The 58,132-nt window shown below is 42.7% G+C and overlaps 2 protein-coding genes across 3 annotated transcripts in view; both read left to right on the top strand.

The window, feature by feature from the left end:
- Positions 1–10,561: 10,561 nt before the first annotated feature.
- On the top strand, positions 10,562–43,132 carry cica (capicua transcriptional repressor a). The gene is given in 23 exon segments (XM_051391480.1): positions 10,562–13,953; positions 14,324–18,026; positions 18,820–19,093; positions 24,546–24,677; positions 25,868–26,021; positions 29,289–29,388; positions 29,532–29,714; positions 30,015–30,141; positions 30,453–30,492; positions 30,494–30,626; positions 31,422–31,554; positions 31,824–31,906; positions 32,096–32,972; positions 33,481–33,623; positions 34,285–34,445; positions 35,288–35,531; positions 36,394–36,700; positions 37,095–37,276; positions 37,741–37,883; positions 38,617–38,768; positions 39,058–39,192; positions 39,280–39,405; positions 39,858–43,132. Coding segments are annotated over 22 exon segments (7,581 nt in total). The 5' UTR covers positions 10,562–13,953; positions 14,324–14,537; the 3' UTR covers positions 40,121–43,132.
- Positions 43,133–44,073: 941 nt separating this feature from the next.
- Positions 44,074–58,132, top strand: part of LOC127358430 (glycogen synthase kinase-3 alpha) — a 17,597-nt gene continuing 3,538 nt past the window's right edge. The window contains exons 1-11 of one of the 2 annotated variants that reach the window (XM_051391527.1): positions 44,075–44,414; positions 49,739–49,824; positions 51,418–51,519; positions 51,690–51,773; positions 52,277–52,387; positions 52,683–52,813; positions 53,769–53,973; positions 54,240–54,335; positions 55,261–55,447; positions 55,779–55,856; positions 56,599–58,132. The exon at positions 56,599–58,132 is cut by the window's right edge and continues 3,538 nt beyond it. In XM_051391527.1, the coding sequence (XP_051247487.1) occupies positions 44,240–44,414; positions 49,739–49,824; positions 51,418–51,519; positions 51,690–51,773; positions 52,277–52,387; positions 52,683–52,813; positions 53,769–53,973; positions 54,240–54,335; positions 55,261–55,447; positions 55,779–55,856; positions 56,599–56,660 (1,317 nt within the window). In that variant the 5' untranslated portion in view covers positions 44,075–44,239 and the 3' untranslated portion in view covers positions 56,661–58,132. Of the gene's footprint in view, positions 44,415–49,738; positions 49,825–51,417; positions 51,520–51,689; positions 51,774–52,276; positions 52,388–52,682; positions 52,814–53,768; positions 53,974–54,239; positions 54,336–55,260; positions 55,448–55,778; positions 55,857–56,598 lie in introns of both variants that reach the window. The other variant, XM_051391528.1, reaches the window with a different exon arrangement.

The raw sequence follows: 58,132 nt of genomic DNA, 5'->3' as shown, positions 1-58,132 counted from the left end.
GCTACAGAAGCTGCAGGGTGTCTTCCATAGAGTCCACCATGTTGAATTACATTACATGTTGAGTCTACAGTAACCAAAAACAGGTTTCATGAGCACCGTAGTTTCTCCTCCATCCTTTGAAGGAGACAGTGAAGCGAGGAAGTCGCTGGCTGCCACTGCACTGCTAGATGCCACTACATCCTACACACTGAAGCTTTAAGGAGACATTAAATGATACCGTGTAACAAATTATTAGAAGTAGAGGAGAAACCTTAGGTACATTAATTGAATTGTAAACTACTTTGAGAATGGATGAAAGTTGTTTTTTAAAGCAAAAATGACTGTTGTTAACTCTTGTTCAAGCCTCTCAATTGTGTTTCTTGTTTTTTATACCAGTAAATGGAATATTTTGATCTGTTGGTCGGACTAACAAGCAGTTACCTTTTTCTTGCATTTTATAGACTAAATTGGAAAAGGTAAAGCAACAGATTGATTGTTAATGCAAATAATCATTCATTGAATCCCTAATTAGTCACTTTAATTTGGGTGTAGTCGTAAAAATGGACTTTACACACACACAGACACACACGCATTGGCCGACATGTATAACAGAGTCACATCCCTGTTCTTTCATGCTGGTAGTTTTGTATTCAACAACCTGCAGCCTTGCTCTGCCAGCCCGCCTCTCTCTCTCTCTCTCTCTCTCTCTGAATGCTTCATGACTCAAGTCATGTCAACAGCACGTCGAGTACATTTTATGAAAGAAAAGCAATCCAGGGATAAGCATTCTCACTTCTGCACACAATAGACCTGTGATGGGTATGTGCCCCCTCTGGGAGACAGCTGCTACAAAAAGACCTTGATGGAAGGGATTTGGTTATGACAATGGAAATATTTCAGGAGGAAGGAGAGATGTTTGTGTCAACCTCCGAGTGAGAGGCCGACCTTGTGACTTTTACTCAGGTTCTGAGAAGTGTTTGGGAGAGAGTGTTGGTCTTTGTTAAAACACACAGTCGTCATTGTGTAGATATTTCTGTGTATACATTTAGGTGAGATGAAAGTTCAGTTAAAGATATTTGTGTGTTTTTTATTAGATTTTATTCCACATTTTAAGCGTTTAGCTGACGTCCGTAGAGGCAGCAGCAGAATAAATATGTCACATCAGTTCTTAGGTGATCAGCATTAGTCACGATTGCCCCGACAACATCCCTGAGAACTTCAATAATTGTGATGCTAATTGAGTCCCAGATGACACCTCAGTAAACCACCCACCTCGTGTTTTCACTTCTGCCCGACATGGAAGTTTTAATTACTCACCAGACTGGCAAATCTCTTCCATACACGATGTGGGTTTATCTTCTGCTTCATCACATGAGTTCAATCACACTCATTTTTGTGCCCCCTCAAAAAGATTTTGGGTGCTTGTTGGCTCTGCGATCCTGGTTTTTGGGTTTGATCAGAAGGTCAGAATTTGTGCTCTGGGGTTTGTTTTTTAAAGGCTGGTATTTAGATTTTTTTAGGGACCAAAAATGCCCCAAAAAGATGATGTTTTTGTTTTTTTTATGTGGCCAAATAAGAGCTGCAATTAAAGATGATTTAATTCATTATCCATAAAACTGCTGAATATTTGTTTGATTTATCCAGCATTTGGTTTGTCAGAAAGTAGTGAAAAAAATTCCCTTCACGGCTTCCCAGGAGGCACGATGATATCTTTAAATAGCTTGTTTTGTCCAACCGACAGTAAGACCCCCAAAGACATTCAGTTTTACAATCTCACAACAACAAAAAACAGCAAATCTTCACATTAGAGAAGCCTGGAACCAGTAAATTCTTGCTTAAAAATGACTTAAATGATTATTCTATTATGAATAAAAGCTGCCAGCTCTAGTCCAAACATCACAAGTTCACAGTTTGTTGCAGGAGAAAACCTCTGAAACAGTGTTTACACACTAAATGTCTCCACCAAGAAAAATACACACACATATATATTAATAAGAAGAATATGCGGGATTAAATCTAAGTGTAAAATAAAGAATTCAGTACAATAAGGATGTGTATAAAGTTGACTGTGTTTTCCTATCTTTCTATTAAAATTTATGTTTAAATGTGAAACTCATTAAAACAATCCTGTTTCTGTGTTATAATCTATGTTCGACCTTTAAAGACTCACTGAAGATCAAAGCTTCCAGTTCAGCTCCCTCCTGGTTTCTCTCTGAAACTCTGGCGCCCCCTGCTGTCGCTCTACAGTAATACACTTTAAGCTCCGGAAACTTCTGCAAACTCTCGCGAGAATTCAGTCCGAGAATCGCGGGATGGCATGTGAAACCATAATGGCTTCATAATTGAGTGTTTGCCTGCAGTTTGTAAACACACATTTATGTCTAGACTGATCAGTGGCCCATCTGGAAGCTTGTACAGAGGGGAAAGTCTCCATTATAGAAGGTAATGGGATGGAAATATCTTAATATTGTTTTAAGCACCTCGCTGTGCACTTTAGTTGTGTAATTACCATAAATACCAGAGTTTGGTGGGTTAACTGCGCACCAAGATGTATTGGAAATAAATACTATTTGATCTATTTGTACAAACACTCTCATGTCTGTGTGCAGAGTATGAAGCTACAGCCAGCAGACAGTTGGTTGGTTAACCTGGCTCTATCACACTACCAGCTCCTCTAAAGCTCTCTTATTAACATGTTATATCTCTTTTTTTAATCAACACAGAAACCAAAGTGTGTGGAGGACAGCTGTAGTAATGTCCCTCTTGATGGGGCCGTTTTAAATCACTTTTACTGTGTTACCTTTCTGTGGTGAATTGTGCAAAATGACTGACAGTAACACCACCTCTTTCTCTACCTGCACATCTCACTCACTTTTACAGTGTCTTTGTGTTCTCATTGTTAAAAATCCTGTTAATCATTTCAGTATTTGTTTGATCTCTCTCTAACCACCAGCACTCAGTCCTCCCATCCATCTCTCCCCATCTCTCCCCTCTCTCTCCCCTGCGGTCTGTTTTTGAAGCATTCATCAGCTGCTGATCTTAACAGGGGCCGGGGACGTATTTAAAAGGAGGCTGATTGACGGGCTGTTTGGCCTCCAGTGGAGAGAGATTGTTGTCTGGCTGTGGGACGAGGTCAGAGGTCACAGTCCAGAGAGCCCGAGACAGAAACCAGATCACAACACAAGGCTAATTATCATGCATTGTTGCTGGGCTCCTGCTGGGACTCTGCCTTCGCTTTCGCCAGCAGGTCACAGTGAAAGCTCTGGACCTCCAACATTCAAAACCTGGTGAGACACATGATTAATGTAACTTTTTTGCTTGTTTAAGATTTATTTTTTTTTGGTGGGAGGGGGGGGTTATGCCTTTTTGTGATAGTAGGAGCTGTAGAGAGAAAGGACAGTGATTAGAGAGAGAGAGATGACAGGCAGCAAAGGGCCGTATGTTGGAATCGAACCTGAGCCACTGCGGTAAGGAGCTTTAAACAAGGGGCACGAGCTCTACCAGAGCGCTCCAATCTAATATTTCTTAATATCTGAGTTATATACTTACCTTCTGAGTTAAAAAGTGCATATGTGTTGTGTGTATGAGTGTGAACAGGTGGCAGAATAAACTATTATATAGATCATCCTACATCTAATTTGCAATCTCTACAACTATTATAGTTACTAGGAAATTATTTTTAAAAAATAAGTGTTTAGATAACAATGAAAAGGAAAAAATGTTTATTCATTTAGTCAATTATTCATTTTTATTCTATGGTTTTTATATATATTCTATATATGTCAAAGTTATTTCAAAATATGAATAAATGTGGATTATTTAATTAAATTAAAACAATCAGCAATTTTTTATCAAATTTGGGGGGAAATCAGATAAAAATTGTTAAAATATATTTAATAGTTTATATATTAGTTAGTTTTGGTCTCAAGAAAACCACTACTTTTGAGTTTTTTTGGGTGGGAGGGGGCAAAAATATTGTTATGTAAAATGTAGGGGATAAGTATGCTAAAATAATTTTTCTTTCTCAATGTATTATGGGTGTGATTTTATTCCTTTCCTTTTTCTTTATTCTACTCAATTCCTTTCTCTTTGATTTCTCTGATGATTAGAGTAGACACTACTACACCTACAGGTGTTACAACATGGTGAACTGGAGGTTATGAACCCAATAAAGTAAGTAACCAGTAATAACAATTATTGACAGTAAAGCGCAGAAAAAAATCTGTTTAATTTTAAACAGACAGCAGAAAAGTTTCAATAACAGAACTCAGTGAAGACTGGTTGACCTAGTGTTTGAGCAGTCAGTCAGTCAGCCAGTATGTGTGGAGGATTACACGCTGACAGTTGAGTACCTGCAGCAGCAGCAGGCGTGTGAGTGTATTTCTGGAGGCAGATTGTCCTCGCGGCTCAGTGAGCCGGCAGTGCTGCCTCCTCAGTAATAAGGATTCATTATCTGTGGGAGTCACGAGAAGAGAGCGTCCGCTGGCTGCCGCTCATTTATTTCAATAACCACTGATCACAAGCAATAAGCCCACATACAATAGCTCATACATATGTATCTGTGCAGGTGACAAATATGTATGAATCAAATACATCAGTACAATTTATGATGGTTCTAAGCATGATGACTATATCACACGAGCAACAAAGAAAGAGGAACATCCGAGATGACTTGCTTTAAGGTCAGTGGTTTTTAGTCAAAGAGGAAACAGCGCCATCTACTGAGGAATACAGGTAACAGCTGCAGATATAGTAGAAGTAACCAAAACTGAACCATCATCCAGAATGAATGAAAAGGGGTCTTCACTGGAGTCATTTTTCCACACAAACCTGGCAGAAAAACACCAAACTAATATCTAGAAACTCTGTGCTGCTTGTTTTTAGGGAGCGGCTGTGGCTCAGGAGGTAGAGTGGGTCGTCCACTAATCAGAAGGTTAGCAGTTCGTCATCGGTGTGTTTTTCTGAATGGCTAGTTACTTTCTGATGAGCAGCTTGAACCTGCCACATTTATAGTGAAGTAGTTTGTTACAGGATTTGATTCCAGGATTCCAGGGTTGTTCTTTTAATCAGACTTTACAGGTCAGACTTTATTCATATAGCACCTTTCATACAGCTCAGGTTAGAGCAGTTTTCAGTCGAAATTCTGGGCTGATACCAGTATTTAAAGTAACAATTTTGCCGGTAGCCGATACCAGTTGTTTGTTGTGAGAGGCAGAGCTGAACAGCCGCTCACTGTCTGTGCTGGTGCATGGAGCACATCGGTGTTTGCGTGCAGTCTGTGCCAGTGCCGGAATACACCAACATTTACCCAACACAAACCTGATCACAACAGCTCTTATTAACAGACAGTCAGTCTGACGGTGTCAGTCAACAAGGCAAATATCGGTCGATACCAATGTAATAAACGATATGGTGGTGCTTCCCTAATTATGCTGATTTTAAAAAACAGTACGAATATAAAACAGTTTAAGACTAATGCACACAAAATATACAAATGATAAAAGTGACGTAATAAAGCCAATAAAACAGATGAATGAATTAAAGCTTAACCTAAATAATATCCTTAAAACGTTCTGATCAGAAGCAGAGCTAAAGAGCTAATGTCAGCTGGGGTCTAGAACAGGGTTGTAAACATGGCGCCGTCTCCCTGCAGCTGTTTGATGATGTGCAGCAGAATATTCGGCTCCATATTTCAGTCGCGTTGGGAGAGGACAACCGTTAATGTGTACAAAACAACATTGCCGATGTGCTCGTATTAGAGATTATACAAACTGAAGAGAAGACATTGGGGACTTATTACTTCATTTGCAGGCAAGTCACAGCAGTAAAGCATTATCCAGCGGTTCTGATGTTTCAGCTGCTTTATCACTGCACAGGAAGAGGGGGGGGTTACCAATAGTTACAGGTATCTATGATGGAGGAGAGGCGAGAATACAAATATCGCACGGAAGGCCTCTGTTTCAAACCAAATATAGTATTATCTAAAAATGTTTTTTATGTGTTGTACTGAATCTATATACTGGACATTTACTAAATTAAGGAAACTTTAAAATCTCAGCATCCCTACTAAAATTGCCATATTTCTCAGTTTGTTGGTGGACTTTGTCTGTTGACCCTCAATACAACATGTAATCAAAGGTCAAAAAAGGACCTCGTATCACTGTCAGAAACCAAAAACAAACCATTTACACATACATTTAAATTTAAAGTTCATTCTTGTCTTTTGTATCAGTAGTTTTACATCAAGGTCCATTTAGTACATTTAGTTTAGTGCTGTACTGTACAATGTTGAGGTAGTTCTATTTCCTTTTTATGCTATTTTGTCTGTTTTATTATAATTACTAGTTAATTTGCACGATGGTGAAATTTCCACCCAGTGAAAGCATTTTTTTTTTTACTAGAGGCTGTGATAATGAACTGTAATATTAGCTGTGGTTTGACTTGAGAGTGGTGTTGTGAGTGTTGTAATGTGTGTGCATGTGCATGGTAGTATATTGTTCTTTATTTTAAAATTGTAATCCTGTTAATTATCCCCAATTTTTACTGTAACTGTAATCTCATTACATCTTTTTTTTTCCAGATAACTGTAATTACAGTTACCTTTTCTTGTATTCTGATTACGTAACTCTGTTACTCCCCAAACATTTGCATTCAGCCACATCAGGTAGCTGAACACAAAAGCAAACTACACTACCTGCTCAGCAGCAAACAGCAGTCAGACAGACAAATCAGCGAGTATTTAACAGCTGAAGAGACAGATAATTCCCTCAGGAGTTGTAAGAGATGAAAGACAGAGCTTAAAAGAGGGCGAATAATGGACTTACATTCATCAGGTGGACACAAACACAACTCGAGTTCACCAAATCAACTTAAACGGTGTTGATATGTCAATGTCAGCTTGTTATAGCTAATTTATTGCAGGTTTAAGTAGACTTTGCTGATAATACTTACGTACTTCTACTGAATGAAGTATTGAAGGAGTGTTATTACTGCTTTTACTTAAAGGTCCAGTGTGTACGTTTTAGGAGGATCTTCTGGCAGAAATGGAAAATAATATGCATAACTATGTTCTCATTAGTCTATAATCCCGACATCCTAATCCTCCTTCTGAGTCGTCTATATCCACAGACACCATGGCTCGCCTTCTGTGGGCTCTGCCATGTTTCTACGGAAGCCCAGAACGTACAAACCAAACACTGGCTGTAGATAGAGTCGTTTGCGTTTCTATATCCTACACACTGGTCCTTTAATTCAAGACTCTAAGTCTTCCACCGCTGCTCAATGGTTCAGGAGCTCTCTGCCGTACTGCTTGGTCCTCATCAGTAGATTGAGTTTGCTCTGTTGCCACGAAACTACTTGTAGTAAAGTAAAGAAATAGTGAGATTTGAAAGTAATGTCAGTTCCAAGGACCGATGTGACACCACTCAGTGCATCCCTAGCATCCCATACTAACACTAATAATATAATATTTGTATAAAGATAGAATTGGGATGCAGGCTGTTCATCTAACACTCGAAAGATATTTAAATCTTTACAAAATTACTCAGATAATTACACAAGCAGTGGCTATGAGTGACTGCACACTCATCTCAGATTGCATTATTCACAGCAGGTGCAGGCTGTTAAATCTACTGTACATCTACTCAACCTCGTAACGCTGGCCGGGGTGGAGAAGAGTAAAGTTGGACTCATCTGGTCCATCTCTCACTCTCCATTTTTTTTTTTTTTAAAACACACACACTCTTGAATTAGAGAGCGTTAGAGTGTTGGGTCAGGTACGGTGCAGAGTCCCTGGAGCTGTTTAGCAGTTAAGTGGCCGTAATGCATTTAGTGTAAAGTGACTGGGATTGGGGGGGCTTAGCCGCAGCTCTCCGCCTCATTCTTAGAAAGTGCTCAGAGGTGCTAATACCAGTCGGATTTATGGCACTCATTCACAAACAGCTCGACTTCTGCAGCAAAGAGTCGCTCTCTGTCTTCCTCTCTGGCCATTTCTGTCCGTCTGTCCCTGTCGCTCTTCACCGTTGGTCTCACTTCAACCAAACTGTCGCACTTTCATTTCCAGTCTCGTTCTAAAGCTTTTCCCGAGACTTAAATCTCAGGGTCTCTTCCTCTCTCTAGCGTCTCTCTCGGTGGCGCCTTACGAAACCAGCCACCCCAAGTTGCGTGCTCGCTGTGCTCGCCCTACATTTCTGAATACACACTCCTCTATGGTGAATGAGCAGTCAGTTAGAGAGAGACAGAGACTGCAGTGCTTCACTATGAGGGGTGTGGGAGATGTCTGGAGATCCCACTCACTCTGCACTTAGATGTGTGTGTGTGTGTGTCTGCGTCTGCGTGTGTGTTTGTGGTGCATTTTCACACATTTATGAGTCACAAGTTGTACATGTTATAATCCTGACATACATACATACATGTAAATGCTGGGCTTGTGTGTCTGCGTGTGTGTCTGCGTGTGTGTCTGTGTGTGTGTGTGTGTGTCTGCGTGTGTGTCTGTGTGCGTGTGTGGGGAGGGGTTGCCTGCACAAACTAAATACTAATAATAAACCTGTACTGTACTTTGTTGCGTGCAACAGTACATGTTTGTGTGTTAGCATGCTCAGAGAGGCTATATAGTCTGCACAATGTACACAAAAGTGTGTATCTGCGTGTTTGCTTGCACAGGGCTAGGCGCTGTGTGTATGTGTGTGTGTGTGTGTGTGTATGCTCCAGTACACGTACAGCTTATGTAACGCCCAGGCATGTTCTAACTCTACTGCGCCTGCTATGTGTGTGTAGGTGCTTGCTTGTATGCGTGCGCCCAGTTGTGTGTAACTGTGGTAAGTGTACCCGCTCGCCTGTGTGCGGGTGTGTGTGTGTGTGTGTTTGTGTGTGTGCCAGGCAGACTGCAATGCCGCAACCAGCCTTCTCTGTATCATCATTGACCAAACTCGCCATCTGTGCCTGTAAGCTATAGAAACAGCACGTCGCACTGCTACACAGCAATCCACACACCATTAGTGTCTTATGAAATCGCAGCGGGATGCCACTGTGTTGCTTGTGTGTGTTTGTGTATGTGTGTGTGTGTGTGTGTGTGTTGCACATGCACCGTATCTGTGTGCACGTGTGTTTGTGTGTATGCACTCATGCGTGTTTAACTGTGTTTTTTTCCAGCCTGTTTGCATGCTGTCTTGTATTCTTCAGTGTAGTACAGCCTGTACCTGCTCGCACACACACACGCACGCCTCCCTGCGTACACACAGTGCCGTGTGTTTGTGTGTGTGCAGGGAGGCCCACAGTGTATATGGGTCACTCTCTTAGGAACCATAATCCCACGTTTGGACCAACTTACTCACTGGGGTTTCACTCTTCCTGTTTGGCCAAGCTGATGGCAACAAGCATAATGACCTCACCACAGCACTCGGTCATTGGCCTGCAGACCCCGGGCCTCTCGGCCAATCACGCGCAGCTCTGGTGACGTACAGCCTCCAGCGGCGGTCCTGATTGGCTGGAGGGGCGGGACTAAGGGATGCTGTGCTGTTTAGAGCACTTCTGATTAGTTGGGAGAGAGAGAGAGTTTATGAGAGGGATGGAGAGCCTAAAGATTTGGGAGTTGGTGTTCTTTGTGGTTCCCCCTGAAACTACACTTAACCTGTGGCTCACATGGATCATAGTGGACACACAGGGAATACACACAGACACAGAACAGCACACAGGAGGTTACCTGTGCTCGTTGAAAGCTGCTTAATAAGTGTGAGATACAGTTATTATATATGAGACAGCTTTGGGGACGTGACATAGTGATCTGTATTAAATGTAATAATGTCATGTCAGGGTTTTTTTTTTTAAGTCGTCCAACCCGCTTCGAGAGGACAGACAGACCCCCCCCCCCCCCCCCCTCCCTCCCTCCTCGTCTACACACGTTTTCATGGTTTGTAGACAAATGAAGAGGGGATGAAAAAAGCAGAAAGAAAAGACAGAGAAAGAGAGAACGATCTCATTCCTGTCCTGCCTGCCTGTCTTAAGACCCAGACATGCCCACAGAGGACTCCCATTGGCCGCCGAGGCTTCGCTCTCCCAACAGCTGTTCTGTGTTTTCCCACACTGTGATTGGCTGCGGCGCGCCGTCCATCAAATTTACTTTGACGTGTGGCTCCGCCCCCGCTCCTCTTCCGCGGCATCCTATTGGCTACTGTACCCGTTCGTGCTCCGCTATTGGCCGCACGGCCTGGTTGTCAAGGCTTTGGGGCTTCATTCACCATTTTGCGTCTGTAGTGTAGAATGTACAGGGCAGTAGTTTTTCCTCCTTTTAAGTTGCTTTGCCGGAGAAACATGAACGGCCGCTAATTGGCAGCTGCGGACGACCGGCCACCCTGCCCTATTTTACCCGGCGGACTCAACAGAGAATCACACTGGGGTACTATATTAGCTCTGGTGAGTATAAGCTGCCCACAAATCTTTCTCTCCTGCAGCACTGCAGTGGGGCTTGTTGTGCTTTTTTTTTTTTGCCGAGCTGCTAACGTTGTTCATGTTTACTGTGGCCATAAACAGTATTAGCAGTTGAGCTGAGGAGCATATTTCCCGATGTCTGGGTGGCCTACGGAGAGGAGTAGAGGGCGGATTGGGTGTCTTGTGTGGGGGAAAAAAAAGGGAGCGGTGCGGTTAGACATAGTGAGCTCGAAACTTTTCCACTAGAAATAAATTCAACGCCATGACTGCCGTTGGACTTCCTACAACAACTGTTATTTTATTCGTGCGTTGTATCCAAAAAAAAACCTCGAGAAACTCCTCGCTTGTCATTCCTCCTCCTCACTCTTACATTGACATATTTTCTTCCTCTTTTTCATGAATCAACGTGGCTGTTTGAATTAATGTGTGTGTGTGTGTGTGTTTTTTTATTTTTTTTGTAGGGGGGCTTGAGGGCCTTCTCCTTGGACTAGTTTGTGGCCACATATTGACACTTTGTCCCCTTGTATGTATCACGGTTGCAATAGTGCAAACGACGACGAGGGTCAATACAAAGTTACCCGAGCAGCTTTCGCCGTATTTTCCGACGACTGTCACTTTCGGATGGGCCAAAACAACCCGACTTCTGAGTCCGCTGTTTGTGTCGTTTTGTGTGTTGTGTGTAACTGTGTGAGTGGATTGACAAAGTTAACGCGTTCATCTGCTCGGGACATTTCACACTGTCATGCAGCACGGGGACTACGGGCCGTATTACAGGGTATTAAGGGTCAATACGCTCGTTGAATCAGTCGTTTTTACCGGTGACAGTGAGTAGAGGATTTCCAAGCGGCCTTGTGTGTGTAGTTGAGGCCTGGTCGCTGCACGCCACGGCCTGCTGTGTTGTGGAGTAAAACTGGTAGTAATCGCTGTACTACGAGGGCTTGACACATACACGGTACTATCCAGCTAAACCAGAGGTGACGACATCATCTCCTGTAGTTTGCATTTTGTGCTTTGGGCCTGGTTCTAGATAAAGTTAACAGCTGTTATCTACTCTGGATTATAATAATGTCAATATATTTATGCACCCTGGGCTGTCGTTTATAAAGCACTGTAGTAATCCTGTTATACACTTTCTTTTTTTTTTTGCTCTGCTAATGACTAAACTTTGAAATATTATGCAGTTTGGTGTTGGGGTCAGAAATATAACGTTACAGATGATTTAAAACACCACCATAAGGGAAGGATCTGGCCACGCTCACCACTGTGTAGCACTGTATGCCCGAGTGTTAGTGGCTTATAATGAATGTATGGCAAGGTTGGCAAACATTTGTGGAGGGCAGATGCAGTTTTAAAGGTATATGCATTAGGCCTGTATGTTTATATTATGTATATATAATCAAATGAACACACTTTATTGCTTTATTTAATAATCAGTTGCATTTTGCTTAAGCTGCTATTAGTTAGTTTTAGTCCGGTTGTGTTTGTAAAAGTCATTAACCTGTGACCTTAACCCGGACAATCGCTTGGCTAAAGTGAAATTTAGCATCCAGAAAAGCAACAGTTCATGTTTAAGTCACCTCGGGCAGCACGGTGGCTCCGTGGTTAGCTACATCGCCTCACAGCAAGAGGGTATTACAGCAAATGCCCGGCTGGGGCCTTCCTGTGTGGAGTTTGCATGTTCTCCCTGTGTCTGGGTGGGTTTTCTCCGGGTGGTCCGGTTTCCCCCACCATCATGTTAATTCTCCAGTCAGTGCCCATGACCAGAGGCAGTGGCTCAGATCTGGATTTGGTTCCCAGGCGCTGTACAGTGGCTGCCCACTGCTCCTAATACTTACGATGGGTTAAATGCAGGGAAATAGTTTCACTATACGAGGTTCCCATGACTTGCATCAGCTCACTGCTGCCTACAGCCATGCCTGCTATGTATTCATGTCAACCTATAAAACAGGGTCAAGATTGCAAATAAAATATTATTGAACTTGTTACCCTCTGCTTATGTATACCTGAGACACAGTCCTACTATAGCTCCCATATGTGCTTCCTTGCTCCGTATTTCACGGTGGGGAGTGTGAGTTGCGTCAGTTTTTCTTTAAGCTGTTATCATTAGGGCCATGACTCTGACACCAGCTGTTGTACACAGTACACTACTGAGTAAACACACGTAGCATACCTCTATCGTGACCAAGTAAGGCTGGCTGCCAAATTATTTTATGGTGGTTGCTGTACGGCTGTCTGTCCTAAATAGGGATTTACATAGAGCACAGTGATGGCTGTGAGCTCTCTCGCTCTCTGTGTGCACTATCAACTATCATCACATAGATGTTTGCTGTGTGTGTGGCCTTGAGACAGGCGGCACTCATCTCTGAAAATGGATTTCTCTCTAGCCGATATGATGTGGCAGATATTAAAAGGACCTGAATGAATGTGAGCCTTCACAGACAAACAGGAAGGCAGCAAAAGGGAAAAGAGACAGGCAGACAGAAAGAAAGAGACTAGTGGGAGGATGGATGTAGAAACAGGGACAGACAGACATGTAAGTTAACAAACAGTCACTGACAAGTAGACATGCCTAGTGGTGGATGATAGACATCAATCCAGAACATCTTGACAGTGAATATCACAGTTGCAGTGGGGTATTTCAAAAAGATGACAGAGCATATAGGGGGTGTTTTTATTATGCTTCTTATACACTTGTTGTTAACAGACTTGACTCTTGTATTGGAAGAAATGAGGCAGAGTACACAACAGCTAGGACCTGAGGCAAGTCCCGCGCGTATCAGCCACACAGCAAACAAACCAGTTAAATGACAACACTCCCCTGTTCAACAAGTCAGCAAAATCAATCTGTTTTACTTTTTAAACGGAGGCAGAGCTGTGAATGAGTCCGGTGTGGAATAGGAGATATTCTGAATGACTCTGGCATGGCTAAGAGCGTTACTGAATGACTCTGGTGTGGAATAACAATTATTCGGAACAACTCTGCTCTTCTGGATGACTGCAGCACAAAATGAGGATAGGGACTTAAGTGGAAGGAGAGTAAAGAAAGAGAGAGATGAGAGGTAGGAATCGATATTAGAGAGAGAAGAGAGAATGCAGGCAAAGGGATAAGAATGAAAGTGTAATAGTAGCAAAGAGAGAAAGAGAGAGAGAGAGAGGGAGGAATAAAGTAACGGGAAGTTAGGTAATGGTCTTCCACAGGAAATGGAGTTTGTAGGGGCGGATTGACTCTGCTTTGAAATACATAGATAAAGGTCGCCACAAAGAGAGAGAGGGAGCGAGAGAGAGAGAGAGAGAGAGAGAGAGAGAAAGGGAGGGTTTCAGTATGCAAGCGAAGAAGGAATTCCCCCGCCTCTACTGCCCCGGCCAAGAAGTAGTGCGTGTGTGTGAGAGTGTGTGTGAGAGGAGTGCATGCAGAAAGGCTTGTCTGGGCAAATTGCAAAGCACTTCTCACTATTTCCATACTGTGTTGTAAGTCGAAATTGTGTTTACCCTACAATATCGCCTCCTGTTTTCAATATGTACCTGGTATGGATGCAGGCCCTGTGTAATGTGAGTAGAACCTGTTATGTAATGAATTAATGTGTAATGAATTTGTAGATGAGTCATATTCATTACTACTCTAGTACGATGGTGCATCATTTAGCAGGGAATATATTCCTTAAAATTAATCTTCAACTGTTTATTACTCTTATTTTCTATGATGGCTGTGATCAGAAGTCCCACTTTGTTGTGCTTTTATTTTGAATTACTTTGATTTCACTTCAGTGTTTTCATAGATGTTTGATTTTGATTCAGTCAGTCAGTTTTCCCTCTCAAAGCAATGCAGTTAGTAGCTATCTCGCATAGTGAATAAGCTTTGTGCATGTCTGAATGTGTTTGCCACATGAGTAACCCACACTCCCTGTTCCCTTTCTTTCAGAGTCTCTGGAATAAGGTGGGCAAGTGCTGAAGTCGCGCAACGAAGACAAGACAGGATGAGAGAGAGAGGCCCCGGCAGAAGAGGAAAATAGAGAGAATAGAAAGGAGGGGGAAGAAGAAAAAGTGAGGCGGAGCAAGAGAGGAACGCCAAAGAGAATCTCTGGGATAAATAAATAAAAAGATTTGTTTGGAGAAAAGGCAAGCTAGATGAAAAGATGAAGCCGATAAAAAAGCAGGGCCGGCGCTCTCCTCCTTCCACCCGGGCCAAGGGGGGGAAGCGTCGTGGAGCAGGGGATGCCCCAGAAGGAGGGGAGAAGAGAGACTCAGATGAGAACAGAGACAGAAGCAGATCCCCACAAAACCGTACACCATCCTCTTCCTTTTCGTTTAACTCACACTCAGAGTCCTCCCAGGCAGATCCGATCCGAGCACGGGACACTTCAGAGGGTGATGGGTTGTCAGAGACAACAGTATCACTCGTGATGGATTCTGGGAAATTGTTGACCTCCTCAGATAATACATCAGGGAGGCTGGCTGTGAGCGGCAGCAGCCACAGTGACAGTGGTGGTAGCAGTTGCAGTAACAGTAGTACACCAAGCGCAAACAACAGCCCAAACCCGGCGTCCAGCCGAAAAACGGCCACCTTCAAGGCCCGCGTTCCCAAGAAGAAGTACACCTCTGAACACTGCTCGTCTACAAGTGGTAACCACAGCAACCCTTCCTCCAGCACGCCCCCTCCTCCTCCTCTCAGTAGTGGGGTCATCAACCACGGGTCAACGGGTTCAGGAAGTGACATCGGTGTCTCGCACCCTGATGGCGAGAGTCAGAGTAGGAGCCTGATGGACGACTTCCACAGCAGGAGCACTGGCAGGGAAGGGCATCAGGATGGCTCCCCAGGACCCCCTACCCTGTCACTGGGAGGGGAGAGGGAAAGGCCTGGAAGAGTTGAAGGGTTGAGAGACGCAGAGCGAGTGTCGCCAAGCCCCCTGCCCCGTTGCTCTTCAACAGACACTGCCAGCGAGCACTCAGCTGACCTGGAGGTAGTTAACGACACACACAACCTCACACAGATGTCTACACATGCACCATCCAGTGTCCCTGATGCACTGTCTGACGCCCTGGCCAAAGGGCTGAAGAATCAGCGTGTCCTCGCACGCCAGCTCAGGAGAAGAAGTGACGAGGAGGGAGGAGGCGAAAGAAGGGATGAAGGGTGTTCAGACTTGGTGTTCCGGGCTGGGGTGGTCCGTAAGGTCAGTGGTGAATTTGGCAGCCTGGAGGTGCAACTGAATGGGGAGAAGACGCTGTGGCGTTATCCATATCGACATGACAGCCCCCCAGGAGTGGTGGACATTATCCTGGATGCCCCACCTCCTGGTGTCCATCCAATACCTATTGGCACCCGTGTCTGTGTACCATTTGGCAATGAGGAGGGTAGCGAGGGCCAGTGGCAGTGGTACCGAGAAGGTGTAGTGACCCAGGTGGACACACACCCTGCAGTGGCCAACCGCTACCGTGTCCTGCTGTCTGAGGAAAGATCTCACTCTGTGGACGAGGAAGAGGATGGCAGAGTGGCAGCTGGTTCTACCCAAGCAGTGTGGGTCTCCCGACAAACACTCCGGCTTCTGGTGCCACCTTGGGACCTGGATCTGCCATCAGGAGGAGGACGAGATGGAGAAGAGGTGGTCAGAGACAAAGACAGGGAGCGGGAAGACAGGGAGGAGATAGACGTGGAGCAGGAGGTGTGTCGTTTGAGCCGGGGGATGACACCTGGCGTGGGGTCGGTGTTGGGGAGAGGAATGCCCTACCCAGGCATGGTCCCTGTTTCCTCCACATCGGGCCACAACATTACCTCCCCAGTAACCCCAGCATCTGTCCTCAGCCTCGCTCCTGGCCGAGAATGGGAAATCGAGAAAGATTTGGAGAGGGAGAGGGACCTCCAGAGAAAACAGGATAGAGAGAGGGAAAGAGAGCGAGAAAGGGAGAACTGTGCAAAGCAGCAGCAGCATCAACAGCAGCAACTCCACCCATACATGCCACTCACCCCTGAAGAAGACATGGAGGTGTCCCACTTTAACATGGTCCCAATGGGGCCAATCATACCTGGGCCCAAACCAATGGTAGGTCCCCAGCATCGCCACATTGTCTCTAAGCCCCCGTCTGGCTACCTCAATCCCCACCTGTCTGTGGTTCGGGGCATCGGGATCCCCCCTGCACACCTGGCCTTGAACCCCCACCCCCCTCCTTCACCTGTCCTGTTAGGCCTTGACCCAGCAGCAGCTGGTGCTGTCATTACCACCCCCCAGCTGCCTCCACTCCCTCCCATCTCCTCTTCCACCGCATCCTCCTCCAGAGTAGAGAAGGCCTCAGGAGGAGGTTCTTCCAGTGGAGGAGCAGGTGGTGGCGGTGGATCTGGATCAGGTTCAACCTCCTCCTCCTCCTCACGTTCCCGCACCCCACTGACAGCTGCCCAGCAAAAATACAAGAAGGGAGATGTGGTGTGCACGCCAACAGGCATCCGTAAGAAGTTCAATGGGAAGCAGTGGAGGAGGCTGTGCTCCCGAGAGGGCTGCTCTAAAGAGTCACAGCGCCGAGGATACTGCTCCAGGCACCTCTCAATGAGGACCAAGGAGATGGAAGCCAGTGGAGGCAGCCGGGAACGGGGTGGAGCCAGCAGCACAGGGACCCTGACGCCGTCTGACCTCCGACTGAGTGGTGGGAGAGCCAGCTCAGACTTTGACTGGGATGAGACGTCACGGGAAAGCAGTGAAGCCAGCAGTCGTGGGGGAGACTCCCGCCCCCGTTTGGTCCTCCCCTCTCTGCTCCCCCAGGACCTTTCTCGTTTCGATTTTGATGAGTGTGAAGCAGCAACCATGCTGGTCTCCTTGGGGGGCTCCCGCTCAGGCACGCCCTCATATTCCCCTATCTCCAACCAGTCACCCTTCTCCCCTACCCCATCACCCTCACCCTCTCCGCTCTTCGGGTTTCGCCCTGCCAACTTTAGCCCCATCACTGCTCCCGCCTCACTTACTCCACGACGCCATCGCCAGCTTAGCGGCACCAAGATGGGCACGCCAGGTGCTGAGCGAGAACGCCACCTGTCGGGGATTGTGCCCACTTTTCAGACCAACCTAACTTTCACAGTCCCCATGAGCCCCAGCAAGAGGAAGCTCGACACCCACCCACCTCCTCCACTGCCCACAGTCCAGGACTACCAGACCAAACCTGAGCAACAGCAGCTGGTGGGCATGGGGGGAGGGATGGTAGGAGACTCAATCCTGGGCCACAACCCTGCTGCCTTTAGAGTCCTCTCCCCCCAGAGCCAGGCCACAACCCCCTCCTCACTTTCCTTCCCCCGGCCCCGGAGCGCCACCAGCAGGCCGCCATCCTCCGCAGCCTCCACGCCTCCACCAATGTTGGTCTCTCCCACTCCTCCGTCCCCGCTGCCCCAGGAACCCTCCCCACGGCGTATTGTGCCCCTCCGCGATTCCCCAGTAATTGTCCGCAACCCAGATGTCCCCCTGGCCAAGTTCTCTGATGGCCCATTAGGGAGGAGAGAGAGAAGCAGGTCCAGAGAGCACAGCCAGCCCCAACACACAGGTCCCCCAGGACTGCAGGTCCCCGTCCCCATCAACGGGGCCACCACCAACGGTGCGGTTCTCCTGCGCAACCCCACATCCACACTTGTCCTGGTCACCTCCAGCTCGGTAAGAAAGTCTCTGTTATTGTTTTTGTGCTATATGATCTTGTACAGTATAGAGACGGGGCCATAATACCTCATCACAATGCAATTTTACATTTCACTAGCAATATTGTATCATAGCTATGTTGATATAGTGATGGTAAAGCAAAATATTATCTTTATTAGATTGAGGTATATGGTCATATCACCCAATCTTAGGACAGGATGTATTAATGGGTACTTTTTCAAACGTTTTAAATTTGCGTAATCCTTGTACACTGTCATAATACTTCCATTGAAAGTGGTTGTGTTGTCAGACACTTGTAATAACAAATTGAGTGAGAAACTCCACCTTGAAAGTGAATTAAACTCCTCTGAAAATCTATATCTATTTTAACTGTGATAGACCTTAAAGTTGGGCCTCAAAGGTTACTAGCTTTCTCCAAGTCAGCTTAAATTTTACAGAAGATGTACTGGAGACCCAGAGTCATGGTAGAAAAGACATCAAAACCATCTTAGAAACTTCTGAAACCACTCCTGCACTTAAGGTAATAGCGTGACATGGAAGTATTGTTATTAGCTATGCTGAAGAAGAAGAGTCTAAAGTGTTTGGAACATGCTGAACAAATGGATCAACAACGTAGAAGTGGTTTATTTTGCAGGGGTAGACTGAGTAGCTGCTATCTTTTAAGTATTTCATTCTTAAAAGACAGATTTACTGTTGAATATTATTTTGAAGAAGAATATACATCTACTATGTTATTGCTATGAGTGCTGCAAATAATAACTAAAAATATCTTTTTGACATCTCCTCCCAGTCCCTGACTCCAGCCACAGTGGGCCAAACCCTGTCCAGCCCCTCCACCCCGGGGTCAATGCCCACTTCATCGGGCTCAGTCCTGTCCTCCTCTGGATCTGGAGGCAGGGAGAGGGAGAGAAAACCTGAGGGACACCAGGATGCCTCTGGAGGGGCGCTGCCACAGCCAGTAGCCTGTCACCCAACACCAACTGCCCTGCTGCCGCTCATACTGCCAGCTGAGTCGCCTCACCCTGCTCCACGCAAGCAAATCATCATGGGACGCCCAGGGACTGGTAAGGAAGGACGGGGAGAGGGAATGAGAGATCATCACGGCACTGTGGCGCATCAAATACAAAGTCTGCTGAGTGTCATTGCTATACTGTAAAGCAGGAAGGGATGTACAGGCTAAAGCTTATGTACTCTAGCCTAGTACTTCTCACTTTCAGTATCTCTCTAGGGTTACAGGAGTGTCATCACAGTGCTATGGCTATGACTCACGTATACTATTGTTTGCCTGCACTGTAAGAAAGTAACCATATTCAAAGGAGGGGTTTTTTTTGTCCCCATGACTTGGCTTTTTGAGGATTTTGACCTTTATTAGGAGCGTTTTTATTGAGCTATTAATTATATTTAGTAGGCGTGTATGTGTCAAATACTGGTATACAAATTACAATGATAGACAAAGTAAGAATATGAGAATGGCTCTGTTGCTTTGGTCTGTATACTTTCTCCGTGGCTCCCATAAAATCAGCCACAGTGGATAGAGGGAGAAGGAATTACATTTGTGCATATTATCCTGACAACAAAAAAAAGAAAAGCCAGATGTAAATAAATTGTAGATGTAGTTGGTGGCATTTTAGGAAATTCATTTTTGACCCTAGCTTTAGTCAATTTGAGGTCCTGTATGTAGGGTTTGGTGTTCCAGAAAGTGTCATACATATTGTTTGTTTCCTTCATGCTTATCATTATCTCCTTAAATCATACCATCAGCTAACTCTGTAAAGTACAAGGTGTACTGTAAATGTCAGAAGGAGCACGCTGTTGTTTTAAGAAGAATGAAAGGGGGTGATGTTACCCTGATCAGCAATTTGGTGTACCCGCTTTATATTTGGGGAAAAGTCTGTTTTGTCAGCTATGTGTGCACACTGTTGGATATAAGAAAATTGGCCGCTGAGAAATAGAGGTGTTTGGGTTAATCATATACTGTATGCTTGTTTCCATGCCAACCTTGCGATATTACAGCCAAAACTCAGAAATGTTACTTTGAATATATGAATAAGGAAGATGCTTTCCATTTGAAATGCATGATTTCTCATTTGTGTCATTTAAAGACAACCCTTCTTCTAAATCTGAAAACTGAAAGTGTAACAAATGCAGAGATATAGATTCTCCTCAGATATTGGCAATCTATAGGTTGCTCAGTTTCACACTAACAAAATGCAGTACATACAAGTCATACACATTCAGGAAACAGTGCATGGTTTCAGCTACAGAACAGCTGTTTTAAAACCATTACTAGTGTCAGAAGTAGCAGTGTTATATTATGAGAATTTTTAAATTCAAAATTTTCATTTTGAGTATTTCATAACTCCTTTCTGATTAAATGATCATTTATTGACTCTGTTCAAGTGTTAAAGACGACTTGAGAGTGACACCTGTTTCTTCTGAGGCGTGAAGATCACAAAAGATTTGAAAAATCAGTCGCTCAGGCAGAATCCCAGACCTGCTGCTCATTGTGTGTAATTTGTGAGTCAGTGTGTGTAGTACCACAGTTATCGAGTGTACTTGTGTGTGAGAGTGTGCGTGTGCAGGGGGGGTGTCACCCTTTTTATATTTACGCATGTGCGTGTGTGTGTGAGAGAGCGATAAGGGGTGTTTTACAGAAACTTTAAAAGGATATTGACATGTCTAGACATGCAAGACTGAGAGCGGTAGTGCTGAGAGCAACAAGGACATTCACACCTCCTCCTCCACCCTACACACTCATACACACACACACACACACACACACACACATATACACACTCCCTCTTCTCGGTGTTCCAGACAATCAACAACCTCAGACAGGGCATCAAGGGCAGGTCCAGCGTGATGTGAATGTGTTTCATCACTCTCAGCAGAAAAAGGAGTAATTGTATTGCTGGCGTGTTGTCATGGATACACTGTTTCCACCGGTAGAATTAGCGCAGTAAAGCGTTGAGGCCTGAGCTGATTACCAGAGCACGCTTTTATTTCTCTCTCCCTCTCACATCCCTCGCACTGCTGCTAACAGCCACCTGCCTCTGTAGCGTAACGTTTCCTCCGCCATACATTTTTAAAAACACCTAGAGCCACAGTGGGCTCAGAAACAAACACAGGCAGAAGGCAGTGGAGGCCCCCACGGCTGAGATCTCGCCTATATATAGCCCAGCTCAAGTGCAGCTGCATTAGCATCACAAGTTTCATTACTGTTCTCTTTGAGTACATCTGCAGCCTTCAGTGGAGAAGAAGAGATTAGAGCTCAGATGTAGCCGAGGTTCCATCTTGTTGCACGGCTCGGGAACTGTATTATTTCTTTTGCGCCCACAGTGATCGTAATGTGCAGTCATAGGAAAGGTGGATATCTAGAGTTGAGTAGCACAATGTTCACACCTTGAAAGACAGCTGTTCACCCCGTTAGATGCATTTCTTTATCACTGCTTCCTCTTGCTAGTCATCACTATCAGCGGTTCACAAAACTAGTAGAGACAGGTGGATATCTGAGCAGTGTTTCTGTCTCTGATATTTTTCACAACTCACCACTTAGTGCTTCCCTGGAATATTCATGCCTCACTTCTTCAGGGTGTCAGCAGGTCCATTAAAAGTTTGAAGTATCTCAAGTCAGATTTCTTTAGCACCTTATAAGATGAGGCTGGTGTTATTCTGTATTTTTCTCACAGATCTCATGAAAAGCCCAAAACCAACAATGTGTTAGTCTGTCTCTCCCTCCGACTTCCCCAGTCTGCAGCACTCATCCTCACGCCCGGTTGTTCCTTCTGAAGTACATTTTTAAAAACCTTGCCAACAATATTTGGTTTTATCTTTAATAGTTTGGTAATTTACTATAAGAGCTGGGCGCTGTAGGTTTTAGCAAACAGGAGTAAATCAGGCATTTGTTGGGGACTATTTTCAGCGGTGGGTTAATACACATTTGGTGTTTTTGTGGGTAATTACAGGAGTAGGATGGTGCATGTCGGATTAACTTAAATTAAATTACATTACCCATTGCAAGTGAGGAAAAACACCACCAAACAATGGAGTAATACGATATGTCAGGCGTTTGGCTAAGACAGACTATACTTGTTAGTGACCAGTTTATTGTTAATTCTGGTCTTTTCATGGGAATTATTGTCAGTGAGACAAATACTGAATGTGAGCTTTGTTTTTTAAAAACTGTTTATCACCTTATTTTATTGATTTTGTTTTAACCCTTACACCGTGATATTTGGTTGAGGAAGAGTAGGAAAGTAAGGCAGATCAACTAGTGTTATGTGTAGCTTTACCACAACTGTGGGTGGAAACAAAGAAGAATGTTGATTGTGAACTTCCACCGGGTGACATTGTGACTCATGTATCTTCAATGTTACAATAATACCCGACAGGGTTAACACAGCATTGACCGTATAAACATTTCCTGTTGCGCTCCTCATTCAAATTAGTCATTTGCTACATTCATTTGGAAACTCTTTGTTTCTGCCAGCACCCTGTCTTTATTTTTTGTTATTCACTGAATCTTAAATCCAATTCAAGATTGCATTAAAATGTATTTTAAACAAGAATATTCATTTTTAAATCAGTTTTTGTTTCTAATAGTCTGACAGACCCTACTGATAGCTGGGTAAGTTTAATAAGAATGGAGATAATCCTTTAAACAAAACTGATAAATCATTTTAAAAACGTAAACTCCCAAATATTTATATTATTATCAACCTTAAAAATTCAGTATTAGTAGGGCTATGTTGCTGATGTTTCAGCTGATGAATCTGACCAATAACCTACCTGTGAATGGTCAAACAAGGAGGAAAGCAAAGAAATATATTTACTTTTTACTATACAATATGTCATCAGTACTATTTCTGGTCTTGCCCGACGTAATAAAGCAACTTCTGGTGTGTAAAACATTTGAATAAGCCTCACTTCCCCAGCTAATGTTCTTTATGCAAACAGCAACATAAAATGCCAGTAAGTAGTAAGGAGTACAAAGGTCAGAGCACAGTGATAATAGTCACGTGACACCAGAATCGGTATTCTAAAAAGAGAACTTCTTGAACCAACAGTACATCCAGAACATATTTACATTTTCTTCGTTGTCTAACTCAGCAGTATCTGGATCTCCATTTTAGATGAGCCCCGGCCAGGGAATGGTTAGCTATAAATAGACCATTTTAATACTTTATTATAAAACTATTAATGGAAACGGAAACTGGACATTGCAGTGCTGCAGTAGAGTTCATAGCCGGTTTATTTCCACCATGCTAGACCTGTATGTGGGATACCGCAGTCAGGGGAGGAGCTGAGGGGGGAACTGTTGAAACCTCAGTCTGTGGAGGCTTAAAACCTTAATACATAACATTATAGAAATGTACAGATTGTGAGAATCTGCTATTGAAATGAATGAGGTTGCTGTCCTGTGAAAACCATGTATCTCCAAAAATTTCAATTTTTCATCAGCGAACAAAAGTGTTGCCTCTTTTCTGCTTTGTGACAATGAATTTTTCAGTTAACCCAACAGGTTTTTAAATCATTTATGTGATTTAGGAGTATTTTTCCACTTAATCATTCAATTCAAATGAAAAGAGTCTGAGAGTCTGCAGCCATGCTAGCGGTTCAGTAAGTCTAATATTTAGGCACAGCTGTGCTTTGAGCTAAATGCTAAAATTAGCATGCTATCATGCTCACAGTCACAATGTTAACAGGCTGATTCTTTAGCAGGTTTACCATCTTAGTTTAGCATGTTAGTATGCTAACATTTAGCACTAAACACAAAGTGGGAATGTTAGTGTCTCTGCTGTGGTGGCTAAGTGCCGGCTGACAGACCGATATTGCCATCCAGGGAGCAAAATCATCAAATCTGGAGATACATAGGTTTCCTACGTGCAGAGTTTTGTGTGGTTTTGCATGCAAATTGTGATCTGTATAAAGAAAACACTTATTAATATTGTGAAATTGCTTGTACCCATATGACCCATCTCCTATCAGTAGTAATAGATTTGTATACAAGTTAAACTCTGTAGTTTTTCTTGGCTTGAAATGGTTCCCGCTGCAGAGACAGATCAGAGCCTGAAGCTGGGCAGCAGTGTGGCAGTAGTCTAGACAGTCAGTAGCCTGGAGTCTGGAATCTCTGTGGATAAAATAACAGGTTCCCTCATCACATCACACACCACATGACCCCTCAACTCTCATTATCCTGAGGGATGGTCTCTGTGCGTGTGTGTGTGTGTGTGTGTGTGTGTGTGTGTGTGTGTGTGTGTGTGTGTGTGGAGACGGGGGCAGAGTAGGTGACTGAATACACAACTCCATTCATGGTCTTCAATCTCTGGCAGTTTCTATGAAAGTGTAGTTTTTAGTAGCGCTTTAGCTCATCGCTGGCTGACGATCACATAGGATTTCACATGCTGCCAGAGGGCAGAGCGCTACCTTCTGTCTACAGTCCATGATACTGAGTTGGATAAACATGATGACATTTCACTTTTTCTCTCTCTTCTCTCTCCCTTCGTGTTCCCACAGTTTGGACCAACGTGGAGCCTCGGTCGGTGCCAGTGTTCCCTTGGCATTCGCTTGTCCCTTTCCTGGAGCCCAGCCAATCAGGAACGGCTGCCCAGCCTGCTGATGGCCAACAGCTTGTCAATCAGAGCAAAGGTAGCAAAATGACCCCGCTCCTTTTCTCTAGACGTGACATTGGGACTTTTCACCCGGGAGAGAGACACAGGAGGCTAATTTCACAGCTTGTACCTAAATATATGTAACTATATATTCTAAACGTGTATCTCCCACAGCATAATAATCATAAGAGGAAACACTATGTAGGGCTGTGTTTCTCAAATACAGACTGCCAAAACACTCCAGTACACAGCCAGTACAAATGTTGGTTAGGCATACCCGCAGCCAAGTCAGTGTTTCCCAAAACAGTTGCGACTGAATTGCAAATCAGCACAGTTGGTGTTCACACCGATATAGTTCCAGTAACATTGTTGATAACACTATTTATTGACTGCAGAGCTAAAATTTATTCAGAGACTAATTTTGACTGGTAGGGATGGTCAGTTATCCAAGTTTTTTTCTATTCCACACAGCTTGATGATTTTTTATTTTAGCTCTCTAAGTTTTCTTTCTTTTTTATCTGTTCTAGGGCTGCAAGTATTGATTAATCATTTATTCTATGAAATGTCAGCAAACAGTGAATAAAACAATTAAAATCTTAAAATGCTTGTTTTTTTCCAACCAGCAATCTGAATCACCAAGATATTTGATTCAACATATTTGACAAAGAAAAGCAGCAAACCCTCACATCTCAGAGACTTATTGTTGCTATTTTTGCTTGTAAAATGACAGAATCGATGAATTGATTATCAAAATACTATCAGTCTCAAAAAACATTGCTATTTCAGCATGAGCATAAATGATAAAACAACTATATTTAGTCTTTTAAGCATTTCCCCATCAAAATTAATGCTACAAAACCCTTTTAAGTTATAACACTCTTAAAAATTGAGGTCTGTCTTTATAAACCTAGTAAAGGAAGGCAAAATCTCATGAAATGGCTACAATAAACTGTGTTAACCAGAAATCTGCAGTACAAAATACTGTAATATAAAGATAAAGCCACTAAATCCTTTATACTCTTTGTGAAGTATTGTTCTTACTACTGCGACACATTATAACATAGATGTAGTCAGATATTCTCACACCTCCCACAGTCAGTTTGTAAGAATAGAGCTATCCATCAGCAATCTGCATGCAGGGCAGCCCTGTGTTTACACATATGGCACTGTTACCTACTTTCGTAATGCTTTTCTCTAACGGGCACATAAATTCCTTTTATTCTTCAGAGCCCCGCTGTGCTGTGGCCCTGGTGAGCGACGGACGGACAGGCCCTCCAGATTTAGAGAGGGGATCGCCGTCGTGCCCACCCCCGACCAATGACAATCCTCCTACAGACCGGGGCGGGGCTGACAGTGAGACAGAGAGCGATATAGATGACCCGTAAGTACAACTTTTTGTTTGTCTGAGCAGATTTTTCCTCCTACCTCACATTATCAAGACCAGAGAGCTTATCGTGGTGCTTGATGTTTTTTAATTGTAGGATTTCTATTCTGCAAATTTAAATTTTTGGCACAGAAAAAGTACAAATTTTAATGAAGATATTATAGCAGAACTACAGTGTAGTGCTCAGCACTGGCTTTTGTGTTGATTGTCAAAGTACTGCAACGTTTACTGATAGCAGATGGAATCAAGAGAAGAGGAGGAGGAAGCACGGCATACAAAAGATTTGATTTAAATTCAGGTGTAGAATAGCACTGTTGACCACATTGTGAAAAGAGGCCAGTCCACCAGTCAGACACAAGAAACAGCCGCACAGATGCTGATCAAATCTAGGTCTTGTTTATATCTGTCTGTTATTCACAAGGATAGATAACTGGTTCATTAATATCATGTTAGTTACTTGGAATTTGTTCTTATGTAAATTATCATTAGCAAGCAACATGGTCCTGATTTGATCAACTACTAAGGTTTTTTTTTTTTGCCTTTTTGTAAAGTCTTCATGTTAATTTTAAAAAATTATATGTATCCATTTTGAAAGATGTGTCCTTATTCCATTTACTTTAAAGATCCAGACATGTATTAAGGAACAAGGAATTGCTTGGAACAATAATAATTTTGTGTTGCCAAAAATCCAGAATATATAAATATGCAAAGTTTTCCTGCTGGACACAAGATGTCTCCCACTTCACTGTGAAGTCAATTCTCAGTGTCTGTGCACTGGTTTCTACACCACACTTGTAGAAGTTGCATACTGGACCGGGACTGACTTCCAAACTATTTGTGATGTCACAATTTATGCTCGTAGGCCCCGCCGCTTAAAATCAGATCTTCAGTGAGCTCAGAGAAACTTTCCACTTTCAGCAGATGAATGTGAAAACATCCTTCTAGTTTCAAACTCTGAACAGTGCAGCTCAAACATTCAACTGTAGGAACAAGAAAAAAACATATTTATAAGTGGAGGGGGAGTTGGAAAAACTTAACAAAAACACAGTAGTGTTGTCAACCAAGGTCCTAAGCTAACCTCCTGTCTTTTAAAAAGTATGCTTACTTGTTTTGGTGCTACATTTAAATGCTGTAAATTAATTTTGAGCAAACACTTTAGTCATTGTGTTTGTTTCCTTTCTGCAACTCTGGGTATGACTCACAAGAGAACAGATAGTAACTGTAGATTATATTACATGCAGTTTGTCGGTGTAGTTTGAATCGCCGGCTTTAACTCTACGCTCAGAACAGGTGCACTGAAATCCACCTCTGACATTGAAATCCAAAAGAAACAAACAACAACAAACAACTTTTCCACCAGCTGCATCAGTGTGTGAGTCTGGCAAGAGTTGTACAGTCTGTGCTTGCTCATTCCACTCAGTCTCGGGCTGCGTCTCTGCGTCTGGCTGGGTTATTGCTCTTTCAGAGTGACTCAGACGGGCTGCGTGGCTGTCTGGCTGGTAGTGTGGTTTTGAATGTTTCAGGGTCACCGTGCTCACAGTGATGGCGGCGCCAAACAGAGCCGCCATCACTGTGAGCATAAAGAGAGAAAAAATGCTTCAGCAATCTCTCAATATTGCAGTGGTTACACCTGTTATCTGGCTACATCTCAGTGGAGAGACTAAAGTCGATAATGAAAACAAAGTCAACACATTTAAAAAATGTTTGAGCTCCAATTATTAACTGTTTCACTTTGCTTGTACAAATACACCCCCATTGTATGCATGCTTACAGATGCATACAAATATCAGTATCATATACATGTTTATATTTTTATTTTGTAAAGATTTTTAGGTGGACTCTACCATTTCTTCATTTATTTGAATTGTATTTGTTTGTTTGTTATCCAACACTTATTATTTGTCCCTTCTCGGTTTATTACCCCCTGCTTTCTTTCTTTTTTTGTATTTCTTAACACAGTCGTACATAGAGCACCTGTCTCATCTTAATCTCCCTGCCCCCTTTTGATGATAATCGTGACGTTTGTCTCCCGTTACGTAATTTCTGCCTTCATGGACACTGTATGTTTTATCCTTTGTTGTTTACATCATCTTTGCCGTATTGTGTTTGCTGTTTATAATAAAAATCCTTTTGTAAAACTAGACAAGAAGGCATAAAACTTTGAAAAAGTTGCTGTAGTCACGGCTTGACACTGAGTTAACTCTCTAACAAAGAGTCAGACGTTATGTTATGTCTGCCGGCTCACAGTTTCAAAAGACTTACATTTTCTGATCAATGTTCATGATTTGAAAAGTTTTCTTCACGGGTGTGCCATGAAAACATTAATCCTTGTTTGTCCACCACTGATTTATTAGTCTACAGTTCAGTCTCTATAGCTAATAGTGGGGAAGTGGGAGGTGTCTGTTTCAGACAAAATTGCACAACAAGAACTTATGCCAGAATGTGAAACTGATTGGCTGATTGTTTGTATCTGAGAGCTCCTGGCTCATTCCGTTGACCCTCTACCTTTTTCAGTGTCTTGATTTATGTTTTGTCATCATTCATGTTTTCTTTTTGGCTCCAGGCAAGTGTCATCAAACTGTACTAGTACTAAAAAAATAAGAAGAATTAATATACAAAGTCATGTCTATTTTACTATTCTGTCTCTCCAATGGCTGTAACACAATAGTAATTCAAGCTTAACCCAGTTGGTTTTTATTTGCTTTTTTGTATTTACTCTGTGTCTGGTTTCTTTTACCTGGAAATCTGGCTTGCAAGAATTTATTAGTAAAAGAAACAGCGGTTTCTGTGGAATTAACTGAATAAATACTCAGTAATGATCACGTGCAGTGATAACAACCACAGCTGAACAGATAAAGAAAAGTACAGTGATTACATTAACATTAAATGAAAGGAAAACAAAGTCAGAAAGACAAAAGGAAGATGCTGTTCTGGTTGACTGACATGTGATCTCTTTGCTGTGTGTTGCCAAATCAATAAAATAACAGGTTTCTGCAGGTAACCACTATAATCATACAGCAACACATGTCATACTGGTCAAATGTCTCATGGAAATTTGTCATCGTCAAAGGTGTGAAATACACTATAAAATCTGAAAAACTTTAAACCAAAAGTAGACTCTCAGTCTTCTTGTCTAAAATCTGAATTCTTCACAGCCCTTTCGCCTTGTTACTTTCCTGGAAGTCCCTAACAGTGAGGAATCTCCCTCAATTTTCCGCTCTTGTGCACTCGCAGTTTCACTTTTTTCTCTGTGTGTGATTGCAGGTTTTCCCCGGGTGTGGCCAATGATCCGACGCCCTCCACTGGCACCATGAAGAGACGCACACAGTCCCTCAGCGCCCTTCCTAAGGACGGAGACAGGAAGGTCAGTCCACGACGCAGACAGACAGTCAATCAGTAGAAAAGGCAAAAAAGATACAGAAAAACAGAGAAAGATGAATGCCTATTAAATGTCGCTCCTACAGCTTGACATAAACCTCTTTCTGTCCTCCTCAAAACCACAAACAGAGGGAGAAGGACCACATCCGCCGTCCCATGAATGCATTCATGATCTTCAGCAAACGCCACCGCGCCCTGGTGCACCAGCGACACCCCAACCAGGACAACCGGACAGTCAGCAAGATCCTGGGGGAGTGGTGGTACGCTCTGGGGCCCAACGAGAAGCAGCAGTACCACGATCTGGCCTTCCAGGTAAAAATATACTCTCTAAAATTCTTTAATTTATTTTCTTATCTTCACTTCACAGTTTATTTTGCATTATCTGGGTTAAAGATTACAGCTAACTTTCTAATAGTGAATTGATCCGATTGTTTTCAGCTAAATATTTTTGCATCCACTCTCATGCAGTTTATCACTAATGACCATAACACAGTAGTGACTCTTTAGCCAGCATATTAGAGCTTTTAATTTTGTGCTCCAGACATCCAGATTCACCAACAGCAATGGCAGCTTGTCCAGAATTAGGTAATGAAAACCCTCTTCCTCCTCCAGGTGAAAGAGGCCCATTTCAGAGCCCACCCAGACTGGAAGTGGTGCAACAAGGACCGCAGGAAATCGCTGTCAGAGGGTCGTGGGACACCAAAAGAATCACGGGAGAGGAGCATGTCTGAGAGCATAGGTATGAGTGTTGATTAACATTTCCAAGCCGATGTACGAAATGCCTTTTACATTGAAAACTTCAGATCAGGAATGGTTTTGAACCCTGCAATGACATCAGTACATTCAGTCATATTGAAACATTTTGAGAAAAAAATGACTGTAAATATTAAAAACATTATACTGATTTTCAATGCACACTGCAGGCGTTTTACTGATGGAGCGTTGGTGTGGATTTCATTGAACTAGTTCTAAGTTTTATCGATCTATTCCATGATGATACGCAGTCATATTTTATCTTTGCTCAGAGTCTTTTTCTCCTCTCTTCTCTAGATCCCCATCCAGAGTCCCAGGTGCTCGAGGGGAAGGGAGGGGGGCTCGGTCTGGCCAGGGGGATCGGAGCGTCGAGGGGGGCTGTTTGTTGGGCAGCACCCCCGTCCCCGAGCCTTTTCCCAGAGTGCCGTGCACACCCTGGAGCTGAGGGAGAGAGAGAGAGACCTGGAGAAGGTAGGAGGTTGTTAATCTGTAGCTCAAAGGCAGCAAAAAGACTCAAGAGAGATTTAAGAATATGTGGTCATGTTGCAGATCTGTAGCTCGTTTAACCTTCAAGCTTGAGAAAGTTAAAATAATGTGCTTTCTTTCAAGGCAAGACTAATATTCAGGCACTTCTTACAAATTTGTGGCATCTAAGAGAACAAAGAAAAACAGTAGAATACAAATGCAGAAAATAAAAGCAGACTCAAGTAGTTCTTGAAATGGCCAATGCTATGTGAGCGCCTATGCACCAACATGTGTGTGTGTATGTGTGTATTCGCACACAGCAGACGTGTCCTTCACACTGCAGAGCATTTTAGTTGAACTCTACAACTGAAGGCACGCTGTTGAGAAACAGTTCAAATGGACTCTCTTTGTTCTTTGCGTGAGGGCTTGAGTTGTTTCTGCTGAAAACCCACTGAAAGCTCTGGGGGAGCTCAGACTCCAACTTCAAAGGTTTCACTTTCTACTTTTTTAGTGCCTTTGAAGGTATGAGACTGTGGTGTTTGCTGCTTCGCTACTAATCACAGAGGGATAGGCCTGCATGTTAGCTCTTTTGTTTTGAAGGCATTCATGTGATGCTGGTGGCAAAGCCACATATGTATGCATGCTTTGATAGTAGCAATGTAAGTTCTGTCTGAAGTGTTGTTGTTAAGTATTTGTGGTTTTTGTTTTTAGTTTAAAATCAGCGTCTGCAACAACTTCCCAGACGTTTCTTTAAAAAACTGTCCAATGCTTCTTGTCTTTATTTTTTCTCCACTGCCTCAGGAGGACGGGGCGAGTTTATTTCGCCACCGGCCCCTACCTCAGTCCCTCTACGAGGGAGGAGCAAACGAGGACGTGACCAGCGATGAAGAGCGCATGGTCATCTGTGAGGAAGAAGGGGACGATGATGTCATGGGTGAGTTAGATGATCAGCTGACTGGTCTAGTGGTGGTTTGCGAGATTGCTGCCTAACCACAAAGTCACAGTTTCAGTTCCCACAATGATCAGTGTGTCTTCAAAAAAAGACACTGAACTTCAGCCTTCTTAGTCAGAATGACAATGTCAGCAAAACACCTCAAAGCTGAAAAAACAACAGCTGAGTGTTGAAAGTATATTGTGTGTTTAGTCCCCTTTGCTGAAATGTGTTATAACACTAACTTCTGATAATCCATGTCCTGCCCTCAGAGGATTCCTGTCCTGAAGGCTCCATTGACCTCAAGTGTAAAGAGAGAGTGACAGACAGTGATGAGGACGAACCCGACGGACAGGTAGCTGCAGTAATCATAACTTGCATTACTATAGTTTCTGAAGTCCTTTATTTCCATTAAGCATCAGAAACCCACAGAGTTACTCTAAGAAAAGTGTGTGTTCATGATGAAGAGAAGAACTTTACATTGTAACTTTCCCAGCTTTGATCTCTCCCTCTCTCCATCTCTCCGTCTCTCTCTTCCCTCCAGCATGGCTTCCAGCCAGTGGCTCACTCCTCTCTCTCCTCTTCCTCTCCCTCCATCCCTCACTCTGACTCCACCTCAGCGAAAGGGAACGGAGGAGGAGGAGGTGGTGAAGAGGGTTCTGAGAGAAAGAGAGCTACAGACGGAGGAGAGGAGGGGAGCGAGGGAGTATCCAAGAGAGAAGAAACAGCAGCAGGTGGAGGAGAGGGAGGTGGAGGTGGTGGGCAGGGTGTCTCCTCTCTGTCCATCGCAGGCTTGACGTCCAGCACCGAGGCTCCCCTCGCTTTGGCCCAGCAGGGTTTGACCCAGGTCCTCGGCGCCGTCCGCATGGCTCCCACTATGGTGACCAATGCAGTGCGACCCATCGCCAGCACGCCCATCCCCATCGCCAGCAAGCCAGTGGAAGGAGCCGTCACCCTCAGCTCCCTGCCCCAAGACAAGAAAGCCACTCTCCTGATTGGAGGAGGCGGACCTCAGCAGCTGCCAATCACTGCAGGGGGTGGGTACCTGTCCTCATCCTCCTCTCCTGGTCCAGTCAGTGTAACCCCTTTGGGGGGCAGCAGCCTGGTCACTAACCTGCTTCTGGGAGGGTCCTTTCCCGCTGCCCAACCAGTTCAGCTCCTCGCCCCGCAGCCGCACGCTCAAACTCCCCTACCTGTCCTCCAGCCCCAGCTCCACCCCACTGCCGCCACCTCCTCTCTCACACCTCCCACCGGCCCCAAGCCGCTAGCTCAGGTCCAGTACATCCTGCCTACCGAGAGCCCCTCCTCCCCTCAACTCACCCACCAGCAAATTCTCTCCCTGCCCACCAATGCCACCCTGGCCAATGGCGTGCACTCAGGGCTGGGAATCAGAGTTGCATCAGTCAGCCCCGGGACCAGAGGTGAGACAGAGAGCAACAATTGGCTGACAAAAAAAAAAAAGTTTCACTGGTCCACTGAAAGCTGAAAAATTGTTTTCCTTTCATTTATTTTTGCTGTAATTCCCTCCCCTTATTCCTAATGACTCATCTCCTCAGGAAGCACTGAAAAAAGATTTGATTGGCTGACGTAAACAGGAGATCAATGATTGACAGGAGAAACACTGTTGACATGAGTATGAGTGCCCGTCGCCCACCCATGCCTTAATTACTCTCTATTCATAAGAGTCTTGAAGCACCAGAACATTATTCCACCTTGTTATCAGCAAGGAATTTCACTATTATCAGTGGTTGAAATGTCCTCTCTGTCTCAGTGTGTCTCCACCCACCCGCTGCTCCTGTTCCGTCTTCACCTCCCCTCTTTTGGCTCGATTCATCTGTTTCTCACGCTGAGTGTTTTAATTCTCTCTCTCTCTCTCTCTCTCTCTCTCTCTCTCTCTCTCTCTCTCTCTTTCTCGTTCTCACTCATTAGTCCAAACCCAGTCGCCTGTCATGCAGAGCAAAATGTTGGTTCCCATGGCAACAGTGAGAACAGGGTCTACTCCTCCTCATCCTTCCATTTCCCTGGTCGCTCCGCCTCTTCCTGTGCAGAACGGCCCCGCGTCAGGAAACAAGGTGGGAATGTCAGCACTTTAACTAACAGTGTCAACAGCATGAAAGATAAATAGGCGCCACCCTGTTTGCTGACAGGTGACAAGGTGGTTAAATCCTCAGCAGCAACAGCGTCATTACGACTACACAGAGACGACACGTATTCCTGATAGGAACAAAGTAGATTACAGACGGACGGTGTGGTGAAAAGAACTTCCATTGGAAATCTGCTTTATGCTCTTGTTTTACCGCTATGTGCTGCAGTTTTTATCCACTTTTGATTCATATGACTTGGACAGAAAATGAATTGATAACCGAGTAATCGTTTAAGTCATCTATGAGGGAAAAATACAAAATATTTGCTGGTTCCAGCTTTTGAAATGCTGCTCCTTTCTGTTTTATATTATTGTAAATTAAATATTTTGGGGGGTTTTCGGTTTGTCAAAACAAGCAAGTAGAACTTATCAGGGTATTTATCGCTATTTTTCATTGTTACTTATTAATGAATTAATCAAAACAATCAAATCAAATGAGAAATTAAATGAAAATCACTGCTAGTTGCAGTCCTATGGATGTTATTTGAAGGCACCGGTTGCTTTAAAGTGCTAGAATTGTTCTGAGGACTGTAAAAGTGCATTTGATATTTATATATTTATATAAGTTTTCCTGCCCCCCCCTTCAAAAGATCATCCAGATCGCTCCCATGCCTGTGGTCCAGACCAACGTTCACCCTGGCGGCACAGCAGCAGTGCATCCTGGGAGCCCCTTTCCTGTTTCCATGGCAACGGTGATGGCTCCCGGTGCCGCGCCCCCACAGACTGTTCTTCTGACCTCTCCACCCACCAGGTCACTAACACAGGCCTAGCACTTGCAAGACAGCAACATATACCCTCTTTTATTCTCCGCAGTTACTGCTTCAGCTGGTCAGAGATCCTTCTGAGCTGTAAAGATGTTGTGGGATTTCGATTTCAGCCAGGTCGTAATGTTAATTGTACTTAATGTGCAGTAAATGGAGATAAAGGAAGTCAGCACTTTCAACACATTTTGACACTCCATCATCCTTTGGAGCGCTCTGAACTATGATATAATCTGTGTAAACTTTTCTCCAGCTTTCCAAGTTTAGACGAGAAAAAAAATGTAGTTCTTTTTGCAACATTGAAAGTGAAAACTTGGTGGTTTGCTGATATGACGAGTTGAATCATGTCTTTTGACAGAAAATGAATCCACATTTCCTTTAAGTCATTTTTAAACAAATATATTACAAATTTACTGGTTTCATCTTGTCAAATGTGAAAATGTTCTATATTGGTTTAGTTTTCTAATAGTAAACTGAATATTTTAAAGTTTTGGACTGTTGGTCAGACAATACAAGCGATTATGTGATAGGTATTTTTCATGGTTTGTGGGACACTTTTTAAAAGTTCAATCAAGAAAGTAATCAAAAGAAAAGAGTTGCCTATGGATATTTCCTCCTATCTGAGCCTTCACAGTCAAAACTTTGCATATTTGTAAGTAGGCATTTGCTGTCTCATACAGCTGTATCATCTATAATTAATCTTTTATCAAGATCAGTCTTTTTGTCTTTGTATTGTATCTGTGTTGTTTCTTAATGACTCAATGAGGTTACTACGCTGCTCAGGTGATTTCTTATATTCAGCTTTGAGACTCATGACTTTTCTCTCCTTTAGGATCACCTATGTCCAGTCTGGCCCAGGAGTTACCACGGCAACACCCCAACAGGCCACACCTGCTCCAGGCCCGGCCTATCTCCCATCATCTTTGGCAACCCTGGGCTTCACCGCCATCGCCCCGGCAGGGCAAACCCTGGTTCAGCCGATCGTTGGTCAACCACCGCTGTTAGCTCCAGCCCCACCCCTGAGCTGTCAATCACAGACCCCTCCGGGTCAGGCCTCAGGAACCGCTGGTCGTCAGGTAAAGAGGAGCAGAGAACTGTACAGTGTTAGTACCAAAGATTTCTAAAGCGCAGTATAAATGTGTGGTCATGAAGAAAATTTGAAAGCTGAAATGTCAAAAGGAGTTAATAACGTTTAAAGACTGAAAAATTAAAAGCAGTCTACCTTTTTATCAGTTATTATTTTCCCAGTTTGCTTCAAAAGATCATTTGTAGATGTGAAGGTTACCGAAGGCAGTGCTGAGCATTAGCATATCAGTCATTTTTTGAGATTCAGTTTTCAGTTTTATATGAGTTTTTCTTTTCAATACAAAAACTGCAGATTTCATTTCCTAATTTTACAAAATGTTTCACCAATGCGGTATGAAATAATCAGTGGGATTAAAGGTGCTAGATGTAGCATTCTGTGATAAATTATCACTATATTAGTTTGGAGTCATTAGCGAAATTACTGTAAAGAAGCAAGAAAATATTGGCACTGACTTTTGGCCTTTATACTACATTTTACTTTGTGTGGCATCAGTTTTAAAAACTGCTGGGTTGATTTACAGCACAGTAATCTATTTTTCTTTCAGAGTAGTAAATCAATTTAATTCCACTTCCCCTTTTCTTACATTACAATTTCTGCTTCAGCTTTACCTTGTCTTGACACATTATTATATCGTTATCACCTCTTATCCGTCGCGTTCAATTCAGTTCAATTTTTCTCAGGACACTTTTCATATAGAGCAGTTCTAGACCACACTCCTTAAAAATGATTTACAGAAACCCAACAAACATGTTAAAACATGGCTGAAACGAGGAAAGCCTTGTCTGCTTTTCTATCAAAAATAACACAAAATCTCTTAACGGACACACTTGCTCTGCTGTCTTCTTCACCAGGTACTAACTGCCATCTACCCTGCACCAACCGTTGCACTGCCTACTGGCGTGGTCTCTGTGACCACCGCGCCGCCCGCAGTGGCCGCCCCAGCCCAGGACTTTATAAACCCTTCCTCTCCGTTGGCAACGGGGGTGCCGGGTTCAGCGGTGGCGACCCCACAGCCTAACGTGGCAGTGGAGGTGGTGCCGAAGGTGGAGGTGAAGAGGGAGATCCAGCTGGATGGTCAGACTGAGGATGGAGGATACGGGATGCAGAGCTGTGCTGCCAGCTCCTCACTGGCCACCTGTATGATTAATGACACAGCAGGTAATGCTCCACTAGTTTGGTTTTAAATGTCAGTGTTGGTTTCTTGCTTAAAATCCATCCCTTTTTGCACATCTAAAGAAAATATTTATATCAACATGATATACGTCTGATTAAGATGTATTAAGAAAGTGGCCTAATTTTCTAAATTGTCCACCATGGGAATGAGTTTCTCTTTAAGCCAATAACATGGGTTTGTTGCACATTGTTGCAGAATCAGTCTGTTTTTCTGTGAGTGTTTTCCAGATTAAAATCTTGTAGTGAAACTAAGCTTGCAGGATTAAGACTGATCCTGTAACTGTGGAAAGTTGCAGTGTGCACCTTGTACACAAGTGAGATAGATAAGATGGGTCAGTATTTTTATATCAGAGTTTGAAAATATCTTTGTCTGTTCCAGTAAAAAAAGAGGAGGACATCGGTCTGTACATCAAAGAAGAAAATCTGAGAGATGGGCACAGCAGAGAGTCACGAAGCGAGATGGACAGAGAGCGAGAGAGGGGGATGAAGGAGAACAGTGAAAAGAAGGGAGGCAGAGACACAGACAGAGAGGACCACAGCATGAGCGACAGCAGCAAAGAGGTGAGAAAAGCTGCATATCTGCTCCGTCCGTTCAGTCGTTTCTCATGAAACCACACATTTCCTGAAGCTTTGGTTAAAGATTGTTAGAGACATCTTCAAACAATTTTTACGTCAGATTTTTTGATCTCTTCTTCTCTAAGATCTTCTCTAAGAAGCCAGGAAACATCTGTGAATTTTACAAATGCATTTTCATTTTGTTCTTGCACACCACACTGTTCAGTCTTTTGGAACTTCTTATTACAGAGACATGTGAACAAACATTAGTTAGTTAAAGTTATCAGTATCCTGAAGAACAAATACATCTTGAAGGAAAACTAGAGGAATAACCAGGACAAAAAAACTTCTCCTTTCCGTCTCAACAAACTGTCTTTGACTGCAGAAAGTCATGGGAAAGTAGAGGAATCATATGCCAGGGCTGCAGTGGGACCCCTGTCTCACCAGTCTTTCTCTCGCTCTCTTCCCAGGCTGGACCTCGTTCCTCTCCTGCACCACCCTCAGGTTTGGACCCCCCTCCCCCTCCCCCTGCAGAAAGAGACCCCCCCACTTCCTCAAAGAAGACCAAGTTCCGACCCCCACCACTCAAGAAGACACCCGACTCTCTCGAAAAGTAAGTGGGACAATGTCAGCACAAGAAGGGCACGAATCATTAGCTGAGGGAACTTCATTTTTGTTCTTTTTTTTATATAATCAAACTTATGTGAGTGGGTTTGGTGTTTAAAGAAACCTCAGTAAGTGCCTGTAAATGAGTAATTGAAAGTGAATGTAAAGTGTAAGCGCAGTCTCGTCTTTGACTGAGACAAGCTTTTATTCCATTCTCAGTGATCAGACATTAGTTATGGCTCCTTCAGAATCAGTGCCAAAGCAAAATTTAAAAAGTCTGCCCGGTCCTTCTGGCTTTCTGGTCTTTGTAAAACAATGTTCTCTCTATTTTAACAGTTTACAGTTTCTCAAGCTGAGAGAGCTCGTAACAGTAGCTGATCTTCTGTAATTATGGTGCAAAGCAGCTTGAAGATGAGCTACAGCACCCTGGAGAGGACTCCATTTGTTGTCTTTATTCAACACTGACTTTCACACATAGTGGCATCCATCATCCATTTTTAGTTTATGACCAAACCTCTAACTTCATAAAATTATTGTGGAAACTCTCTGTTTACTGAATGTGAGTGGGCGAAGTGTTCACCCTTTATATATTTAGACAGTAGGAGAGTGGTGGTGAAGCCACAGAGAAGAGAAAGCCCTGGCAGAACTCGGCCCGAAGGCATGAGAAATGTGTATACATTCAGAGGCCACCCCTTGATATTTTAACCATTGGATTACAGCACTGCGTTCTCTGCTCGCAGGGTCTTGTCGGAGACATACTTTGAGGAGCGTTTTGCTGAGCTTCCAGAGTTTAACCCAGAGGAGGTCCTGCCTTCGCCCACTCTGCAGAGTCTGGCCACCTCACCAAGAGCCATCCTGGGAAGCTACCGCAGGAAGAGACGCAACTCCACCGGTGAGATGCAGAGAGAGAGAGATAGAAGAGTGAACTTTGATCCAAAATAATACCTAAATTAATATACAACAAATACAGTAAAATAAAGAGTGGACTTTTTGTTATTTGGAGACCTTTTGTCTCTTTTCTACATCTTCTAACTGGTTCCCACTTCCATTTCTCCCATTCTTTGCCCTATTCTGATTCCTCTTTCTCCTCTTTCTGCTTGATATTCATTCCCCTCTCTTGTTATGTATCCCCCTTTCTCTTCCTATTCCCTTTCTTCATCCTTTGCGTGTGGTGTGTCCAGAGCTGGAGCTGACAGCAGAAGACCCCAGCTCCCCGAGGAGGAAGACTCGTCGTCTCTCCAGCTGCAGCTCGGAGCCCAACACCCCCAAAAGCGCCGCCAAGTGCGAGGGAGAAATCTTCACCTTCGACAGAGCAGGTACATCAGGTAACATCAGGTGCAACAGCTGCAGAACTGCTCCTAAAGGTGCACTGAAAGAGATGTGGCATTCTCCTTTTCAACCAGGCACAGAAGGAGAGGATCTTCTTGGAGACTTGGACCGAGTCCCCTACTCGTCTCTGCGTAGAACTCTGGATCAGCGTCGGGCCCTGGTCATGCAGCTGTTTCAGGAACATGGCTTCTTTCCCTCAGGTAAACCACCCGTAGATAGTACACAATGGGACAGTAAGAACAACTGAAATGGAGATTAAATTGATGACTTTTATTAAATTGTACAGGCAAACCGTACTTACATTACATTACAACTAATAATCATATATTGGAAAACTACTGTATCAACCATTAAAAATGTGGCTGAATTACTAAATGAATACCTTATATTTAGAGAAGGTTCATTATACTAAACAAACTTTCTAAATTTGATACCCCCAGTTAAGTATTTGCAGTAATTTTAAACCTGTGGCTTTAAAATAATCTTAACTGAGCAACAACTGAATCATTATTATGTTCCCCTTAAAGAATATCAGACAGGATATATGCTTATACTTGTTATCATGCTGTTTTTATAACAACTGCTTTATCTCCTTGCTCCCTGTTTTCACTCTTCCCTCCCATTTCCCCTTCGTTTCTCTCATCCTCTCCAGCTCAGGCCACTGCTGCCTTCCAGGCACGCTACTCGGACACCTTCCCCACCAAGGTGTGTCTGCAGCTGAAGATCCGCGAGGTCCGTCAGAAGATCATGCAGACGGCCACGCCTGGAACCCTCGAACCTGGAGGGTCACTTGAAGCCAACCCCGCCCCAACCCACAGCTCCTCTTTCAATCAATCAATCCGGGAGGACGGAGGGGCGGAGCAGCAAGGAGATAAAGGCCGGAGCCCTGAGGAGCCAAAAAGCGAAGGATCCTAAGCTGGAGAGGATGACCAAGTGGAAAAAATCAAGGAAGAAGAAGAGAGAGGAGTGTGTCATCCCTGCAAAATGTTCTTGTATGTGTTGAACCTGTACTCTGAATGGCTCCAGTGGGATCCGTTCTACTGGCACTAATTTCCACCAGACCTGGGCAGGAATATATTTGAATATGGTCACAAATATTCAAACTACTCAAGGTGCGCTTGATTTGTCTAATCAGACATTCAAAAAAAAGCCTCAAAAGTGGTCGAATCACATGCAAGTCCTGATGAGTCAAGTGCTTCTTGTAGTGTAGTTTCCCCCTCCCCGAGTATCCAGAATATTTTCAGCTAACACTTTGCCCAGGTCTGCTCTCAGCACATTTGTACAGTAGTTTGTAGTTTGACACACAAACTCTGTGGTACACACTCTCTATCTCTCTGGCACACACACACACAAACCATGGTGCATATGTAATCTCCAGCATGCACATGATGCCACATAAACACACACACGCACACACATACACACACCCTTACCAAATCAGACTGTTACTCTTGGTTGGCAGTCCCCAGGAGCCGCCACCAAGGACCATGACACACAAAGGCACTTTGTCACTTATTGTGCAGATGCAGTTTGCTGTTGCCACCCAGCCAGCCAGCCCTCAGATGCCATTGACTTGACCTCCTTCTCGCCCTTCCACTCCTCAGCACAGTGGTCGGGACACAAACACAACCCCAACGACCTCCACTAATATTCCACAGCCCCTCGATGCTGCAAGACAGACAGCACACACACACACACACACACACATACACACATACATACATACATACATACATACAATACATGCACACACACAAACACATGCAGTGCATGGACACATCTGTGCAGTGTGAGCACTCGTACACAAACATAGTCAACCCCGGTCTGACCAAGCCATTGGCCTGCACAGTTTTTAGTGATTGTAGTGAGAAGAGAAACTGAAAGCATGAAATCGCTCCTGAAAAACAAAAAGAAGGCAGGAGTTTGGATGTAGTGTGACCAATATTTGCACCTTCAGTTATTGCCATTATGAAAGACTGAGTCCTCATTGGCGGGAGCTGATTATATATGTCTGTATGTCTGTTGGGGTGCCCTCCCCAAAACCTGTGTGAACAGGCACCGTAAAGAGATTATGTAAAGAGACTATTGGTTGTGAGGCTTTGAAGAATCAACGTTAAGTTCGACACTGACCGGCTCCCGACAGAGCACAGAGAAAAGGCAGAAGAAGAAACTGGATGACGTTCAATGGATGGAAGATTTATATTCCAACTATAGGAAGACCGATAAGAATAATAGTGAATAAGGACATCAACAACAACAACATGACAAGCTTACCAACAGAGAGAAAAAGTAGAATTTTAACCAAACTTCTCTGAATCTCCCAGTGGATATAATGTTGCTTTCTCTCGTTATCGTTGCCGTGGAAATAACCAGTTTTACCGTGGCCTGTTTTTCTCTCGTGGCTCTATTGTGTTTCTTCTCCAGCATAAAAAAATCACAACAAAAAAAAAAAAAAAACTTTGGACAAAGAAGGGGACAAAATCAGTCTGTGGCCCCCCCTACTTTTAATTGTACCTGGGGCGGTTCTCTCCCCCCCTCTACCCTACTCTACGATTTCTCACCAGACACAGAAGTGGGGGAGCAGGGGTGTTTGTCGTTTTGTAAAACGCAGAAATCAGGTGTTTGCACAATTTGTGCGGCCCTTCTCGTCTGGGACCGCCGCAAGTAAAATCAGGAAAGTATTGTTTATAGAGATTGTTTTAGTAGAAAAAATAATAACCTTGTTCCGTATGTTATCAACCACATTTTTCCTCCCCATGTCCTCCCTGCTTTTTCCCTTCCTTTCAACCCATCTCTCCTCAGTCCTCTCTTCCCATCTTTACCTCACCTATTTCCCTCAAGTGTTGTTAGAAAGTGCCCTTAAGCACTGGTCCCGGGTCAAGCGCTATGTAGCTCAGGATGGCTCTGGTTAGGGTTAGTTCAGGGAAAGCAGATCCTAGACCAGCCCTGGAGGGCAGTCTCTGGAGCCCTCCCCTCTTCCCTCTCTTCTCGACACTTTATCCTTTCCCGTCAAATGGTGCAATAGGACATTTATTTTTTTTGGAAATGGGTGGGTTATTTTGTTTCCGGGGGAAGGCTCTGTGCCATAGATATTAAATCCAGTGCAGTCAGTCAGTGAGAGGAATGAGCTGTTGTGATACTATCTTTAACTATGGTATAAAACAAAACAAAAAAGAATCACACAATTATTGTTATTGTTGAAGAGATAGAGGGTATAACTTACTAAAAGTCAAAGACAATTTTTGAATAGCACTTTTTGGCTCTTTACTTCCTTGGTGAAGAGTGGGGGTAGTTATTATTATGGGTATCTCTTTTGTTTCTCTGTATACAGTTGGATGTGTGAAAAAGTATATACCGGTATTTCCATATATGTGCATTTAGGTCTGTGTTTGGGTGTGTGTGTATGTTTTGGCACATGCAGGTAGTGTCTTAACACAACTTTTTCTCTCTCCACACAGCAACATTATCAATAGTATATTTTTCATTGTATTCTCCATTCTATATTCTACTCTAGAGACAGTATTTTTATAGTCACCGTGACTATTTTTCCCGCCATCTTGACTGTTATCAAACCCAGTTGATTCAGGATATATATGAAATATATATTCAGGCTATATAATATATAACACACAGGTAATGGAAGACTATCAATTCACATCTCTTTGGGGTTAGGGCTGTAAAGTGTCCATCTGCATGCATGTGCAATCACATGCACGCGTGCACACACCCAGACCAGAAATATGTGCATACACACATGTATGCGTGTACACTGTATGATTGTGCTTAAAAATAAACTGTCCTTACTTTGGAGAAGGAATTTTAGGATGAGCGAGGTGAGTGTTATCTCATAAGCAGGCATGTTGACCATGTGCAATATTTCTAAACAACAAAAAACTAAATATTGAAAATATTAAAGATCTAACACAATGTCTTATGTCGTTGAATTTATTTCTGAATGTATCCAGTGTTTTTATCATTTTTGAATGTTTGTATCGAATGTCTTATTATAATCCACATACAGAAGGTATTAAATTACTGTTACTGCTTCCTCATTTATTGCAATCTCTACTTTGACCGTCTGTACTTTCTTTCCAAAATGGCAAAGGAAGAGATAATAAGGAAAAGTTGATGCAAATCCAACCTCTCTTGAACAAATTTGGTTGTAAACCAATGAATAGGATCTACAGATGAAGCCACTTTGACCCACCAGGCAAGTCCCCCAAATCCCTGTGTGTGTACTTCTCCAGCTGGACTCCAAGTGTTAAGAATGCTTATTGGATTAGAGAAGCCCTTTCAGATTCAGGTCATATTGGGTGAGATGTCGGTTAAGGTAAGGGGACCTGGTCAGAGTGCCTTCCATATGGGCACAAACACTCTGGGAAGCTGAAGAGGACAACAGCCTGCTCACTTCAAAATCACCATCACACTCTTAAGTATGTTGTTTTCACCAAGCACCACATGTCATCATATCACTGATTATATTGAATAGGATTACGCAAAAGCCCTTCATTTAAAATCAACTTGAAGATTCATACAAAAAATAAAAAATATGCAGGACCTCCTGGTATTTTGGGAAATATTTCAGTTCACAAAAATACATCTGTACTATACTTATAGAATAAATGACAATATAGTGATTTATCCTGTTTTATAGAGTCTATGGATTAAACTGTGATTTTTTATCTGAATACAAACATGGTAAACACTTAAATTTATATTTTAACATACACTCTGACTGCACCTTTTTGGCCTACATCCACTGTTAAGTCATTTTAAATTTGTAGTTGTTTGGATTTCTGAACGCCTGAGCAGCAAACCTAAGCAACAGCTCCTTCGAACTTCATCTCCCAGGTGGCATTGCGAGCGGTCTGTTTCTAGGTGTCTAGCAACAGCTATCAGCCCAGACAGCCGGCGGCAACGGGAGCGGTATTTCTCGGTGTATCCTTCCACGATTATTCGCTGCCGGGTATTCATAATTATTAGTCGCTTGGCTGAAAGTAGTGGAAAAAACAACCCTGAGCCCTGCACAGAGATATGAGCGGCAGCGGGCGGCCCAGGACCAGCTCGTTTGCTGAGCCGCCAGGTGTGCCAGGAACCGCCGCTGCGTCCACCGGATCAGCCGCTGCCGTGGGGAGCAGCACAGGAAAGTCCGGGGTCCCGCAGGCCTCCGGCAGCAGCTCGTCGGGATGCTCGAACCTTAAGCTAGCCAGTAAGTTCTAATAAGCCAGCAGCTATTTGTCGGAGTCTGGCAGTCTGATGAATTGTATCCTGTGTTTGTTCTCTTTAAAATTACCTGCCAGTGTTCAGAGTCACATCCGAGAGGAAAGTCGTTATTGCTCCCCTGTAGTGGTAACCAACTTGCTAGCACGCTAACTAGCTCGCCTGCTAACGTTAGCCACTTGTTTTGTATGTTACTGTTAGTTCGCCGTCCGGCCGATGGATGTATTCAGCCGTACTGATGGCAGACTAAGCCGCTGGCTGATAACCACTATAACCCGGTGTAACGGCAGTTAAATTACTGAATAATCAAGCTGTATTAATGTGGAGTTGCTATGTGAGGATGTGTTTGATGCCACTGTGGTCAGTGTGAGTGAGCAGTAAAACGGTCTCTGTTGTTCTTTGTGGCCAAAGCTGGACTCAAATGCCTGAGCTTTTGAGTGCTGCATTCACGGTTCTGGGTTATTTATTTTCGGGGGGGGGTCTTTGAGAGCTACCTGTCTGGCCCACCTGGAGAAGGGTCAGGACAGGAAAGTTACCTTTTCACCAAGGTCACCTGTGGGGCACAGGCTTAGCAGCAGGTGGCCGACGCCTGGAGGATGCAAGTGATGCACAACCAGCACCAGAGCCTGGGCTGTCTGCTGGGATGCCAAGGAGTAGGTTTCCTCTGTCTGAGATGCAGTTATCGTATGGTCCTTTATCACCGTAGTGACAGGTGTGAGCAGAGTATCTGTGTGTGTGTGTGTGTGTGTTAATCCAAACCTTATCATCCATTAGCAGGCAGTGGTGTGTGACTTTGATATTAGAGTTCAAGTTGGGGTCATCTCCAGTTCAAGGCAGTATGACCCTTGTTTTCTCGCTCACCCTCAACAGCAGCAGGAGAGCAACACATTGCCTGAAGCCCTTAAAGCCCAAAATGTTGCCTTTTCGGCTGGTAAATGTACTGTTTTTGGGCGAGTGATGGATACGTTGTCAGGGTTTGGGAGTCTTGACGGCTATTTCAAGAGGCAGGATTAACCCAGTTAGCAAGATATTTGTGAGAGAGACTGATGTGATTTGACATTTTGAATTACTGGTAAAATTAAACTTGGACATGGAGCATTAAGGATGTTATGTTGCCATACCAACCAGTGATCTGTCATTATGAGCAACACTGGAAGATATTTGATGATGAAATACTTCCATTAAGTACTCTTGCTTTTATGAGCTACTCCTCCACCACTGCAAGTTCAGTCTTTTGCTCCACAATGTGGTGTCTTGGTACTTTTAGTCTGAAAAGTGAACTTTTGCTTTGCATTGCTAGTTTTTTGGTTACACAGCGTGAACCTAAACGTAAGGATAAAACTACCGATCAGCCACCTCATGAGCTAAAGTGGCTGGTAGATTGAAGTTTTTTTTTACCCACGTGCTCACTTGTAGAAGTAGTTAGTAGCAGTGGGCAGACACAGTGTGTGTATATATATATATATATATATATATATATATACACACAGTATGTGACACTTGCTTGCAGTATTGCAGCTGTTACAAACATCTCGAGGAGAAACACTGACAGGCCCAGACATGAACTAAAGAGATGCCTGTAATGACACCAGTATCAATTTGATGGCAGTTCTGCTGATATTTTCCACTGATTTTATTACACAGGAATATTTGCCTCTTTTTTTTTTTTTTTTTTCTACAGCAGTATAAATTAATTTTGTAAGCATATCAAATTAGCATTTCAGCTAGGGAATTGATGATGTCCTCAGGCGACACTCTTGGAGGCGGTCCACAAAACAGTGAACTGGTGTGTTCATAGAGTTTTAACATATTACAACCAAGGGGATTCGAAAACAGGGCTCACTGCCACAAATCAGATAATTTATTTCTGTATTATTCCAGTATAATTACCATGGCTGCTGAGACAGTGTCCAAGCAGTTGTTCCATTATTCACTGAGTGTGGAGCAGCTCCAGGGTTTGTCTGTGGATGACATCATCCCCACTGTATGTCTCTTCACTCTCCAACTCAGTGAGAAATGTTCAGATTCACAAGTTAAATCAAGCTATAAAATATAGAAAAACAATGTTATTTTAGTGGATTTTCCCTTTAACAGAGCCGCAACTGTGTGATGAACCATGGTTATCTTTTTGGGAAACTCTATAGAGATGGGTATGATAAAAAATTTTTTTATTTAAAAAGCATGTGACCGATGTGGGGATGGTGGCATCACAAGACTGTTTTTGTTCACAATTACTCTATGTAAATGTTATGTAAACCAGCTCTGAAGAAGTAGATGTGGTGTTGGATGCTGTTTTTTTGTGGTAGACTGTCACATGAGCACCGTAACTCTAAACAATAGTTACTTGATAGAAACCTCACACTTCCACCAGAGGTTCTCCCTATAGAGTACATGGCCTGGTTAGATTTTTGGGAAGATCTTGCTGCATTAAACTGCATATTAATAAGGTAAACTTAATTCTCTTGAAGCTACTTTCGCTTTAAGGATGTTGGAGTTCATTCAAGTACAGTGTGCTTTTTGTGTAGTAAGACAGTACATTGACATGAGGAAATCTGCTGGTTAATGCATTAGTGAGAATAGTTTGTGCAAATTCTTATATTTCACATTGCTGTTTAAGTTTAAAAACACTAAATAGTTAGCTATGGATGTCAAAGTTTAAATAATTGCATTTTTTTTTTAAGGGATTGTTTCCTCCTGGTGACTTGAGTTTCCTTCTGTGAATGTCAGGTGAATGACAGGAAGCAGACTGTGACACAGTTCACCACTGATATATAAACAGTGAACTCAGAAACAATGAAACAATGATAAAACAGACATACCGACAAAGTCAGAGTAAGGCAACGTGTTTATTATGATAGATTATTGACCTCATGGAAGTTGTTTTTCATACTGTAAAAAGTGAATGACAGTACCGACTGTCACATCAGCAAGAAACATGTAAGAGGAGGACCAACACAGACAGTTGGCATGAACGTATCCTTTAACCAGCTGTCCTACTTTTAACCTGGAGCCCCTGTGTGTGTGTTCATTCCTGTCCAGAGGGAGAACCCGGTCGTTGAGTTAGAGAACCCAGTGACCCGGTCACTCCGCAGGCCTCGCAGTCTCAGCTGTAACCGATATCGCCAGCGTGCCTATTGGATGACCACCACACTTTGGTGGCTGAGGACAGTTTACTGTGTGTGGGTGGATATGGACAAGAACACCAGGACGTGCAGTTCTGGCTGTAAGAGGGCCATATCAATAAGTGCATTGTCTTGTTTGGTAAACAAAGCATTAAGTATGAGGACATGGTCAGGGTGCCAGTAATACAGAACAAGGACAGCTAGATGGCAAAAAGGTTGTTGAGATTATTGTTTCTGAGTCGAGGTATACAAAGTTGTTTTTTTATAAATATGATTTTGCTTCGGCCTATGTGTTCTGCTGAAGCACCTCTGATTACTATACACAGCTTTGTGCTAAGGCTGCGTGCAGACAGTGAATAGCTTTGTGCTTTCCGTCCGGGTATCGGTGAGACGATAGCGTGAGCTGTACAGTGGGCTTCCCCCTGAAAGACTGTGTCAGCTGTGTAGCTGTGTCATTGTGCGCGGAGCAATGCAGGAGCAACGGCAAATCCAGTCTCAAAATGAGCACAAAACTAACTGTGATTGAGGTAGAGAAGGGTGGAAACAGAGGGCAGCAAACATCTCTTTAAATACTTAAATACTTTGCATATTTTATATCAGTTCTTAGTGTTTATGTAACTATTTAAAAAATATTCGTTTTGAAGAGGAAACGTTGTGAAAGTTTTGTTTATACTAGGTTTCATACATTCTGATCTCTTCATTTTTTTTTGTAAGGCCCAGAAAACACTATAGTAATAAAAAGCCTTCGGTATAAACACGATGACTAAATGAATAAATGTTTGTATATTCTATATATTGTGTGTGAGTGTGTATGAATGTTAGTTTCTGTTCGATGGACTTTACCATCACTGTGTGAATGTGTGTGAAAGGGTGAATGTGGCACGTAGTGTAAAAGCGCTTTGAGTGGTCGGAAGACTAGAAAGGCACTATACAAGTACAGGTCCATTTACCATTTACCATTGTATACTCCTGACAGTTTAATAAGCCACTATATAAGGGCCGGGTCATGCAGTACCGTGATATACTGTGAGACCGCCAGAATACAGTGATACAGTTTTTTTGTCATACCACCCAGCACTTATGTTGCACAAGGATTTCATAACTGAACTGTAAGCAGGACGCACACTTTTACTTTCTCTCTGTGTTTTTCACATCACAGATGATGAACAAAGGGATTACAACGTGAGTCTTATGCATAAAACACGAGACTCACGTAAGCTGGTCAGTTCAGCAGGTGGATTTTATTGAGTGTATTAAAATAAAAAAAGGAATTAAAAGCAGATGCATCGGTTTGATCCTGATTCAGGGACAGCCCTAGAGCACACACACACACAAATGTAGCTGCTAGTAATGGCAGCGTCCTGTTTATGAGATGATATGCGTATGAACCGTGAAGTCCATTTTGAAGACTTATCAAACACCAAGGCACTGCAAGAAGTTTTATTCTCCTTTCAGGCAGGATTTTATCCAACTTGTGAACGCTTCCATGGTATTTTTCCCTATGTCTCTGAGGTAAAAGTAAATTAGTAAAATTCTACACGCTACAAGTCATTAGACCTTATGTGTGCTCGTGCTCGTATGTGATTGACCCCTGCAGCGCGATGCCACTGGAGCATAAAACAAAAGAATCCATGTACGGGAGGCTTTTATTACTTAAAACAGTTTTATCAGGACAGAAAAAGTAGTTGGCCTATTTTTGGGTTCATTCCCAGTTTAATTAGTCACAGTGTATTGAGTATGAACTCTTACCATTTCTTTCTGTGTCTTTGGAGGCTTCTTAAAGTTGACATCCATTCACTTGACTGTCATTAACCTATATATTGAAACGGCTGGCGGAGAGTCGGCCCAGATGTTGAGGCTGGCCGCAGCAAGGGTTGATTGTCAGCGGCATTCTTTTGGTTACGTTGTGAAGCGGTTTCATATTATTACTTCTTGTAAAAAACGGAGCCAGAGGGGCCGTAGCCAATTTTAATCCTTTTTATAACATCACACATTTTAGCACAATAAAGCAATTAACAGATTACCTGCTATGACTCATAACTACTGTGTTCTACTTCACATTGAAATATAGGGGGATTAAAAAAAAATAGGCTTTTGATGTCTCTATTCTTACCCAGGCTACGCTGACTGAACCGTATGACTGAATCATAACCCTGTCATTTATGTCACCCTGTTCCTGCTTGTTTCCTAGGAGACAGTGGGAAGGTGACGACAGTTGTGGCCACACCAGGTCAGGGACCGGACCGCCCACAGGAAGTCTCTTACACCGACATCAAGGTGAGCAAGGAATTAAAACCAAGACCCGACAGTGTCACCATTAGAGTCTCTGTCCTTTTTTATATGTAGAAATACAACTTCACATACACTCCTCTGCTACTATAACTTAAACTATCATCTCACTGCATTCAATGACTGCAGTATATCTGGCTTGATATGGTTGTTGATCAGTACCAGTGGCTCTGTAAGTGTTTTGCCAGGTGCTGACATTTCTGGCTTTAAAGGCTCACGTTATAGCCTACTTTCTGTTAGCTATCTTGCTTGTGTCTGATCTGAAAATGTGACATAATTGTGTCAGTTACAGGCTAATGAAATAACACGAGATGAGATCGCTGTTACAGTGAACTAGAGACTCGTTGCAGCTCCTTCTGGTGGTTTCCTTTTATCACTTCTAAGATTCCTTAATGTCTCTGTAATAATGTTTAAACATACATTTATCACGAGTTCTATCTCAAAGTCAATAGTCTTATGATACCTGCTTATCAGAAATATTGTCACTTTTCCAATGTCTGCTGCTCTTGAAGGTTATAAAAGTGTAATAAAAATCTCTACTGAGTCTACTTGTTTTAAAAGTTTCAATAATCTTGAGGATAAAACTGTTCTATCATAAATCATATATCAATGTGCATAATTACTATTGTAGTTATAATTACACAGTTGTACTACTGGATTTACTACAACACATGCACTAATTTTTTTTACTGGCTTGATTAATTCAATACCTGAACTCACTCAATTATTTTAAGATCAGTATCTGCCAATGCATTTCTTGATTTCTCAGTTTTCTCTATTTATCGTTATAAAATGTCGGGTAATGGTATAAAATGTCCACCACAGTTTCTCTGTGCCCAAGGTGACGTCTTCAACGTTTGTTGTTTTGTTTAGTCTAAAACCCAAAGATATTTAATTTATAATCATAGAAGGAGAATCCAAATAGAAACTGGAGCATGTGAAGTTTGGGCATTTTTAAAAATGTTTATTTATTTATTTATTATTGTGTTATACCGAGGTCCATTCAAACAATATAAACAGTCATTCTCATGAAACATACTGTAGCAGCCATATCTCTCCTGTGAAGCACAGTTCAGGGTTCCCACACATCCTGTAAAAGACTAGTTTTTGAGAATCTGGTTTGATTAATACGATCAAATGTCCTGGAAACTTCGGATTTGTATTTTAGTCAATGCTTTGGCCAAATTAATGTTGGTTAGAGGGGGGGTTAAGCATAGACCTTCCCTGGCTGTGCTCCGGTGAACACGGCTCTTAGGAAAACACAGGAAAGGACAGACTCTTCCCCCAAAACCAATATCACTATTTGCTACTGACCTACTTTACACAGGTTGCACTAGTCTAGACACTGAAAATGAGCAGAAACTGGAAAGTTGTGTCAGAGGTTATTTAACATTGTGTAACCCTGTGTTTAACCTTCTGTTGTTGTAGCTGAACTGACACAGATAAGCTCAAATTGTTTGTTAGATCAGCAGCCAGACACCAAAGTAACCCTTACAAATCTTCTTGGACTTCACCCGATGAACTGTCATGGATTTCTTTAGCCGGTGTCTGACTCTTTCCTCTTTTGTGAAAACCTTGCAGGTGATTGGCAATGGGTCATTTGGTGTGGTGTACCAAGCTCGCCTCATCGACAGCCAGGAGATGGTGGCCATTAAGAAGGTTCTGCAGGATAAGAGGTTTAAGGTATGGCTCTAATATAGACATTTCTCCACATCATTTCTTATCTGTTGTGATCTAAAGTTGTTCTAAGAGTCAGACCTTGTCTCCCATGTGTTTTCTTTGAAAGTTTTTTTCATGCTTGGTTTCTCCTCTAAATTTCCCACCTGCACTCTCATGTTTTCTTGTCCTCACAGAATCGGGAACTACAGATCATGAGGAAGCTGGATCACTGCAACATTGTCAGACTACGTTACTTCTTCTACTCTAGTGGCGAGAAGGTACAGCTCATGTTTCTCATGTTTCTTTTTTTTTTCCTTATTTGTTATTGCAGAAAAATCCAGTGTGGTCAAACCAACTTTTGCTAAGTCACTGTATTCACACACCCTTATCTCACAGTAGCATAGTTTCACGAGATTACAGAGGAAATGGTGTATACCCATAAGAGATAGGATTACTCACATGCAGAGTAAAAAGAAATACCCCGAACCTAAAAAAGGGAAGCAACCCATTTCTTGCACTGACAGATTTAGAAACACTTCTAAGTATAATGTTGCAGAAGTAAGTAACTGGAAACAAGGTTCTGTGTATGTGTTTAATAAAAAACAAACAAACAAAAAAAGAGATTCGGCTTGTGAACCAACAGTCATAGCAGGCAGCTTTTTCTGTGCATCAACACTGCTCACTCACTCATCAAATGACTGGCTTCCTGTAAGAACCTCTATTAGATCATGCATATTTTAAACACACTCTGATCTCTTTCTCTCTGTCCTGTGCTGTACAGAAAGATGAAGTGTATCTCAACCTGGTGCTGGACTTTGTCCCTGAGACGGTGTACAGGGTTGCCAGGCATTTTAACAAGGCGAAGAGCATCATTCCTATCATATATGTGAAGGTGATTCTTTTTCCTACTAAGACATTTATGTGTTCTTTTAACTGTTTGTTTTGTTCATTTTTCAACATTTACTTTATGCTGACCAAAGAAATACTTAGATTACTAAATCTAAAATGTTAATTTCCTACAACTTGTTACAAGAGAGCATCTTTAGTCCATCAATTTGACACTCTAACACATTAATACAAAGCACGGTATTATTATTATTTCATAACCATGTTGTCTTTTTGTTTTTTTCCATTTTATTGTCATTGAGAGCTTATTATGTGTTGTTGTTTTATTGGGACCTCCTCAGGTGTACATGTACCAGTTGTTTCGCAGTCTGGCTTACATCCATTCCCAGGGTGTGTGTCACAGAGACATCAAGCCTCAGAACCTGCTTGTCGACCCAGAAACTGCCATCCTCAAGCTGTGTGACTTTGGCAGGTGAGCTGCATCAACAGATGGTTTTCTCAAACACAGAGATCAAGAATTTAAAGTCTCCCTCCAGTCAAAAATAGGTTTTTCTTTTTGTTCCTGCAGTTGAATGTTTGAGCTTCACTCTGCAGAGTTTGACACTAGAAGGGTGTTTTCACATGTATGAACTGCCGAAAGTGGAAAGTTTCTCTGTGCTCACTGAAAATCTAATTTTAAGGGGAGGGGCATATATGCATGTTTTGTAACAATCAATCCTGGTACAGTCTGCAACTTTTACATACACATTACAAGTGGGATGTAGAAACCTGAAGCCACCCGTGCACAAATACTGAGAACAGACTTTATAGTGAAGTAGGAAACATCTTGTATCCAGGAAAACTTCACAAAATTTGAAAAGATTCTGGTATTTTTAATGTAGTAAAAGGAGTAGATGCCTTTTTAAGAATTTTATTGTGGAAATTCTGCTACTTTTTTGGCAGAAAAAACATGTAAGACACATATTTTTCTTCCAAGCAGACTATTTAAAAACATGTCTGGAGGTGATCTTTACAACTGCAAAATCAAGCAGAGAACAGAATTGATCTGTTTCTATTCTCCAACGTGATATTCAGCTGGTGTGACTCTGCAGATAACATGTTACCTACCTCTTAATGTTTATTTTGTGTGGTGGATGCTTTCACACTGTCAGGTTAAAAATGCCTGTCGTGGGCGCCCAGATAGGGTTAGGGCTTCCTGTCACTCTTCAGCTGTCACTATCGGTTAAAGGCAATAAAAGCCCTCCAAAAAAATTTAATATATTTTTAAAAAAAATGTCTGTAATCAGTTGTGAAAGGAATAACAATAAACCCCACAACTGTTAATGACCATTTGCTCCACAATAGTTCACACTTTTCATCCCCTGACCTACACTCGAACTCCAGTCATTCTTTGTTATCATTTAATTTGATTTCTTGTGTTTCCCCAGCGCCAAACAGCTGGTCCGCGGTGAACCCAACGTGTCGTATATCTGCTCACGATATTATCGCGCCCCTGAGCTAATTTTTGGTGCCACAGACTACACGGCAAACATTGACATCTGGTCAGCAGGCTGCGTCCTGGCTGAGCTGCTGCTCGGACAGCCCATATTCCCCGGTGACAGTGGGGTGGACCAACTAGTAGAGATTATCAAGGTGAGTGTGTTAATCAGGTATCTATGTGCTGCTGAAATGTTTGGGTTTCTTGTCTATTGCTGAACTGATTTTAGGGCCACTTCCTGTTCCTGATTTTCATAAGGAGATTGTGTTTTAAGATATTAACTTTGGTTGTGCTTGTGGGTGTGCTCCCTCTTTATGTTGTATTGATGTATCATAAAAGACTGCTGGAATAATCGCAGTCAGTCACACACCTGGCCTGTTTGTCTGCAGAATACTACTCATACTCCTACATATATTTTCAGGTGCTGGGAACCCCAACAAGGGAACAAATCCGAGAGATGAACCCCAACTACACAGAATTCAAGTTCCCTCAGATTAAAGCCCATCCATGGACCAAGGTAAGTAAATACAGAGTTAATCTGTGTGTCAAAATCCTGGAATTGAGGAATTCTGTGGAAAAAATGTTGAGAGTTGCTTGTATGATGTATGAAGTTGTTCTAAAATCAATGTTTATTACTATTATTTTACTTACTAAGTTTTATGACATTCTGCATATGGTATATGAGGCTTATCTTGTATATTTATATATGGATGAACTCTGCAAATGTTTTAAATTTCTATATACATACCCAAAACATTAATCTATTAAGGTATTTGTTCCAAAAAGTGCCATACATTGCAGCAGTGTATCAGAACAAAAGAAGAGAATACCTGTGGATGTGTTGCTGCCCACGCGGTCTATTTAAATCTGGGAGTTGAAGTGCTTTAGTGTCCTCCTTCTGAAAGTCGATTAACCCTGACACCTTAAGAGTACAGAAACAACGTAAAACCAAGGGAAGTGGCCCTTTAGAGTTTACTACTAAGCGGATATCTTCCTACTCCAAAAACTGCTTTTTTTAGATGGAGAGCACCTCCTATAAGGGGTTTTAACTGACAGTTACACATGTTTTCTTTGTGTTTTCTTCCTGTTTGATGTTCCCATCCGTTAGCTTTTTCCATACACTATATTTTTAGTTCACTTATTTTGCTATATTTTAGATTTGTGTATGCTGGGCCACTCAGACATTGCTTCTGGGCCATATGTGGCCTGCAAGCCGCCAATTGAATAGGCCGGTTCTACATTTAACATTTAGAGTGTCATAGTAGATAATGAATACCCACACAGTTGTACATTGTAGCTTGAAGGAAAATCTGCCTTTCTGCATATCAATGATACTCAGTGCTTTTGTCTTGGAAAACCTTATTGATTATTTAGAAATCTTCTAGAGTGGATGTGATTTTTGGATATTTGTACTTAAATTTCTTTCTTTCTTTCTTCCTCAGGTGTTTAAACCTCGCACCCCTCCAGAAGCCATTGCTCTCTGCTCCCGGCTGCTGGAGTACACGCCAGCTTCCCGGCTTTCCCCACTAGAGGCCTGTTCGCATGCCTTTTTCGATGAGCTGCGCCAGCCCAACACACGACTGCCCAGCGGCCGAGATTTGCCGATGCTCTTCAACTTCAGCCCCACAGGTACGTGCAGATTCAACCACGCTTAGCTTAAGGGTTTTAGTTTAATTACAACGCCACCTTCATCTTTCCAAGAAACTTTTTTTTATTATTATTTAGGGAGGAGAAGTCAGATTTCCATCTGTTTTGCCTTTGTTGAAGTTATCCTCAATGGATCACCATCTGTTTAGCTAAATACAATCAGTTGGTGTTCCTTGGTTTGGTTTGGGCCAACGCTGTGACCTCAAAGGAGGTGCAATCAATGCAGCGTACACTATCCCTTTGTTGTGTGAGACTGTCCTTTTTGATATATGACTCATCATTAAATAAAAACTCCCTCTTTTATTTTCTGCAGAGCTGTCAATCCAGCCCCAGCTGAACTCAACCCTCATTCCTCCTCACGCTCGCTCTCATACAGCTGCTTCCGCCCACGGTGGGAAGCTCTTATGTTTCTCTTCTTATGATTCCATTGTAAATGTCAGTTTTATGATTTTGTGGTGGCAGAAGAGCTTTACCGTGTATGAACACCATTTTAACACCTTTTTTTTTTTTTTTTTTTTACATTTTGTTATTATGTAGTCACATTAGCTACTGAGTGAAATAATTTGACAGCAAAAGTGTTTGTCTATTTTATCTATTTCAACTGGTGAGGCATTGTGTCTAAATGGCTCATTTTTAGTTTTGGTTCTGATAGTTCTGCAGGATTATTCTGGGTTGGGAAAGTCATAATGAACAATCATTTGCAATGCTTTTTTCCCCATGTGATAACCCTGTTCTGTGGATTGGAAATATGTACAACAGAGCCCATCAGTCTAAGAATACACTGCACATCTGAAGGCTTTTCTTTCATAAAAGTGACATACTTCTATTAAAGGTCCAGTGTGTAGGATTTTGTGGCATCTAGTGGTGTAGTTGTAGATTGCACAGGCTGATTCTAAGCAGTGATTCATATATTGAGGTGATTATACACTAATGAAAACATACCTATGAATATTATATTGCATTTCTAACAATAACTCCTCCTAAATGTTACACACTGGACCTTTTTAAAGAGTAATTTGCGTTACCTTAAGGCTAATACTGTGTCATGTATAATACCTTGCTGTCAGGTCCTTTTGTGTAGTGGACTGTTATTTACACTCACTGTTCCTTTGGTTTCCTATTCTGTCTTTCAGATGGTACCGGTTCAGATTCATCCCAACACAGTTCAGTACCAGGATCTCTTAACAGCATCTAAAGCAGCCTCTCACCTGCCTGCCTGCCTGCCAGCCTCACCCTTACCTCAGACACACACACACACACACACACACCTCTCTCACTCTCTCTCTGTCTCTCTCTCTCTCTCTCTCTGTCTCTCTACTGCTTTCCTCCATGCTGCTTGCTCTCCTCTTAGATGATCTGTTTTTGTACAGTAAATGCATTGAACAAACAAACATTAGTTCTTTAGCTGCCAGGGTTGAAACTACAGCAGGAGATTGTTACACACACAGAGTTTCGCTGCTGCTCGGGTGGTATGTGAAGGTTCAATAGTGGGGGCTGGTCCTCTGTAATATAACCTTTTTTTAAATCAACATTTTTTTTTTCTTCTTTATATTTGTGTTTATTTATTTGACTAATTGAAAGCATCATGTGATCACACAATGTTTTATCTCTTTTTTCAAGTCAGAATATTTTTTTATATTCAGTGTTTTTGCATCCCTGTTAGTAAGGGGTGGCCTGTACACTGCCTGACCAAGATCAGAACTGGCCCCTAAATAGGTCATCAGGGTAAAAGGAATTTTATTCCACTCAGGACGGGAGAGCGGATGCAGGGACTAATAAATTCCCAATTCCTCCAGCCTCATTATTTTAACAATCCAGCCTGATGTTTTTAAATTATTGTTTATTTATCTACTTATGTAGAGTAGAAAATCTCATCAGTACCCTGTAGCAGTTATCAGTGTTGGGTCGGAGGTGTATTGGATTGCCCCTTACATGACTCATGTTCAGTGGTTGCATTTATACAGACTGGACTGGAGATATCCACCGCGTCTCCTATCCATCTGTTTATTTCCTGTTCTAGAGAGTTTTGTCTGGCAAAAGAGTGAAATATTCCTCTAGGAAACAGTTCCCCTACCTGTTCACACTTCTATATAAATATGGGTAAGATAAATCACAGATTTTCAGCTTTTATTGTTTTTTTTTTTTTTTTCAACTAAGGAGGGCAGAGGTGTTATTTTGTTGGAAAGACAATTATGTCAAACATCCAGAAGAATACTTCTTGACTCCTGCTCTTGTTCACCTCAAAATTTCACTTAGGTGTGTAAATTTCAGTTGTGAAGAAAGTGTGAATGTGGTGTTCAGCCAAAGCGGAGGAGATACTCATCGAAAAAAAAAAAATTAGCATTTTGAAGTGAGTAAACAAATTAGAACCATAATAGTGCAACTAAATGTACATGTGTGGAGGCTGCACAGTGTGCTGCTTGTTCTCTGTCCTGCAAACTGTTCAATTGATGATTAAATGAAAACCAGCAGTGCTCTGGATACCACTGTCCTAAATCATTACAGCAGTAGCTCCCTGTAATCCCTTACATGGGATACTGACGGTTGTCTAATAAACTGGAGGTTGATCGTTAATCTGCATCACAACATCAGTGCTTCTTAAAGAAATTGTTTCCAGACTTTGTTTATGTGAAAATAACCAAATTTACGCCCCCTTTGAACCGCCTA

Source organism: Dicentrarchus labrax, unplaced genomic scaffold (assembly GCF_905237075.1).
Source record: "Dicentrarchus labrax unplaced genomic scaffold, dlabrax2021, whole genome shotgun sequence".
In the NCBI taxonomy this organism is placed as follows: Eukaryota; Metazoa; Chordata; class Actinopteri; family Moronidae; genus Dicentrarchus; species Dicentrarchus labrax.
Note: the sequence above shows the minus strand (reverse complement) of the source record. Positions and strands in the feature narration are given on the sequence as shown.